The sequence below is a fragment of the Odocoileus virginianus genome, unplaced genomic scaffold (genome assembly GCF_023699985.2).
Source record: "Odocoileus virginianus isolate 20LAN1187 ecotype Illinois unplaced genomic scaffold, Ovbor_1.2 Unplaced_Scaffold_4, whole genome shotgun sequence".
Lineage (NCBI taxonomy): Eukaryota > Metazoa > Chordata > Mammalia > Artiodactyla > Cervidae > Odocoileus > Odocoileus virginianus.
Genome location: NW_027224266.1, coordinates 4,424,893 through 4,496,981, shown reverse-complemented (window position 1 = coordinate 4,496,981; position 72,089 = coordinate 4,424,893). Strand labels below are relative to the sequence as shown.

Below are 72,089 nucleotides of genomic sequence, written 5' to 3'. Positions count from 1 at the left end.
TTCTGGAGAAAACTTTACTTTCTTTATTAAAGGAACAGACATAACTTTGCCCCTTTTTTCTGTCCAAAATGCATATCTCATATCCAGAATTGGGATAGTCACATTTCAACCATAAGGCAACAAATACGAAGGGAAGGCCAGGAGAAGGGCAGAGATGCCATCGCTAATGTTCTTAAACCACTGAACCAACGCCAAGCAGCAGCCTCCAGATTTTGGATTATGCAGACAAAATCAGTCCTTTTGTGTGAAAGCCACTTTTAGTTGGGTTTTGTAACTTGTAAACAAAAGCATTCCTAACTCATAAGGCAGAATAGCCTCCTCCTTCCAATATCTACCCATCAACTCAAAGTAACAGCCCTGCTCAATTCTGCAATTCACCTGCTGTAAGGCCTACTCCTCCCTGACAAGCCCTGAGACTACCCAAATACTTATGCCACAGATGAGAACCCTTGGATAACACTAACTGGGTTCAGATTCAAGGTCAAATCCTTCTCTTCCGGTTAACCATATCTAGCTCCTACTTAAACTAGATCTCGGGCTTGTCTTATCACCCAATGCCCTATGCATAGCTGCAGACAGGTGAGGCATACGTGGTTCTTGACATCAACTTTCACTTAAACCCCACTCCTTCATGAAGTCCTTCCTCATCACCCCAGCATGAGTAGCCTCCCCATCTTTGAATGCCACTTATACTCACACCACTCATTTTGTGCTGAATAGTTATAACACTGTTACACATTGGTCTTAACTATCTTCCACATCCAGGAAGCCTCCCTAACCCTCTCAGTCTGAGTCACCTCTAATACCAACTCTTGCAATGCCCTATGCATTCCTTTACTAAAGTCCTCACCAGGCTTTTGTCACCTTCTGTCACCTTCTCTACATCCTCCAGTACACTATGATCTTCTTTAGATAGGGATGGTATCTTACTCACAACATTTATTAGTTCTCCAGTTGGACATAGGACATATTAGGTGCTTAATAAATTGATGCTGAATAAATGAAGAATCTCATCTCCCCACCAAGATATCAAGTTCACTGAATCTGGATTTGTGCCTCCTTCCATCCCCCTAGTAATACACATGCTGGACTTTTAATAGATATTTGGTCACAAATTTATATAGAGAGACAACCATGTTTTACTTCAATAACTTCTACTTGACAACCAAGGGACATGATTTCATTTGTATATGCACATATATAAGCAAGTAATTATGAACATGTATCTACACAAATATACACAAGAGGTGTATAGCTAAGAGGTGTTTAATGAAAGCTTGGCCTGACAACTTTTTTCTACCAAATTGGCTTGACTCAACCCTCCAAATGGTCCTCTATCATGTATACATTGCCTCTATTATTTTCTTACTAAAAACTTTGCAACAAAAACAATCACCAATTAAAAGGAGCTGTTTTGTCTGTAAATGTGGTTGGTTATTGTTCTATTACCATATTGACTGGATTGACAGGTGGGTTTTGGCATCATAAGGCATAGCCCAGACTCTTTTATGAGTACCAGGAGACCAAGCCAGAGTTTCTCAAATGAAGAGGTTCTCAAAAGAAGCAGAGCAAGTGAAAAGAGTTTTCATAGGTAAGAGCAAACTCTGGGAAATGGTAAGGGACAGGAAAGCCTGGCGTGCTATAGTCCAGGGGTCATAAAGAGTCAGACACAACTGGACTACTGAACAACAACAAGAGCAAGCTGCCCTCTAAGGCCAGTTTTACATTGATACAAATATCCTGTGACATTACTTAGAAAAAGTCTACCAGAGCACTGCTAGTGATGTTCTCAGGAAAGAAAGAACCTTACAAAGCATAATCCAACACTCACATCAAGGGCTTTCCACTTGATGGTTCTAACCTAGGCATTTAAGATATTTAAAAGGATGACCTCCAACTCCTTTCTTCCAGATGGGAAATGGTAGCCAAGTGATTCTCCCAAATCCAGACGGAAAGCCACCCAAGGGTGAGGATGGGGTAGACGATGGCCATGGTGCTACATGAGGAATGGGGACATTGGCAGGTAAACAGGCAACTAAGGCACATGTTGTCAAATAAAGTAGAAGGGAAGACTCTGAAAGCATATTTGTTAAAGATATGAAAAATTCACGGGGGGAATACCTCTTGTGGGAGAGATAATTTTATAAAAATAAAAAAAGAAAATATTCATGAGTCATCTGACACAAAACTTCAAGTTGGACTGGAAAATATATAAAATATACAAAGTAGGAATTTTCTCGTGTTATAATTTTCAAGTCAAGGGGAGACCTAAAGCACTTCCAAAAAACATGGGAGAGTCACCAAAGATTTTCTTGGACTCCAAATATTACAGTAACTTTTAGTCCCAGTTCTCTCATATGTGGAGAGGGGGCATCAAGAGGGCATGAAATGCAAAATGAGTATTTTAGTTGACAGCAGATTTCTACTTTGCCCTGATCTTCACCCCGAACCATCCTATCAAAGAGCTCATAGAGACATCTGGGCCTCTGTGGAGATGATATTAATCTCTATACCCTAACAGTAATCTATACCACATGTGATAGGCTGACCAGTCCACCTCCCTCCATATATTAAAGGCCTAACCCTCAGTACCTTATTTGGAAGCAGGGTAACGGCCAAAGTCATTAGTTAAGATAAAGACATACAGAGTAGAACAGGCCTCAAATTCAACATAACTGCTGTCCTTATAAAAAGGGTGGAATCTAGAGACACACACAGCCAGCGGGTGCCAAAGATCACCCTCAGGGGTGCCAAAGGTCACCATCACGCCACCAGAAGGAAAAGAGCAGGGAATAGATTCTGCTGCACAGCTCTCAAAAGGAACCAAACCCTGCCCGAGACGCCTTGACCTCAGACTGGCAGCCTCCAGAACTCTGAGATAGTAAATCTCTGTTGTTCCCAGGGGTCCCCACCTCTGGGATCTAATGCCTGATGATCTGAGGTGGAGCTGATGTAATAATAATAGAAATAAAGTGCACAATAAGTGTAATGCACTTGAATCATCCTGAAACCATGGTCCCTCTCCTGGTCTGTGGAAAAATTGTCTTTCATGAAACCGCTCCCTGCTGCCAAAACAGTTGGGGAGCATGGGTTTAAGCCATGCAGTTTTGGGTGTTTTGTTACAGCGACCCCAGGAATTTAACACAACAGATTCATCACTGCGGGCTCCAACGGGTGAGTTCCCAAGGGTCAGCTCCTCCACATACTATCTTAACCACCACTAGAGAACTAACACCACCACAGTTTTTAGTTATCTTTAAGTTGCCTTCTGCCTCTGGTCCCTTCTTATATATTTACTTCCTTGCCATGGTTAGAAAAATCTGTGTTTACTAATTTTTAAGATGGGACTGATGCAAAGCCATCTGTTAAACGAGAAAAATTTCTGTATATATGAGATAATCAACAAATATGGTTCCAATTAGTGATTTTTAAATTACCATTTAAATATTGACTTGGACTGTGCCCATATGATATCAAAATAACTGATTTGCATGTGAATATTTCACTCAAACAACTAGCTGTTTTGTCTGTATAATGCCAAGTAAATGTGGTTGGTTGTTGTTCTATTACCATATTGACTGGATTGACTGGTGGGGTTTGGCATCATAAAGCATAGCCCAGATTCTTTTATGAGTACCTGGAGACCAAGCCAGAGATATAAAAAGGTATTTCTTTCCTTTAAACTCCCAAGGACTATTAATAATGAAATATTACAGTGGAGGGAATTTTCACCAAGAAAGCATCACTTAATAACATGAGTTAATAGTCCTTCCTGTGGGATTCTGTCATCACCTTATTTCACCTTTATTGTTCTATAGGGGAGTTCATTACCATGACTTAGGTAATACAACTGCTTTATGGAAACCAAAGTGTTATCGCTTCAGGTGAGGCAAATTAAACAGAATGCCCACCGGGCTGATAATAAACAGGAAGATGCAGAAGTAGAGGAAGGGTCATGAACACATATGTTCTTATTATTCTCTCTTTCCCACTCCTTAATTTCCCTCACCCCCCACGGGCCAGATTGATGGGGACTGGATGGATAAATGTAGGGTGGAACTGGAAGGAGTAAATTGGGGTAAGCACTTTCAACTGGAGAAAGGCTAAGAAGTGAACTTGACAAGTCTCCAAGTAGGTTCAAACCAGACCCACTATGGTATCTCAGGCACGAACGCCTCTGGCTGCCTTCAGAGCTATAAAGGATAGTTGGCACATTAGGTCTTTATGATCTTCCCACAGCTCTCTCTGAGTTTTTCCTCTTCTTTTGTTCTCCCCCTCCTTTTTTCCCCTTCTGATTGTAAAGTGAGAGAGCAAAGACAGTGGCCCCAATGGCCCCAACTGCCATCTTTGCTGTTCCATGACTTAAAGGGATGCCCTCAGATTAGAGATTCTGTGGAGGTTTGGGCATCCCTGGTAAGACGTGGCCCTCACAATCTGAAATTCAAAATCCCCAAACAACGAGCTTCCACATGTATCTAAGTAATACAGTAGTCCAATCTACTGTATTTTCTAGACAATCTTATTATTTGAATTTTTCTTATATCATGGGGATTTTCAAGTAACATTTTGAGATGTTAAAAAAAAAACTCTTTCACCAAAAAGGGAGAATTTAAAAGACAGAAAAATCCAGAAAGAAACTGCAAAGGTTTTATGAAACTATCTAATAAAGGTCTTCCCTCGTGGCTCAGATGGTAAAGCGTCTGCCTACAGCGCAGGAGACCTGGTTTCGATCCCTGGGTCGGGAAGATTCCCTGGAGAAGAAAATGGCAACCCACTCCAGTACTCTTGCCTGGAAAATCCCATGGACAGAGGAGCCTGGTAAGCTATAGTCCATAGGGTCACAAAGAGTCGGACATGACTGAGCAACTTCACTCACACTCACTCACCACCTAATAATAAGTAGAGAAAAAACTAGCATAAGTAATGATTAAAACAAACAAGCAAAGAAACAAAAAACACTACTGGTGCTAATGTAAAATGGTTCAAGCCCTTTGGAAAACAGTTCAGTAGTCCCTCAAAGTGTTAAGCTATTACATTTCTATATGTAACCAAACACACATCCATACAAAAACTTGTACACAAATGTTGACAGCAGCATAACTCATAATAGGATTTAAAATATTTCATTAAAATGGTCTAATATTTACAGTGCCCCCATACAGACATCAGTGAAAGAATGAAGGTCTAATACAATAAAATGTTGGTGTCTATTCTCTTCAATGTGATTGCTAATTGTATAAATTAAAGTACCCACATGTTGCCTGCATGTGCATTTCCTAACAAATATATGTTTCCATCAAGGAATGGGGCCTTATATTTAGGGTATGGTCTTTGGTCATCTTCAGGGATGGGTTCTAAAACGTTATCAGAGGGGAAATCCTCAGGGGTGAACTACAAAGAAGAAGAGAACTGAGATGAACCAAAGAGGGAGTTTTCTGGAAAATTTCACTCATGAAAGCCATACATTTCACTTTCCTCCCCATCCCCAGCACCTCCTCCTTATTTATCTCCTTTTCTTTCTCCCCACAATGAAGTTGTCTCATTTAAGCAAACTGGCCTTAGCATATAATTCAATCCACATGAATCACCATATTATGGATTTGACCTAATTGACTTTAGCCTCCACACTGTTGTCTCCTCCAGGTTACTGACCTCCCTTGTCCAACTCTTATGTCCAAACCATTACATTCAATCCCTACTTGGTGTAGCTTAGAGTTTAGCACAGTCCATTTTTCCCTTCTTCCTTTACCTTGGCAAGAAGCTCTGTTCTCCAATAGAATTTGGCAAAATAAACTAAAAGTTCTAAGGGTGGATATAGTTTAGACTAGCCCTTTGGAATGGAACTGTCTTCAAAACTCATGATGCAGTGACTTAGTTCCATTCTGCAATCACATCAGTCCTATCAATTCTATCTCCCTAAAAAGGTATCAGTCCTTCTCTTGCTCTCCATCCCGCTGACTTCCACCCTGCTTCAGGCACTAATATCTTCTTGTCCTAATTATTATCATGACCTCCAGTATTGCTGTCCCTTTTTCCACCTTCCACGTGGCCACTGGTATAACTTCATAAAGCATAAACCTGGCCATAAACTCTCCTGTTTAAAGCCCTGGAATGACTCCCCAAGACCTTCAGAATCAACACAAAGCTCTTCATCTAGGCTTATAAGTCCTTTTTTAACCCAGCTCCTCTCTACTGTTGCAAACTACTGCCCATCCATCTTGAACTATCTGTAGTTCCCACAACAGGCTATGCTTCAAGGTGAAGGAGATATAAAAACTTTCTTAGACCAAAAAAATGACAATTCACTGCCTGCAGAAGCTAAACTCTCTATGGCCACCCTTATCATTACAAATGTTATTCTCTCTTCAGGAAGTATTCTTTGCCTCCATGGTAGGTTGGCCAATTCCTCTTTTTTTCCAAACAGATTTACTAAAGTATAATTTACATACCACAGAATTCACTAGGCTTGACTAACTGCTAACCTTTGAGATTCCATTTGGATGTCATCTCCTGTTTTCAGATGGGTTCCCTCAAAGACAGATCCTGAAACCAAGATGTGGGGGTGGGTGGTTTATTTTGGATGGGATTTTCAGAAAACAGAGTGAGGGAGTGGAAAAGGGAGATAGAGAAGAGAGAAAAGTCAGTAAAGGGTGTGTTCACAATTGTGAAAAGGGTGTGTTCTTACTGTGGGCAACTAAGGGAGAGGGTCAATTCACTGCAGTGTCTTTGAGAGCCTGTGTGAAACACCTCTCTGAGTTGTCCTACAGAGCCAAAGACATTGGGGTATTTTTTTTCCTGTCCCTCATTAATTGTTGGCTCTCTGGCACTTCCAGTGTGCCTGCCGTGATCAGAGAATATCTCAGCCAGAGAGAAAAAGCCATCAGCATATATAGGAACTACCTAGAGTGAACTTCTAGGGCATGCCAAGAGGGTAAGGATGGAGCACCAGGTAGCAGCTCCACACACACTCCTTGCAGCCTTTCCGAGTCCTACCTCCGCTTTTCAGATTGGGTTAGAGGAACCTCCTCACTGCTCCCATAGCACCAATATCCTTGCCACACTACACAATTTTCTTGTTTCGCTAGTTGGCCTCTGGCCACTGTAATGTAGACACCTCAAAAGCAAGGTCTTTACACGTCTCCATTCTCCATATTTAGCAAGATACCTTGGACTTATCAAGCTCAATAATGGGTATGATTGTTTCAAAGCACTTCATATTCATTATCATGTTTTATACCCCAAAATCTCTCTGCCCTAGAGACATCATCATCATCTTTATTATTCTGATTTTTATGGACAGAAATCTGAAATCCAGTGATGAGACAGAGCTAGATGGAAGACCATATTTGCTGATGGCTAGGCCAGTAGCCAAACAACTTCAGTTTCTGCTGAAGGTGGACCACAGGAGGTAATGGCATTCACCCGAGGCTAAGCCTTTCAACTCATGGTAGAAAAGACTTTTCACATCTAGAATAATCCCCTTTACAATATTCAGAAGATGCCTGAAGGTGGAAGCAAAGCAGCCCTAGAAATGCCAAGTCGTGTGCTTTGTCTGAAAAAGGATTCTTTGATTTTTTTTTTCTTCTCTCATTTACACTCTCCTAGGAACTGCCTCCTGATGTAACTTTTCTACAATTCTAATATTTGTGAATATGTAAATCAGATTTTACTATTAATTAATTCACCAGCATCATGCCACTCACTAGAAGGAAGTGATCAGCCATGGGGAACAGAATGCCTTGTAGCTCTATATTTTTAAAAGTCAAAGCAAGAAGTACACAGCTCTAATAACAGAAGGGATGAAGTGCTTTGTTCTTAGGTTATGCTCTGGAGTCCAATTTTTAAAGGGATTAAGTATATAAACATCAAAGAAAGACTGCCCTGAAGCTAAGAACTGTATCAGGAAGCCCCCTGCTTTCTTATGTCCCCTATGCCGATACATAAGACAATGCATCTGGTGATTATAATGGTCTCTGTTCACTTTATACAGCAAAGCAAAGGAAGAGAATTAAAGAATCTTTCCCTTTGCAGTCTAATGACTAGTGGTAAACCACTAAAAAATGGAAGAATTTCAACAGGCATAAGATCAAAGTCTATTTGGTTGCTTTTCTGCTATGTATTTTGGAAACCACTTGACAGTTTTCCATTTTAATATTTTGAGGGATTTTTCTTGGTAGAATCCAGACAAGGACTGCAGAAGTTTTGCCATCTGCAAAAAGAGTGGGCTGGATTAGATCAGCAAACACTTTGGGTTCCATAACAATATTTTTGTTGGTTCACAGAACTCCTCTAAGGAGTACCAACATCAGAAATGAATACAAACACTGAAAAACTGATTAATGGATCAGCTGCTGATATTGCCACTTTACAACACTATTAAATGAATGGCAAATACAGAAATAGCATCAAATTATTTATAATATTCAAGGCACATTATATTATCTGATTACAATGTTTCTGACTGACAGTATGATATCAAGTCAAGGTATTTTAGAAAAGGAACTAAGTGATTTTCTGCTTAAAAGAATGATTCAACAGAAAAACATGGATTTTTACATCAGGTAGGCCTGGGTTCTATTTATACTTCCATTACAGTACAATACTGCACAAGACAGTTAATTCTCCTTAATCCTCAATCTCTTCTCTTTAAAATGGGTTTGACAATACTTAATAGCTCACAGAGTGATTTTTGCAAATTACTTAGGCTAAGATAGGGGAAAGTGCCTAGGGTTAAACTTTGCACATAAAACACATGAAATTATTCTTTTCCCCATTTTCTATCATTCCTGTGAGTTTTCAGAATAATCACTCCTAAACTTCAAAAGATTGTATTTTAGAATTAGTTCTAATGTTTTCCTTTAAACGTTGCCCCCGATCCAAACATATCACAAATGAATACAATTATTAGGCACAATTTTAAATATGATCATATTGAATTTAGCAGTCTGTTTAAATTTATTTCCATTTTAATTAACCTGGTTTAGAAAAAAGTTATCAACTCCCTGATTATGTTAGTTTAAAGAAACTCTTTAGCTCTATAATTTCCTTAAAACCAATATAGAAGTGATGGAGGCTGGAAAAGGGAGGAGTAACTCGGTTTGAATGGATCTGTCCATGGTGCTGGAAGTGAATAAAGTACATAAACTCTCCTCATTTAGAGACAGTGGAAGGAAAGCTAGTTTAACTTAAAGAAAAACCTGAGTTGCACTTAGATTTCAACAAAGTGGCATTACTCAGGAATTCCCAGAATGAGAAGTGGCCATCTTCTTTGACCAAGCTCAAAACTTTAGGACCATTCCAAGGGAAGAGAGGAGGGGACATCTATCAGCCTAGCCCAGCAATCAAAAGCCTATCAAAAACTGACATAATATTTACATCTCATTAACATGTTGATATCTATAACACTAGATAACAAATAAGCTCAAAACAGCAAGATGCTAACTCTAGGCTAATAGTATTCTAAGACTGGAGACCAACCAGATATCATCTATGTCTTTTTGGTTGTGACCTCTCCTCTAAACATTTCCCTTACTCTGGTTCCTATTTTAACACTCAGTATATTTATTCAACCCATTAGACTAAAAATTTCACGACAGCAGGGAATCCCTTGCTCAGTTTTTCCTAGTTGTTGACCACAGTAGAAACTTTCTCACTGAAATAATTCAAATAAAATTGTTCATTGAGTTAAATTAATCAATGTTGTTTTGGCAGTCAGAAAAAGCTTATCAGATATACAAGCTAGGATTTTAAGAGACCCTGAAGAACGGAAGAATTTTGAAAGATAGAGAAAAATGTTAAGGCCATGCTTTCAGTTTTTTAGGAGGAAAAAAAGTGAAGCAAAGATCTGGAACCTACTGATGACATAGTGAGCCCAGACACCCAAATAGTGTCTTCTTTCTTCCTGAATCAGTGCATGAAATATCATTCATTCCCTTAGCCATGACTCCTATGTTTATTCAAGAAAATAATTTTGCATGACTTTTTTTCTTACGTCATGATTGATCATTTTTCTAAAAGACTCATGATGATACTGAGAGCCTACTGAGTTGGCAGGATATCCTGAAAGACTCAGATATCCAATCAGCACACTTTTGAGAGGGGATCATTTACACATAGCAGTGTACCTCTTTATCTTAAGTAACCTATTAGGACATGCCAAACACATATTCTCTCTTCAACTGCAAGTTTAAACTCTCTTTAGAAGTTCCCCTTTGTGTAAACTTTCTGTGAATACAGTGTTGCTTTACATAAAATTGTTTTTTGGTCAAAACAGGGCTGAGTGCCAGTAGATATTTTATACAGGCATCCACACACACACACACACACACACACACACACACACACACAAACTGATGTTTGCCAGGGGAACTTCCCCATTCTGAAAAAAAAAAAAAGTTACACTTTTTCCTTCCCTGCACGTGTTCCCATTCTCCAGAAATCTTACCTGGGTGGCATCTTTTAGGATGGCAGAAGCACCCACCACTTAGAAATCTATCAGGGTTGTTGAGATTAGGATAGCATAAAGTGATGATAAACACACTATGCTAAGAACCACCCTAAACTGCAGCCACCCAAATACCCTTTGCATGACCCTGCTATGCACAATGACTTCATGGTTGACAGAGATCAGTTTAGGTTTAAGATATATATTAAAACATGAAAATATTTTGTTGTTTCTCGGGCAAAAAATGGTGGTGTGATTTTTGAAAGCTAGTGCTTGACATACTTGTTTCTAACCTTTTCAAACCAAAAAAACTTTTGTTTTGGGTCCACATTCCCTCCACACCATGATCGATCCCTCTAGCATCTCTGAGCAATAGTGAGCCAAGAGACTGATTCCAAATGTAACAGGTGACAGAAATTCCCCACCTTGCCCTCCAAGTGGGAATTCTTCACTTATTTGACCAAGGAATTTAGCTTCCCAGGTGGTTCATGGTAAAGAATCCACCTGCAAAGCAGGAGACTCGGGTTCAATCCCTGGGTCAAGAAGATTCCCTGAAGAAGGAAATGGCAACCCACTCCAGTATTCTTGCCTGGGAAATCCCATGGACAGAGAAGCCTGGCAGGCTACAGTCCATGGGGTCACAAAGAATCAGACACAACTAAACAACATGGTTTTCCAGTAGTCATGTATGGATGTGAGAGTTGGACCACAAAGAAGGCTGAGCACCGAAAAATTGATGCTTTCAAACTGTGGTGTTGGAGAAGACTCTTGAGAGTCACTTGGACTGCAAGGAGATCAAACCAGTCAATCCTAAAGGAAATAAATCCTGAATATTCATTGGAAGGACTGATGCCTAAGTTGAAGCTCCAATACTCTGGCTACCTGATGTGAAGAGCTGACTCATTAGAAAAGACTCTGATGCTGGGAAAGATTGAACACAGGAGGAGAAGGGGACAACAGAGGACGAGATGGTTGGATGGCATCACCGACTCAATGGATATGAGTTTGAGCAAGCTCCAGGAGATGATGAAGGACAGGGAAGCCTGGCGTGCTGCAGTCCATGGGGTTGCAAAGAGTCAAACACGACTGAGTGACCAAAAAACAAACATTGCATATGCCTTGCCAAGGCCCTCTTGCCAAAGACCACCAGGACCATGCCAGTAATTGCACAAATTGGTTTTATTTTTCTTTGCAGCCATGGAGAACTTGCACCATGGAGAACTGAAGGGTGTCTCAAGAACTAGTTGTTAGAAAGGACTTATTCAAGGATTTGAGCTCGTGTTACAGATTTGGGATAAAGTTTAAGGCTGTGGGGCTTGTTCTGGTCTCAGTGCTCTTGGAAAATTGCATAGTTTTATCACTGGGTATCTTACTGAATCTTTATCTGGAGAGACAGAAGACTAGAGCAAGGCTAAAGCTATAATGTATTTTTCAACATGCCACAGTAGTCTCTCATATTAGCCAGGGTAGAAACATGTTTGATCATTTTTGTGGCTTGGATAAAGTTCCTGTTTTGTCCATGTTCAGTCATGATTATGGAGTGTTTCTGATTTTGCCTAGATCCATCACAGTTACAAAATGACCTTATCTTCCATTAGTGTTTGGGGGAATGGATATTGTTCCACGGAACACCAAAGCTTAGCTGTGAGTACCAGGACAAATCCTAGTAACCCCAAGTCCCAGCAGGTTATACCAGGCCAACTTGTGGATGGCAGGGACTGATTTTCTTTTTCCCACACACACATATTCAGTCAGAAAAGACTAGAATGTAACAAATATCATTTACTGTTTGTGATACTCCAGCACAGTGTTAAGTGCCCTACATCTTTAACCTATTTAATCCTCACAGCGACTCTATGGAGTAAGTACAACCAATATTCCCATTTTCCAGAAGTGAAAAGTGTGGCATAAAGAGGTTAAGTTACTACCCAACATAAGCAATAGAGCAAGAATTCAACTTAGTGGCTATAGACCAACAGCCTTAACCTCTACCTAGAGGTTAACTGTCTATGTGTACAATAAATTATGAGAAGAGGTTACCTTTCAAAGACGATGGGAGTACAGGGATACAGGTGCCTTTTTCTCTTCTCTTTCTTGTCCTGATTTTCTAAATTATCTACAATTAATATGTATTCATTTTCAATCAGAAAAAGGAATAATTTACAAATGTACTTATGGAAGCTCTGTACCCAAGCCAAAGTCACCGCCCTAATGCAAACCCAAGTCTTGGGTGCTGTCAAAGCTCCCCGAATGTCTGAATCAAAAGAGAAGACATCAAATGGGGAGGAGGCAACGCCCTCTCTGCACACGCGCTTTCTCTCTCTCTCTTACTCCAACTCAATTACTCCAACTCAATTTAGATCATATTAACTGGATTTCCCGCAATAAAAAGTGGCAGGAAGACCCACTCTGGGGCCATTCCGTGTCTCTGAATTAAAGCCGGGAGGGTGGAAGTCCCCTAACATGCCCCATATACAGAAGAACAATTAGGAATTGAATTGGGAGGAGTAGAACCAAATACCTTGGTCTCCAAGGAAAGACCCTTTCCTGGTGGGAGAACAACACTCCCACTCGCGAGAGCTCTGCTGAGTTTGTCCGGCTCTAGGAGGCAGCCCAAGCACTGCGGCCCGCGCGAGGGCTTACGTGAAAGGGCTGAAAATTCTAGGGAGGGCAGTGAACCGAGGTTAGGCGGGAACCATTGGGAGGGACAAAGACTTCAGAATGAAAAGAGCTTTGCGGAAATGTTAAAGGCTCCCGATCAGACCTGTCGGCTGCTTTCCCTTCTCTCACTGCGCTGGCGACAGGCACACGAAACATCTTTGTTTGCTTCCCGGGCAGAGACCGACTTTAGGCCTCCTGAGAGGTGCCCACCCACCAGCTGCCGCTGGCTCGGCCGCAGAGAACTGGGCTCGCAGTCATTCCCGCTTGCCATCGCACCCCCCCCCCCCCCACTCCCCCGGCCCTTTCCTTCTTTCTGTCTGCCCCGGCCGAGAGCCACGAGAGGCAGCCTCCCTGCCATTTAGCACCTCGGCTGCGCAGTGGTGGGTGGTTTCCCAAAACGTGTGCCCTCGCAGCCGCTCGCGCTCGAGTCGCCGCTTGCAGGGGCACAAGTCAATGAGGCTTTTCCCTCCGCGATCATCGTGAATCAGCAAAGCGCTGCAGAGCCGCGGCGTCTCCGCGGGCAGAAATTAAGACGATGGGGGAAGGGCACAAGTGGAGTGTTGCAGGGGAATTTCTAGCCCTTCCCGGGAAAGGCAGTTCGGGGTTGGGGGGGGGGGGGGTGGCGATGTCAGCTGGAAGCTGCCAGAGGGAACCTTTGGAAATTGAGAGCGGTGTGGGGAAGAGTGAGGCTAAGCTGAGAAAGTGGACGGGAGTCTGGCTAGGCAGCAGGACCCCGGGAGCGCAGGCTGAGCTGAGCCGGGGCGCCCCGGGGGTAGGCAGCCCGGCCGCTGCAGGTGTTGCTGAGGGAATATAGGATGGAGGGTCTGGAGTGGGGGAAGGGAGGAGAGGAACCCAAAAAAAAAAAAAGGATTTCCCGGCCCACGACTTCCTGTTTCAAACGTGCAAGTTCCCAAGTTCAGTTGGAGAAGTGGAGGGCCGCTAGGCATTGGGGAGTCTGCGATGGGAACGTTAGGGAAATACCTCCCTCAGTCGCGTTCTCCCATCCGTTCCCCTGCCCCTCTCTTCTTTCTCCTCTCTCTCTCTCCGGCTTCTTCCTCTTCCTCGTCCTCCTCTCCCTATCCCGTCTTCCTTCAGCTTTGATTAATATGCATGTCCATGCTCAGGAGTGCGGGCCACACTCCAGGGACCGCGCCTCCTGTCACCGCCGCCTTTCGCTAGACCCTTGGCACCCAGAGGCCAAGCGGGAAAGACTGGAGGCGTGGGATGAGAAGACCGAGCGCTCAGAGCGTGAAGCCCGGGGACCCCTCTCCGCGCCCCGGTCCCCACCCCCCTAGCTGGACAGAGCGCCTCAGTGGCCCCGACTCCGAGGTTCCGCTCGGTCTGCGTGGCAATGGATGGATCCCGCGGCTTGGAGCGCGCAACAAACCGCGCTAAATTGTACCTGTGCGTGGCCGTTCCCGCCGCCGCCGCAGGTCTATCCCGGGCCCGAAGCCGGCGCCCGCCTTCTCGGGGAATTCTCTGGAGGGGGTGTGCGAGGGGAACCACCGTGGCCGCCTGCTAGCTCACGCCTGGCGCGCACAAGCACACGCCCAACTTTGCCGAGCTGTCGGCGCCCCCCCGCCCCCGCGCGCCGGGTTCCCCCGCGCCCCCTGCGGCTCGGCACTCTCGGAGACCACAGCTCTCCAGGTCTGAGCTAAGGTGTCCCCCACTCCCACACTCCCGCGTTTGAGGAGGAGAGGGCAGGGTGGAGGAGAGAAGGGGAGTAACGCTACCGACTCCCTGACCAGCTGTTCACAAACACTCTAGGCCCGCAGGGGCGCCCGCTCCAGCCCCGCCAGGTCCCCCAGACCCGCCAGTGACGACAGAGAGAGGAGGAGGAGGCAGTGCGGAGAGGCGGGAGTCCGGCAGCGCCAGAGCCCTGGCGACCGGCGGCTCCACGGACTGAGCACCGTTATCAGCCACTTTTATTACTGGGGTCGGGGCGGGGAGGTTGAGGGGCGCACCGCACAACTGTCTAACCCACTCTGGAGAGACCCTCATGGAGAACGAGGAGACTCTCTACAGGCGCCTTCAGAGTGGACGTGTCCCAGACGCACAAGCGGACTCTGGTCCCGCGGAAGCTGCAGTGTTGGGGATATTTTAAATGGCTCTTACTTGAGAGGAGGCGTGATTTCCACGTTCGAGCGTCTTCGCTCCCCACCCCCTCTCCGCACCAGCCAGTGCGCGCCACCACCTGAGCCTGGCGAGAGCCGGGGCGCACGCAGTCTTCAGCCTCCTCCTTTCCGTCTCTGGGGGGGATTCGGCTCTGAGCCCGTCCGCCCGACGCCCCCCGGGACAACTCTTTACTTTTTGTTTGGAAAATCGGGGCCATTTCTTTATTCGTCTCTGGGTCTCCACGGAGGAGGACAGGGGAGGGGAGGGCGCGCGCGGCGGGCCGGGCCAGGGGAGGGGAGTGCTGGGAGGGGAGGGGACTGGGTGTAGCCTGGAATTCTCCGTCCTCGTGTTCCTAGGCTGGCGCGCAGAGTCTCCCCGCGATAGCGCCGCCGCCGCTCCCCGCGCCACCCCGTCGTTGGCCTCGGGGGTCGGGTGAGTGGGGTCATGACGCGCCGCGGGGGCCGCCCCGGGCCCCTCCCGCGCTGAGCCGGGACGCTGCCCCGCCGCGCGGAGCCCCTCGGGCGGGGAGGCGGCGGGGGGTGGGGAGGGCGCACGGGGTAGGGCGGGGTGGGGGCGGCGCGGAGGCCGCCAAGCTGGGGGGCTCTCCGGGCGGGCGCGGCCGCGGGCAGGAGGGCGTGTCTCCGGCCCGAGGGGACCCTCCCGAGGCGCGGCGCGGGACTCCCCGATGGTGGTGCCGCGGCTCCGGGAGAGCACCGGGTCTCGCCTCCGTCGCCGCCGCCGCCGCCGCCGCCGCCGCCGCGGGCCCCCACCGCCGCCGCCGCCGCCGCCGCCGCCCGAGCCCGCGCCGAGCGTGCGCCTCGCCCTCCTCCCGCGCCCGCTCTGCTCTAGGATGCTGCGGCAGGTCCTACACAGGGGCTTGAGGACGTCTTTCTCCCGGCTCGGCCACTTCATAGCCAGTCACCCTGTCTTCTTCGCCTCGGCGCCGGTGCTCATCTCCATCCTGCTCGGCGCCAGCTTCAGCCGCTACCAGGTCGAGGAGAGCGTGGAGCACCTGCTGGCGCCCCAGCACAGCCTCGCCAAGATCGAGCGCAACCTCGTCAACAGCCTCTTCCCGGTCAACCGCTCCAAGCACCGGCTGTACTCGGACCTGCAGACCCCTGGGCGCTACGGCCGGGTCATCGTCACCTCCTTCCAGAAAGCCAACATGCTGGACCAGCATCACACCGACCTGATCTTAAAGGTGAGAGGGGGGCGGGCGCGGGCAGCCTCTGCCGGCGCCGCTGCCGCGGTGGGGCTGGCTGTGCGCAGGGGTCCGGGCTGAGAGCGCCGCCTCTCCCATCCCAGGCGACTGCCGCAGGGGCTCTGCTGCACCGCGCGCCCCTCGAAGGCCGCCCGGAGCCTCCCAGCCTCCCGGACGGGTAGTGTCCGGGCCCGGCCCGGCCCTGGCCGCCGTCGCCGCCACCCCGGCAGTCGCTGCAACAGTTGGGGCGGCGACGGCCACCGTGCTGCGATCGGTGCGCTTGTTTTGGATGCAGTGGTCTTGGGGGCGGGGAGGCTGTGGGGTAACTGGGCCAGAAGGAGCCCAACTAGAGAAGACATTCTAGAAAGTCCTACTACTTGAAAACAAAATACTCTCTGGGAGGGGGGCGGGGGGGTGGATTCAGAGAGCCTGCTCCCCTGTCCTCGTTTCTTCTTCCTTGCTCCAGTCAGGGAGTGGAGTGTTTTGGAGAAGGCTGCTCCGAGGGGCTGTGAGTGGGCCAAGGAATGTGAAGCGGGATGGTAAAGAAGAAGTGTGCTCCCGGAAAGCAGGGGCTGCCCTCTTCCCCTCTTCCCCGGGCGAGGTGGCCATCTCTGTCTTCCCGAGTGGGAAATGATGTCTGTAATTCGCAGTCGGTTCATATTTCACAGTAGCTCTCCTTCTTCAAGATGCAAAAAGTTCTCTGGGAAAGGGGAGGAGGGGGTTCACTGATCCATTTGTATGTGGGTGTGTTTGGGGGTGAGGGTGAGGGTCAGAGCAAGAGAGTGAGGACAGAAGCCAGGCTGTGTGGCCGTGACAAGAGCACAGGAAACCAAGCAGCTGCTTAAAGGGTGACACTGGGAGAAACAGGTTGTGCCACATCCCTGGGTGAGAATTTGGTGTAAAAAGTGAGGTCAATGGTGCTAACTTTCAGGAAGTTCCCAAGAAAAGCAGAAGAGTGAGGACTGGAGATGGAAAAGTGAAGACCTTAGGAAAGAAAAGTCAAGATTGGTTAGAATGTTCCATCCCAGTCTTGGTGGGGATTCTGGGTCTTGTTTACTGAAGGTCCTCCTCTGGGGAGGGCACACAGGAACCAGTCCCGGCTGGAGCCCTGGCGTGGAAGGGTGGAAGGTGCTAGTCCTGTGTGGGTCCAGATCTAGGATTGGAGGCTGGGTGGATTTCTAATCTACCTCTCCCACCGGGAGTCAGCCAGTGAGCCCAGGGAACTCTTTCCTTCTCTTTCCCTCTGCAGGTAACCCCCTAGAGACAAGCTCTTTTTCCTCTATAATTTTCCACCATCTATTTGTTGACATCAATCAGTAATTAGTAATGAGGGGAATCTGAGTAGAGACTCAATGGAATTAGGACCTTCCCACGTTGGGTGGCTCGTGATATTTTTAAGGACACACATCATCGCACATACTCATCACAGAACCTTAGTAACATCAATCCTGAGTTGTCCGCTTTTCTGATGATTACACTCCCAACATCAAAGTGCCCCCCCATGCTTCAGTTAATGTATTTTGACACACACATAAATACTGCTACAAATGCTTTTCCCAGAAAATATGTAATAATTTCACCATAGGCTTAAGGAAACTATACTTTAGCCAGTCCTGACAGTTAGAAAACTGCTCCATTTTTTGATTGATGATCTATTTAAATGATGCTTCTCTTTGTTTTTATTTTTTGAGGTGATGGTTCCACTGGCTTTTTATTTCCCCTAACAATTCGTCATGCAACTGTGATGGGCAGTCACCAGCTATGCTCACTCTCAAGGTTAATGAGACATCAACAGGCATGTCAGATCTCTTTTCAACTGGATTGTTTCTCTCGGATTTGATTTTGATCTGTTCAGGACAGAAAACCATATTAGAAGAGCAAGTTGGGAGTGGAGAGACAGGGAGGCTGGCTTTGCTTCATAACTAAAGGGCAACTTTAAAGGACTGTGGTCTTGTGAGTGAATTGTTTTAAGAAATGGGGTGTTTTTTCATGCTCTAGGTTTCTGGGGAAGATCAATCCAAGTAGAATAGTGGTGAGAACTCATTTCTAGCTGATGGCTCTCTGGTGAAAATGAATTCACAGAGCTTATGAAAACCCAGACTCGGGCAACTGAGGGAATTGCCTTCAATTTCATATATCCATTGTTTTCTTCTTATATCCAACCTCTCTATGTGGTAGGTGAGGAGCCGGGGGGCCAGAAAAATGGACCCTTGGTGGTCATGGTAATGTAAAGTGTAGGAACAAGCACTGACTTTCTCGCTCTCTTTTTCTATAAGAGACATGAAAGATTAGTCCTTTATAAAAGGTGTTAGGAGTGAGAGGCACTGTTTTCTACCCTTCCTGGTGTTACTCTGATGCTTTGTTGCTGGCATCAAGGAGACCTGACACTTAACATTGTACACAACACCAGTTGGCCCCTGCCTGTTTTATCACATCACGGTGGAAGTAAAGTGGGCAACGCAGAACCAGGCTTTGAGGCTTTCTTAGGCCCCGTGACAAAACTGAAGAAGTAGCTCCCAGGGTTGTGTCATTTACTCCTCCTCGGGCTCTGAGGGTGTACCTATGCAATGAAAGGTGAGCCTGCTTGGAATTTTAGTCCAGCTACTTTCTGATGTAAAACAGACTGAGGAAGGGATGATGACAAAAAATGAACACCCAGTTTGATGTTTTATACAGTACTGGGCTGGCCTAAAAGTTCATTTGGGTTTTCAGTGTGCTGCTACAGGAAAATCTGAGCGAACTTTTTGGCCAACCCAATATAATTGGGAGCATCACAGAAAAAGAAAATAATCCACATTTGCAAACTCAGCTCATCTGCCTTGGAGGAGCTTTCTCAAATTCATGCAAGTGACATGACTGCCATACACTGACCTCTGCAGTGTATAATCTGACCACAAACTACAAGAAGAGGGATTCTCCCTAGCAGTGGTTTCATCTGAAAGCTACAAAGCAAAGATATAATTTGGCGTGAAAGTAGGTGGGGCCTGATGATGCTGGTAAGAGGCCAGCCATTAATTTCTGAACCCTTTTAAATATATGTTGATCTTCAAAAGTCTTCATTCTTTGCTAGAAGATTAAATTTAACTCATTATGATATCTTAACAGAAAATCCAGAATGTTCATCTCACAGCAAATTTCAGAGTAGTGCCTCACGGGCTTATATGGACATGCTTCTTTCTGAATACCTGAAGTGAAGTGTGAGCAAGTCCTAGTTGGTAACTGATCTGGCTGTGACTACGACAGTACTTGATTTCTTCCAGGATCATCTGTATAAAGAACCAGTTCAGCTTACCCCTTCTAATAATGATATCACCTTTATAACAGCTTAGTTATAAGCCTGTAATACATTTAAATAGAGCAAACACCGAAGGGTAGGCAGGCAGGAAAAATGGTGTGCTTCCATTTTACAGTTGAGAAAACTGCTCCTTAGAAATTAACCAACTTACCTATAGAAAAAAAAACAAAAACAACAAGGACAGAACCAGGACTGTGACCCAGGGTTTTGACTCCCAGCCCACTGCTCTTCTCACTATCATATAATAAACTCCTTGAGTGATTTAAAATGTATGTTTCTGGTATCCAAATATATTCGATCAAAATCTCATCCCCATCTAACAGCAACAGTAGAATCATAAGGACATTTTCTTGACTGAAGCTGCCCCGTGTCAATGGAAATCCACTAATAGAAAGTCCACGTGCCCAAAGTAATACATTTATCATTAGCTATACAAAGAGAGAATATTTTAGGGGAAAAAAATCTCTGGATGCTTGAACACAGCGATTTCCTGTTTGAGTGCTATTCACGGGCCAGGTCGGGGTGGCTTAAACCCCAGTGCTCACTAACACAGTCCCCAGCACATGGCAGACCTTCAGTAACTGTCTAAGGGATCTGCCCCCATCTGCTCAGATGTTTACGTGATGGGCAAAGAAAATGCCACCAGAACTACTCTGAAAGGTATTTTCAAAATGACATTTTTATGTTTACAACTTTACAGGCAGCTTCTAAGGCTTCTCTTCTTCTAAGATACCATCCTTCCTTTCTCTTTTTCCAAGATCACCTCTGTAGTCATATCAAAACCCATCTCAGTTTTGAGATTGGGTAGGGGCATCTCCCTCACATCTTGTCCTCTTCTTCAGAAGAACCTCATAGGCTGTTTGACTCCAAACCAAGGGGAGGTCACGTACTCACTCTGCAGACATTCTTTCTTTTACTGGGGAATCTCATTTTGTTCAACTATCGAGTGTCTATTTTATGTAAACTTTTTATGTTTAAATATACTAAGGAGAAAAAAAGTTGCAAAATGAGATTAATAGAATTTAACTTGGAACTACTTAACTCAAGCTTTCCACCGAAGGGCAGCACAACTGCTAGCTCAGTGTCACAGAGACCTGGTAGCTGGATCAAGATCCCAGTTTTTCCAAATACTGTCTCAGCACTTTCAATCATTACAGGAAGCGCCATCATTTCTTTCTCTCCAGTCTAAGGATCGGCAAATGCCAGCCTTTTTTTGAGCTTAGGCATTTTTACATTTTAAAAAAATTGTAACAAAACAAAAACAAAGAATAATATGAGACTGAGATGGCCCATGCCTCTCAAAGCCTGAAATATTGACTCATGATATTTACATAAAGAAGTTCCTCTACTGTATTCCAAACCTTCTATACTGTATTCCAAATCTCCCTGACTGTAACAGTTTCAGAAGTTAACGCTGTTAAATCATCTCTAAGGCAGTAGTTCTGAACCAGGGGTGACTGTGCCCTGCAGGGGACATTTAGCAATGGTTGGAGACATTTTAGCTCACATCTGGGGATCACTTGCTCCCAGCGTTTAGTGGGAGGAGGTCATGGATGCTGTTAAACATCCTCTGAGTGTAGAATAGCCCCCTGCCACTTCCCACAGCAAAGAATCATTTGGTCCCAAGTCCTGCCTGAAAGGGTTCATTTGTATATTTCTTTTGTTCTGTCAGGATTTTTTCATCTGCATTGATTATGTAAAATGAAAAAATGCCAAAGAGAAGTTCACATCCAAAAATTTTATAGAAGTTTGACTGGGGACAAATAGTACAACCTCTGAGGACATGCTCGTATGGGTGGTGAGGCAAAGACCAGATTTGCCAGCGTAACATTCCCCAAGAGACAGCTATCTTGCTCTGGTACAGCTCTGTCCTTTATGGTCCAAATCCCACTCCAGAGGAACCCAGGGAACTGAGTGCAGTGCAACTGCCCGAATGGTAAAGCTGGCCTTGAGACTGGTCAGAGTGTCTATCACTGGCAGGCCTGGCCCCCAGTCCTGGCCATCACCCAGTAGGCCCGGCTTCTCCTGATGGTACGTAAGCTCCCACTGTGAGCAGTGACCTGCCGAGGAGGCAGAAGGCAGCACTTTATTGCCTGGCCTAGCTGCTTTGCTTTGCTGAACATGAAGTGACAAAGGAAGGGCTTGTATCCAGAGGACAGAGATGGAAGACCCTTGGGTTTGGAAGGCACCTTAAAGGTCACCCCCACTGATGCTGGAATGTGCTCTTGGAATCTCAGGGTGCTTTGTCTGGTGACAGATACTTCGATGCTTTGGGTAGCCCAAGTCCCTTCAGTGGCAGGTACTCTTAGAGAAGACTGAGGCCAGGCCTGAGAGAGTGGCGTGTGTATGTGTCTGCTGCACCAGGAGCAAAGTAAGGGGAAGGTGAGATCTCGTTTCATTCTCCTTGCATTTCATAGAAGGTGCCTCCGAAAAGTCCAAGTTCAGTATCGTTCTAGGGTTGTCTGACTTCTAAGCACATGTCATGTGTGTGAATCGCATCCTCCAAGTGCCCACGCTGTTTGTCTCATTTAGATTTGAGGTTGCCATCTTTTACTCTCCTGTTGTAGATAAGCACTGGGGACAAACTTTGGGTAAACTGCTAATTTAAACTGGAATTTAAATATAAAGCTGTCGTGTGAGAGGAAGCCCACCTTTTTAATGGCTCAGAGTATCTTGACAGATGCCACATTAGAGTTAGAGAAGGAAGCTTTTTTTTTTTTTTAATGAACACAAAGACTGAACCTCTCAGGATTCACCAGACTTACAACCCTACTACAGTAGCTGAGCATTTAGCTGGTAACTTCCTGTGATAATAACTAAGAGAAGGAGAAGAAAGCTAACAGAAGTTATTTGCTTCCTGCCTGAGAGGTTGCAGCTTCCCTGGCACACGAGCTCGGGGATCTAATCAGCTGTGACTCTGTGGTATACGCCATCTGGTACCTGACTTTGGGGCTCAGTGTGAGCCCCAAGTGATACCTGAGATAGGCTTGAAGCAGACCTTTGAAGTCACCTGCTTGCTAGCACATCACAGCAAGCAGGCCTGTCTGCAGCCCTGCCTGTGCTGCCGCCACATGCCCGGAAGGCCACAGAACTTCCGAGGAATCCTGCCAGACTGATTTAATGACCAGCAGGGGAGGTGAGTAATCTCTAACCTTTAAAAGACAAAAAAAAAAAAAAAAGGAAATCAACACCAGTTGTTATTTCATATGGGAAGCCCTGAATAATATGTCATACCTTTGACTCCAGAAGTCACATTTTGAACAAAAGAAAGGCAGTGAGGGAGCAGAGAAGCTATTTTTATCTTCGTGCTCTCTAAGAAGTCCTCCTGAGAATATTGTTTGGGGTGTTTTGAAAGATCCTCTTTGTTAGGTCTTTACTTTAGGTTTACCTTGTGGGCTTCAGATACGGTCAAGGTGAGGCCTGGAGTGCCGCCTTGGGATGTGATATCCCAAAACATTGACAAAGAAGCGAGGACATGAAGTAGAGAGTAGCAGGAAGCCAGTCAAGAGAGTGTTCTCAAACAAGCATCCACTGTGAGCACCCGGTGCCCAGCCTCACTGGGGAACTCTGGGAGATGCTGGATAACTTCTGTCTAACTTATCTCAGCTGTGGGTAAAGGACCCGGCTGTTCACCTGCCCCCCATCCCCTGCCACATCTCCAGCTGCCATTAGTTGATCTGGGACCTGAAATAGTCTCTAGCAATCCCAGATGCCACATGTGTCCCTGTAATCAGAATTGTTTTTGTGGTTGCTCTTTTATGAAAGGCACAGGCAGAGAGCTGCAGGCATTCCCGGTGAGTGGCCCTGACCTGTAGAGGTGAGTGAGAGGAGAGAATGTGGGTGGGACTCTGAGAGCATCTCAACCCATCTAGAGAGAGACAGCTAGGAGTGTAGGGCCTGCACGGCTAAGGGGTGTTCCTCACTTCTGGGCAAGAATCATCCAGCATAGCTGTTCAGTTATTCCTGAATTTTGATAGGTAACTGCCATTTTCAGTTTTGCCACTGGATGGTGATAAAGAGGATTCCAGGCTGGACCTGGACACCACCCGGATGTGTGGTTTTATAAGGCAGGCCCCCACACTTGAGTGGCCGGTGTCCAGCCCCTCTTCCCCTCCCACAGCCCCCTTCTTCACACACATACCTGCCTTGTTTTCTCCCCTAGAAATGTATACACTCCTTATCATGAGGTCAGACTTACATGCCTCCTACTTTATGAGGCCTTCCCAAATTCAGGGCTCCCTCCCTCCCCCCCTTAAATCCATCTGTCTTTCAGTTGTATCCACATTCTTTAATGCTTAATTAGACAGTATTTTATAATTTGCTTCCCTGATAGCTCAGTAAAGAATCTGTCTGCAATGCAGGAGACCCTGGTTCAATTCCTGGGTGGGGAAGATCCCCTGGAGAAGGGATAGGCTACCCACTCCAGTATTCTTGGGCTTCCCTTGTGGCTCAGCTGGTAAAGAATCTGCCTGCAATGTGGGAGACCTGGGTTCGATCCCTGGGTTGGGAAGATCCCCTGGAGAAGGGAAAGGCTACCCACTCCAGTATTCTGGCCTGGAGAATTCCATGGACTGTATAGGCCATGGGGTCGCAAAGAGTCAGACATGACTGAGTGACTTTCACTTTGTTTCATATAATTTGCTGTAATGTCATATGATACTTTCTCTTAAGCAACATCATAAAGCTCTTCAAGGGTAGCACCATGTCTTATACACCCAAATCTCTCCTAGAAACCAGTATAGCATGGAGTGTGCAGCAGGTGCTTAATAAATTGTTGCTGCTTGATGGCTCATAGGGTATAGAATGTGCTATGCCTTCCCTATTCATTTGTTTTGCTCAAATATAATTTTGCCAGATAGCATGACCATGTGATTTTTTCAGATCTGTCTTTATTTCTCATCCTTGATAAATTTTGGTTTCAAACTTGATGATAAGCAATAAGCATCCATTCTGCCTCAGGATCTGCTGACACTTACTTTATATGAGGAGAAACTCATATAAAGAAAAACCAAGCCCAAACCCTGAACACCTCTTTTGGTTCAAGTAGTTTGGCAAGGTGTAAACTTGACCTTGGTCTCCAGGGGTCCATTCCCATTTGGGAGGGCAGAGCACTCTGCAGTTCCCAGCAAACTCCCTCAAATGTCCGCTCTCCACTACACACATCCTTACTTGCATACAGTGAAGTCTCCAAAACCGCTGGCCAAACCCATACTCAAATGGAAACATGAAATGCATTTTTTTTTAAAAAAATCCAGGACAAGTGGTTTTCATAGCTGTTAGCATCAGAGTTCAAGAGATCACTGTTGTGATATCATTCAGCCTTTCATTTTTCAAGAGGGAGCCCAGGGTAACAGAAAGACTTGTTCTTAGAAATAAACTTAAAAAAATGATGCTGGTACAAAAATCAGTGTATTTCTGGTGAATTTAACAGACACACTTGTTGTTCAGTTGCTAAGGCATGCCCAACTCTTTGCAACACTATGGACTGTAGCACACCAGACTTCCCTGTCCTTCACTATCTCCCAGAGTTTGCTCAAATCAGATCCATTGAGTCAGTGATACTATCCAACCATCTCACTAGAACTGTTCATTTCTCAGCATTCAAGGTGAGATTCCTTTGCCCATTCTTCCATGGGCTCCACAAATTTGTCAAATACCATGGCTTTGTTAGTTTCTTATAACTGTCTCAATAAAAATGCATCTCTACTAAACAACGAGCATAAATGCTCAAAAAAATTTTTTTCAGATGTTCAATACCTTAACTTTTCGAGTTCTACATTGTTGTCTCCTGTTTTTATTCTAGTTTTGATACAGCATGTAGGCAAATGGTCATAGTGAGTAAAGACTGGCTGCTCTCAGATGCTTTATGCCCACACATCACCTGGGCATCTTGTGAAAATACAGATTCTGATCCAGCCTGGGGTAGGAGCTGCAGTTCAGCATTTCTGACAAGCTCTCTGATGATGCTGCTGGTCAGTGGAGCACAACATTGAGGAGCAGGGCTCAGATCTGGCTGTTGTGAACACAGCACTGGATCTGGAAAGCCAAGCTCAAATCCCATTTCTCCTAAGGATTGTGACTTTGCAGAAGTAGCCTAACCTCGCCGAGAAGCAGGTTCCTATCTGCACTGAGTGTAACAGCATCCGGCACACCCACTCAAGGTGAAGGGTGCAGTGCGATAACGTATGTGAAGGCACTGCATAACCATTTCCTTCTGTAAGTGTGTTACCATCATTTGTATTTGCTTTGAAAATGGCTGTTATTTCTGCATATATGCCAGCTCTTTCAGAGCCATTATTATTGCCTGTTGAGTAAATACACATAGGCATTTTTTTTCTTTTGATCCAAGAGGCAATAATGGGTGCTCAATCTACATTCTCAATACTCAGATTGGCAATTTGTTGGTCTTTAATGACTCCATCTGAGTCATTACACATGATTGGATCCATCGTATGCTGAGCATACAGCTCCTAAGTTCATCGGTGGGCAGAGCCTGTCAGTGGAGATGGGCAGGTTGCATCTCAGCTCATCTAGGTGGTTTCTCAGGGCTCAGAACCTCTTCTTCATGCTTGCCAGGGCTTTGCGCAAAAAGGCAGCATTCACTTCCTGTCTGGAAGTATCTTTGGAATGAAAAGCTCTAGGAGGCTGAGGGGTCCTGTGTCAAGGTTCTCTTCACTATTTTTTCACAGGCCGCATGCTAGAAAGGGATTCTCCCGAAACATAGATGAGAGAGTCAGTAACTCTCCCCTCTCACTTAATTTACATGACCACAGTGCTTCCCTGGGAAATCTCGCTCACATAAGTAGATCTGCAAGCACTTCAAAGGGAGGAGTGTGTTATAGAATGGCCAGAGACCAGGAGAACCAGGCAAAGTGATAATTATGAAGACCTGTGAAATGGAAAATTTTGCTGACTATGGGTTTTAGCCATTTAGGTCAGTGCATTTCCCCATCTTCCCTTTTCTACAATTTATTTTCAAAGGGTTAGGAAAGAAATCTACAATTATTTAGGATCAAAATCAAATCCACCAAAGAAAATGTCTCAGCCTTCCTGATTCTCTGCACCTAAACTCTTCAAATGAAACTAACCTCAGGCTAAGGGAAAATGAGCAGTTCTTCTCAAATTTGAATATGCTTTCAGATTCCCTGGGAATTTTATTAATGTTCATATTCTGATTCAGTAGGTCTGAGACAATAGGCCTGAGCTTCTGCATTTTGAACACGCTCCCAGCGCTGCTGCTGCTGCTGGTCTGAGAGCCATGCTGACTAGATAGATCAGTGAATTGGTGGACCTGAAGAGCCTTTGTGTATCCTGACTAACTAGTACCATTTAACTGCCTCCATACTCTGAAGCAGTGGTTCCCCACCTTGAGTGGATATCCCATGGAGGGCTTGTCCAAACAGAGATTTCAGATCTCACCCCAGAGTTTCCAATTCTTTGGGTCTGGGGTGGGGCCTGAGAGTATGCATTTCAAACAGGTTCCCAAGGTGATGCTGTACCTGCTGGTCCAAGGACCACAATTTGAGAACCACTGCTATAAAGCATCCTGGTAATTAGCCGCCAGGACTAAACCTAAAAATGCCATTTCTCTCTCAATAGAAACCTGGACAACAGATACAGCAGGGTAAAAGACTTATTTGTTCAGCTGTTAATTCTGGGTGATGTTGTCATAGCTATTATGCAAAGGATACTATTTAAGCCTGAATCTTGAAGTTGGCAATTTAACGCATGCGTAATGAACAGAGAGACCTGCCCCTGCTGTCTGTCTCCAGGAGCTGGAGTTTAGGAGAAAAGGGCTGAGTAGAAGAAAAGATGCTCAGAGATGAGGGGGAGAGAGAGCCCCCACTCCACACATATACAGTGTGGATGGTGTTGCTACCATCACTGTATGATTCCCAAAGCTTCCTTCCTTCCAGAAGCTTCCCACACAGGGCCACCTGCCATTTGCTGTTGCAGAAACATAATTTACATCAGACCAGAAGGCATAGCAGGTACAAATAGGAGCTACATGTTGTGTTTCTTTTTTTTTTCTCACAATAGAGATTTTATTTATTTTTTTTTTCATTTATTTTTATTAGTTGGAGGCTAATTACTTTACGATATGGACCCAGCTCTCTGGTTGTCAGAGGTGAAGGGTTCATGGGGAGGACCCTGGAAGCTACTGTTCAGTTTCGACTACTGACTGATGTCAGGTGCAGTTAAAGAGAGGTGAAGGTGAGCTGGAGCAAAGGTTAGTGAGTACTGATTTTGGAACAGTGGAATTAGCATTGTTTCAGAGCCCTGAAGTTCTGTGTTTGACACTACGAACCATCAAAGTGTCCGTGATAAAGTCATTAATCCTCCCTGGGGTCTTAATTTCCTCACCCATAAAACTAGATCGGCAATATCATCACCAAGGTGTTGGAAGACAGAAGGAGACACAATGTGTGTAAACAAACTGTAAAGTGCAGCATGCCTAAAGCCACACAAATCTCCCAGTAGCTGCGCTGAATGCACACGTGTTTGTCCGGGGCAAGAATACAAGCTCCTGGGGATTCCCAGGGGAGACGACGAACCACCTTAGTCACTCAGCTGACACATTCCACATTACCATCTCCTTTTATAAAAAGCGCCTGTACCATCAGCGACTGACTTTTACTAACCAGAAGCTTTGCTGACATGGCCTCATGCTCCCAGATGATGTAATATTACATTAGTCTGTGTTTTTACTTTGAATTACCCAAGGAGAATTTTAAAATAGCATATCTGGTCATCCATCATCTACACTTCTAAAGCCTTAGACCTACACTGTCCGATTCAGAAGCCACTAGCCACGCGGAGCTGGTTTAAATTTAAATTAGCTAAAATGAGAAATGCATTTCCTCACTTGCACTAGCCACTTTTCAAATGCTCAATAGCCCCATGTTTCTGTAATAGAACAGGTAATATTTTCATCACCAGAAAAGTTCTACTCGACAGTGCTGCTTTTCACCAATGAAAAACTGATACATCACATAGTCTAACAAACAAGCAGAGGAGTCCAGCAGACTTTTAAAGCATCATTAAAAAATAACTACCCCACACTGCCCCCATGAAATAGAGAAACAGACAAGTAAGGCATGGCTGCTTGTGTTGGATGGCCTTGAAATAGTATTTCAGTTAGTAGCAGAGTAAGCTGAAGCTTTCAGTTTCAACATGTAAAGAGCTTGGAAGTTGCCATCCCCATCCTTACAAAAGGAAAACTCTAGACAAACTGAAAATAAATGATTTTTCTTGAGCACATCAGAGAACTGAGGTCACGGGGCAAACTGACATCCCAAAATTCGCAGAGGCAGTCACTTCCATAGAGATAAAGAAACAGTCTGCTTACCTGGAACAGATGTTGCTGGTAGAAACACTTAAATGGTAATTTTGACAAAGTGCATGAACCTTCGGATGGAGTAACAGGAGAGTGGGTTGCGGTCTCTGAGGGATAAGGGAGCTTCCACCTTCTTAAGCTTCCCCTCCAGAAACCCCACCAGATACCCAAATAAAAGATCTGGCAAGAAGTGGAAGAGAAGTCATCCTCCTGAAATTCACCCAGTCTTCTCCATAACAAAGGGCTACACTCTAGGGAAGAGGACTTTGCCAGAGCACAATTCTAAAACTTTATCCTAAGTTTCTCCTTCCCACAGAAGCCCCCGGAGCTTTTCTGTCTCAGATAAGTTGGAAATGGGGAGTTCACAGGTATCAGGAATTGAAGGAAATAGATTAGGATGCTGCAGCCAGGAAAAGGAGTAGAAGGCAGAGGAAGCAAGCTATACCACTGGAGAAATATCTGTGAAGGCCATAGCTCCAGGGCAAGGCCCACTTAAAGACCAAGATTTCTTCAAAAGATTACAAAGCATTTCCCTTCCCAACACCTTATCACCACAGCAACAGGGCTCCAGTATAATGACAGTGAGTTACAAGTGAAGAGCTGCAAGACACAGATTCTCTCTGAGGAGGAGTCCTTAGGGAAGCCAGAGTTAAGAGGAGAGACAGAAAGAATAACAATAGAGAAATGTAAGGCTCCTGCCACCTAGAGCCACAAGAAACATTAAATACATCCAACCTCCTCGATTAACATAAGTCTTTACTATAAAACTCTATTGACCTCAGTTCCCACTAACAGATTCAACATGTCCAGCTTTGGGAAAAAAATTACAAGGCATGCAAAAAAGAAGAAATATAGTCTGAAGAGACAAAGCAAGCATCATAGCCAGACTCAGATATAATACAGATGTTGGCATTATCAGACAAGAAATTTAACTATGGTTAGTATTCATGAACTTTAACGGAAAAAGGAGACAGCATCAAGAACAGATAGATGCTGTAAGCAGAGAGATGGAAACTCTCCAGATGAATCAAAAGGAAATGCTAGAAATCAAAACTGTAACAAAAATGAAGAATGGCTTTGATTGGCTATCATCAGTACACTCAATACAGCCCCAAAAAGAATCATTCTATTTTAATCATATATTAAAACCAAACAAGGCAAAAAAGTAAAGGGGAAAAAATAATGAACAAATGCAACAAATAGAGAATAGTTACAACTATGGTAGATATTAATCCAACCATATCAGTAATTATTTTAAACATGAATGGTATAAATATACCAATTAAAAGGCAGTGATTATCAGAGTGGATCAAGAGAAAACAAGACCCAATTCAGTGCTGTCTACAAGGAACCTACTTTAAATATAAAGACTCAGGTTAAAAATGAAGGGATAGAGAAAATTGTATGTATCTTGCTAACACTAATCAAAAGAAAGCTAGAGTAGCTGTATTAATTTCAGGTACAGCTGACTTCAGAACAAGGAAAATGATCAGGAATAAAGAGGGGCATTACATAATGATAAAGGGATTAATTCTCCAAGAAGACATAACAATCCTAAACATATATACACTTAACAAACAGTATTAAAATACATGAAGCAAGAACTAAAAGGAGAAATAGACAAACTCACTGTTATAGCTAGAGACTTCAACATTCCTCTGTTAGTAACTGATAGAGCAAGCAGGCAGAAAATCAGTAAGGATATGGATGACTGTGACAGAAGTAAGGACCAGGATGTCTAATACTCTGGGGAGAGTCATGACCCAAATTTTATAAGGATAGTTCTTACAGAAGTATAGAGGTTAAGTTGGAGAGGCAAGATGTTAGAGAGGGGGCAATCTGCTCCTCCACCCATGAGACTTAATGTAAGTTTGTAAGTAAAAGGCTTTGAGTAGAATAGCTATGGAAGGAGAAAAATGGGGCTAGATCAGACCACCATTTTCCAAAATGTGTTTAGTAAAATTTTCTGTGATACTGCAAAAAAAAAAAAAAAAAAAAAGGGTTCTGTGACCAAATAACTTTGGGAGACAATGCATGTAGTAGCCTATATCAGATGGCCATATTGAATGCACATTAGCATATCAAAAGCTTTTAAAAGTTCCTTTGTAAAGAAATCTATTTAACTCTACCCAGTTCAGCATTTCTGAAATTTGTTTTGATCGTGGATACTTTTTGCTTTTGGGGTGACCCTTATAAATATCCCAAGGAACTAATGTGCTTCTGAATATAGACTGAAAATACCATCCCCAAAATAGGGAGATGGAATCAATAGGATTTGACATTCACTGGATCTGCATATTGTTGTTGTTCAGTCACTAAGTTGTGTTCAACTCTTTGCAACCCCATAGACTGTAGCATGCCAGGCTTTCCCTGTCCTTCACTATCTCCTGGAGTTTGCTCAAACTCATGTCCATTGAGTTAATGATGCCATCCAACCATCTCATCCTCTGTCATCCCCTTCTCCTCCTGCCCTCAATCTTTCCCAGCATCAGGGTGTATAAACAAAGGGGAAAGGATAATGTCGGCTTAGAAGTTTCACACCTGGCTAAGGAGAAAGAGGATAAGGATGTTAACCATAACAGGAAACAGAAGAAAAAATTTGCAGGAAAAGATTCAGCTATTGGATATATGCCAGTTGAAATATTGCCATATGTATTTGCAAATCTTTAGAAGGCAGCTGGAAGTTCAGATTTGGAGTTTGGAAGAGAGGGGAAGTATTAATGTGAACTGGGGATTGGTCAGCATAAAGATGATGAGCCAAACTAAGATGGAACTCACTGCCCAAGAAGAGTTTATGAAGGTGACAAGATCAGAAGTGCTAGAGATAGAATCTTGAGTAATATTAAATTTACAAGGTATATTTTCAGTTAGATAGATACTGGAAAGCCAGGTTGAGAGGTAGGAGGAGAGGATAAAGTTGTACCATGGATTCATCACAGGAGAGAGGGAGGGTTTTGGTCAAACCACATATATTGAGCACCTTTGTCTGCCAGGTACATAGTCAAGGATATAGCAGTGAGGAAACCAAGCCCATCCCTTAATGGGGCCTACTGGATTCACATGAAAACTTCAAAATGCTTAACCACCTTAAGTATGTTGAAAATACTATTTAGACTCTGCATGATTGACTTAACTGTGTATATCTGCTGAGAGTTTAGGAAAATGAGGGCTGAAAAGTTGTCATTGGATTTACCTGCTTTGAAGTCATCATGGACTTTGGTTGAGTGCTGGGACAGAGTCCAGAATGGAGTGGTTTGAGAAGCGAGTGGGAGGTGAGGAAATGAAGTTAGCGAGCATGAATCACTCTTTCAAGAGCAGTAAGAGACAGCAAGTGTAAAGAGCTTCTTAAAGGAGAGCTATGGCAAGAGTTGGAAGGGGAGTGGGGTCAATGAGGCTTTTTTAATATGGGAAAAGACATAAGCACATTTCAAAGCTCATGGGAAAGAACTAGTAGGAAAAGCTTGAGGACACAAGAGAAGAAGGGATGGACAATACTAGGAAGAAGGAAAGGAAAGCCAGAACCCAATGGAAGCAATTGCTCTTAGAAGGAGGGTCATGGCCTTGATTTTCACATGAGGGGAGGAGAGAAACGGATGGGTTTGGGTATTTTTAGAGATACAGTGGCAGCCAGTTGTGGATAATTTCCGTTTGATGGCTTGGGATTTTTCTCTACAAGATACTCAAGGTCAGCAGCTGAAAGTCTTGTCAAGTGCTGAAGAAAGTGAGCCTCTGCCATAATAACTATGGGCTTGGAGGCCAGTTGACAAGGGAATGAAGAGACCAAGTGGTAAACTGGAGGCAGTCTCTCTGGAATTTGGGTATGAAAGTAAAGGGACGATCTCTTCCTCCCTTTTTCTTGAGATGGGCAAAAGTATTGGGTTGGCCCAAAAGTTTGTTCAGGTTTTTCTGTAACATCTCATGGAAAAACTCACACGAAATTTTTGGGCAGGCCAATATAAAGAAGAAGTTAAAAGTGCAAGTGAGAGGCAAGTTGAGAGAGCTCGCACTGATGGTGGTGTTAGTTGCTCAGTCGTGTCTGACTCTGTGACCCCATGGACTGTAGCCTTCCAGGCTCCTCTGTCCATGGGATTTCCCAGGCAAGAATACTGGAGTGGGTAGCCATTCCCTTCTCCAGGGGATCTTCCTGACCCAGGGATCAAACCTGCATCTCCTGCATTGCAGGCAGATTCTTTACTGATTGAGCCACCAGGTAGGTTAGAATTCACACTGAGTACATTTAAATTTCAGAAGAATATGAATTGTATAAAAGCAAGGATTTCTTAACTCCAAGAGTTGTCTTGCATTTGAATGGCTCATCAGAGGAGACTGAAATGACCTTGAATGGTTCAAACAGAGATTGGGATGGTGTGATCTCCAAGGGTGATACGGTCTTAGAATTCCATCACGTATCTCAGTGGTTTTCAGCACTGACTACATAGTAGAATCCTGGAGGAATTCAGACATACCATGCCTAGGTCTCACACCCAGGGATTCTCATTCCACCGGTCTGAAAACAGGGTGGCCTACTCGAAACGTGGTCTACACACTGACGGCAACAGCAGCAGCATCTGGGACTCTGTTAGGTCTGCCGACGCCACTAAGGCTCCACCCAACCTACAAGACCTGAATCTGTGTTGTTACAAGACCCCAGCTGAGTTGTGTACATATTAAACTCTGAGAAACGCTGGATTGAAGCATGGTATAGAGTAGGGCTAGTCATGGGTCCTTTTTAAATTCCCCTAAGAATTTCTAACGTGCAACCAGACTTGAGCACCACTGCTACATACAAAATGAGATTCTTTTGCCACTGTCTTAATTAAGCTCATATGATAAAATGGCATAGTATTACACACACACACACACACACACACACACACACACAGAGTGTATGTAAAAACGGGTGAAATCCAAACATCTGTAGTTAACAGGCTTGTACCAAATCTGTTTCATGCTTTTTATCGTGTACTCTGGTTATGTAAAATGTTTTTATTAGGGGGAAGCTGAGTGATGGATACATAGGAACTCTGAACTGTAGCTACAACTTCTTGTGAGTCTTACATGACTTTAAAATAAAAAGTTAAAAAGAAAGCATTTTAAGCTAAGAGAAAGCCTGCCTAGGATAAGAAGCAGCTGTTCTCCATCATCATCTAAGAAATAAACAGGCTCCATCATTCACTCGGAGCGGAGCCATTGGAGGATTTAAAGCGGAGGGATGACAGGTTGGGATTTGTGTTCTAGAAAAATAAATCTGGTGGCAGTTTGGAGGATTGACTAAAAGCAAAAAAGATGAGTTAGGAACCTGTTTCTGTCATTCAGATAGATGATAAGGGCTAGAACCAAATCAGGAGCAATGGAAATAGAGCACGAGAGGATGGACTGGAGAGACCGAGAGGGAAGATCAACAGGATTTGATGAATGGTTCCAGGATTGTCAACCTTGGCTGCGTGTACCCGCCCCTGGGAAGCTTTTTCAGATAGAGATACCGAGCCTTTGCCAAGGGGTGCTGACGGAAAGGTGCGAGGGGAGCCCAGGCATGTGAGTTTGTGGACTCCACAGGTGGTTCAGATGGGCAGGGCTGAGAGCAGCTGGCTCCAACTGAGGAGGCGGGAAGTGCAGGGTAAACCTCACAGGTTTTCAATCCAGTCGTGCTGGAACCAACAGAGGATGAGGAGGAGGCAGCAGAGAGACAGCCAGGATAAATTAGGGAGGTAGTCCGTCCTCTCCCGTTTGTTGTGAGTAAAATTTGTAAAACTCTTGAGTTAAAATGTGTAAAGCCATTATCCTTGCAACCTAGCTGTCTTCCCATGGCTTATCTAAGCATATGCTTTTCAATGAAAATAAAACCTTAGTTCAGTCGTTTCTGCCATCCAAACATAACTTCGGCTTATTTAAAAATGACAACAGCAGAAATTAACATAGTGTTGTACATCAATTATACTTCAGTTAAAAAGAAAAACCAACGACAACAGCAACATTCTGTTAACCCCCAATTCTGAAGGATTTATACAAACAAATCTTCAGGAAGCTAGGCTCAATGCTTTGAGAACAAGGTGAGAGGCCTTGTCTTGACTGCTGGTGGCCTGTCTACCTATTCTGGAATGCCCCTCCCCACCTTTCTCCCAAATCTTTGCAGGTACTGCTCCCATTTTCTTCTGAACGAATCTCTCCTTTGGGGTTGGTGCAGCTGTTTTTTGGAATTCACCCAAACACTCACTCCTCCTCCGCCCCAATCTCCTGGGCCAACAGGGCAGCAGGTGCATTGAAGCCTCTGTAGTCAGCACTCACTGCTAATAAACCCCGGATTCCAGGGACGGGCTTCGAGGGGCACTCACTATGCCCTCAGAGCTTTGAGTCAGAAGCAGCCAATGGCTAATGGTTTGTCTTTTGCAGAGTGACCCCCCAAAGCCACCAGTCCCCACCTCACATAAACAATCTGGGGTTTCCCCACTGAGAGTCCCTTGCTCCCTACTGGGAGCTCTCTGTCTTCATAAACTTGTGTGCAAAACACCATGAATATGTTTCCATCTCAAAACAGTCTGGTTTTTTTTTTTTTTTAGCATTTCTACTTTCCCTATTAAGATATTTCCCTATTTCCCTTTTTTAACTTAAAAAGTTACAAAACTCACTACTATCCAAAGTTCACTATTATTCAATAATAATGCAGAAGCACCTCGTAACATATAAGACACACACTGTGGAGTATAATAGTTATTTAAATGGTTAATGTAAGATAGAAAACACTAAGGTGGCATTTACAGGGCTACTACTGCGTTTATGTCTCAGCTTTCTACTAGCTATGTTATTTACAAGGTAACAGAGTAATGCCTAAGTTTATGCATTTTTTAAATGAACCCAAACTTAGTTTGATATCTGAAGTCTATTTTATATTGATTCTGATGCAGCCACTTCAGCTTGAAAAAGAAGAGAAGAAATGATAGACTGAGAATTTAAAATCTCTTTATTCCTAATTCCAATATCCTATTCTTTCTAGAACTGCCTTTATTAATAACTGCCTGGGTATTCCCTTGAGAGCTGGGCTGGAAAGGCATTACAGTACTGTTTTGTTTTGTGTTTAAATTGTCACAGCATCTTAACTTTTAGACATAAAAGTTACCTATATTCATTGTAACAGTCATCATCTCTCCCCACATGTTCTGATTCCTCTTGCTGTGTGTATGCCTTTCTATTTGTTTTCTTTTTTTCCCCCGAGTATTTGAGAACTAGGTAGTTCTTCTGCTTGATCACTTCTCAATATTTAACTAGGTTTCAGGCCATGCAAATGGAAGCTGTTTAATGCATGCTAGTGATGCCAAGGCGATTGGACACAATGTGTTGGTTTGTCTGGAACATTTCTGTCTTGAGTACTGTGCACCTGCACTGTGTGGGGCATGGGGCTGCAGCAAAGAATAAAACTCAAAGAACAGAAAGAAGACAGATGTGTCCACATGCAGGGGGACCAGAGAGGACCTCATCTGCATTTCCGGGGCAGGCTTCCTGGAGGAGGTGATGCAGGAGCTGAGTCCATCACTCCTCCGAGAAGGGAGGACTGGGGACCACGACCAGGCTGCTTGCTCACTCTGCAGCCCTTTCTGAATCAGCCTCACTTGCTTATTTATTATTCCTGCTCCGCAGCAACTTCTCTCCCTAAACAGAGTATTGCTCTAAAAAGTGCCCTGCAGATGCTTCCCGCATCACATCAAATAAAGCACTGTAGAATATTGTGTTTAGTAAACCTTGCCATCATGCCTCCCACAAAAGGAGAAATGCTGTTTCTCACGAAGAAGCAAACCCTACATCAGGAGACAGGTGGTAGCTCTATGACAGGAAGACTGCTAGACAGCCAGGAAGAACATGGGATTTCTAGGCATTAAAACCATCACATGCCTCATGAATAGAAGCTCACATGTTAAGATGCCAGATTCACATTCTGATTGAGATGTGTTGGACTCTTAGAGGTTCCAACACTAAGAACCTGTGATATGTCTCTCTGCTAGGCACTCTGTCTTCATTGTCTCATTCAGAAATCAACAACACTCTAGATAGGAAGCCCATTTTGATGATGTGGAAACTAAGGCTCAAGAAGGAGATATGCTCAACAGTGTCAGGTGGTCACCAATTTGGCTGGATATGAACACATGTCTGTGTGACCCCAGTGTCAGGCTCTTTTTAGCATGCCAGGCTGCCCCTGGAGCATTTCTTTTTGGCTTTCTTTACAGCCAGCCCCACCTGTCTTGAACTTAGATATTCTCTTACAAATCAATAAAGACGCAACAACCCAATAACCAAAGGGGCAAACAGCTTGAAGGGACACTTTGGGAAAGAGTATAGCCACATGGCTAGTGAGCATATGCAGAGGTGCTCGGCTTCAGACATCATGGAAATGCACCTTAAGCCAAAGTGAGATACCACTACACATACCCACCAGAATGATACAACTTTTAAAGACTGGGAATCCAAGTGTTGCTGAGGATATAGGGCAACTGGAACCTGTATACATTGATGGTGGGAATGTAAAATTGTACAGTCACTTTGGAAGACTTCAACTAAATATATACCTACTTTCCAATTCTGAACTTCCACTCCTGGGTCTCTGTACCCAGTGGTATGCTGAGGCTGGCTCCTAAAAGCTAACTGGGCACTTCTCTTCCTACATCCTACATCCCCCTGACATTGACCATGGTGGGGTTGTTTACTAGTGGTACAAGTCAGAGCTATTTTTGTTAGAGAACTTACTTTTGCACATTTACTAACACGCCATTGTGTGTACCTGAGAGAAATGAGTGCAGATGTCCACAAAAGGACTTTACAAGAATGGCCATTACAGTTGTATTGATAACAACCCTAAAGGTCCACTAACGAGAGAATGAAACAAATGCATTGTTTCATTTAATAAAACACTCTGCAGTAAAAATTAAACTGTAAGCTATAGATAAACACAGTATGGATAAATCTTAGGCCACAGTCAGAGTCAGAGAAGGCAGACACAAAAGAGTACAGTTGACCTTTGAACAACACGGGGATTAGGGACACCAACCCTCAGCATGATTGAAAATCCATATATAACTTTACAGTTTGACCTCCCAAAGTCGTGGTTCTGCATCCACAGATTCGGCCAACCACAGGTCATGTGGTACCATAGAATGTGTTGATATTTCCTGAGAAAAACCTGAATGTATGTGGATCCATGAAGTTCAAACCTATGTTATTCAGGGGTCAGCTGTACATAATGCCTGATTCCATTTATTGGAAACTCAAGAATAACCGAAGGTAATCAATGTTGATAGAAGTCAGAATAACTTTCCTCCAGGGGTTTGTGCAGGTACTGACCAGAAGGGGCACAAGGGGGCCTTCTGGGTTCTATGGATGTTCAGTGTCTTGATCCAAGCAATGTTTATACAGGTAGGCACATATAAAACCATTGAGCTGTACACTTGATTTGTGCCCATCCCTGTATACAGGTTACACCTCAATAATGAACAGTAAACACACATACACATTTTATTCAGTGACCCTGTTAATTAAGGCAGATGTGACCACCATCCCAACAGTACAGAGTATTCCCCAGTGGTGAGGAGCAACATGAAGGAAAGCTGTCTGAATCTTGGCAGACCAATCAGCTCAGTTTTACTGACATCCAACATGCCGCCATCATGGAGGCTTTCAACACCTGTCCTGGCAGCATTGCCGATGCATGAAGAATTTGCCTCCACCAGCACATCCTCCCCAGGCACATCACTGCCTGGGAAGGAATCCAGTGAACACATCAGCTGTCTCTCCCACACACCTACCTCCGTGAGAGCAGATATCCAGAAATGTAAAGATAGGGACTCTCATCCAACTTGGGCAATATTCCAGCACTTGCTGTCAACAGAGAACACTGAAGTCCAAGACCTTACCTGCTAAGATGTTCTAGAAGGATGCAAAGAGGCTGTTAACTGTGTCTCTGAGTGGTCTTTTTTTTTTTTCAAATAAAGAAATGCCTGCTTCCTTTATCATCAGCAAGAAGAAAGATGGGAGAGCATGTCGTCTCATAGCTCTCCATTCCTGGCAGGATGCAGGCCTCGTCCTTTCTTGAGGAGTTATGGTGCATTCTTGTCATCAGTATACCCTGGACTCAACCTTAATGAAAAGACTGGACTATGCCCCAGACAAGGGAGAAGTGCTGTTGGCAGCATCCAGACATTTACATTTATGAACACAGCAGAGCCCCTTAAGAAATGTTTGCTGCATACCTACTGCACACAAGTTGGCAACATCAAAGAAATGTTTCCACCATCAAAAGACAATATGAAGAGAAGTTCGAAAAATCATACATTTACTCCCTAAGGGTTGAGTTTTGACATAACCAATTCTTGAATACACAAGAAACTGGGGGGATGGGTGGTTTTAGAATGGTGTGGTGTTTTGAGGATATTAGAAAACATTAATTCCAGAGGCTTTGAGCATTATTAGGATTGCTCTGTCTTCTTGAAGGGTTTTATTTTGTTTTTGGCAGTACAGTGTGGCATCTGGGACTCCCTCCCCCCAACCAGGGGTCAAACCCATGCCCCCTACATTGGAAGTGTAGAATTTTAACCACTCGACCACCAGGGAAGTCACTTTGAGCATTATTAGACATCTTGGTTTGGGGTCCCCCAGAAGCAGACCTTAAAATAAATCAAGTTGTTTTTGTTGTTGTTGTTGTTCAGTCACTCAGTTGTGTCCAGCTCTTTGCAACCCCATGGACTGTAGCACACCAGGCTTCCCTGTCCTTCACTATCTCCCAGAGTTTGCTCAAACTCATGTCCATTGAGTTGGTGATGCTATCCAACCATCTCATCCTCTGTCATCCCCTTCTCCTCCTGCCTTCAATCTTTCCCAGCATCAGGGTCTTTTCCAGTGAGTCAGCTCTTCACATTAGGTGGCCAAAGTATTGGAAATCAAGTAATCAAGTAAAGGTAGTTTATTTGGGAGTGACAGGGCAACCAGAAGGGATGCAGGGTAGTGAGACAAAGGGGAAGGAGATTCAAAGGGCATGTGATCCAGCAGATCATGGCAGGTTCTTTACCACTGAGCCACCTGGAAGAGGTGCCCTTCCCTTAATATCCAGTATTTGCCACATCCTAGAACTCCATGCAGATTTTGTTATTGCCTCACTGCTTGTCTGTATCTCCCATAGGGTGGATGTTCTATGAGGGGAAAGCCAAATCTATCTGGTGTCAGCAAGGTTCATATAGGTGGTGGTTGTTAGTCATTCAGTCATGTCTGACTCTTTTCAACCCCATGGACTGTAGCTCACCAGGCTCCTCTGTCCATGGGGATTCTCCAGGCAAGAATACTGGAGTAGGTTGCCATTTCCTTCTCCAAGGGATCTTCCCAAACCAGGGATTTGAACCCATGTCTCTTGTGTCTCCTGCATTGGCAGGCATGGATGAAGCCATAGCTATCTTGTTCACATAGTTTGATATAAGATTTACTAACGGTGACTAAAACATATGCATTAAATGGTTGAATGGGAAGATCCTTCGTCATCTGGCCCATCTCCTCTCCATATTTATTTGTATTTCATCCCCCACCATGGCTACACACAAACACACACACACACCCTAACATGTTAGACTCCCTGTACCCCTGTTACATCCTTTGGCTACTCCTATCACAGAATTGTAACACTTCATTCTGCTAACCAATTCTGAGAATCTGTCTAAAGTCCCTCCACTAGACTCTAAGTTTATTGAGGGTAAAACTACATCATAATATTCTTTACTTCCCCAGGGCTTATATTAATGTCCAGCATAGTGTAGAGACTTAGTACTTGTTGAGTAGATGGCCCGTTGCTCTAATTGGTGATCAAATGTCTAAGACTTCCTCTCTATGACCTCTAACTCCCAACAAAGCAAAAATTCTCTGGCCTCCCACCTGCCACCTGTCTGAGACTCATCACAGACTTCACATCTGGGAGCCTTTTAGAAACTTTATCAGCCAAGTCTGTGAGCCACTGTTGGCATATTACATCAAGATAGAATAACCCAGAGTGACACCTTTGGACATAAAAGCAACCTCTGCTCCTGGCTGGATGAAGCCACATGTCACTGAGACAACCAAGGGGACGTACTCTGGATTCCAGCAAGGCCAGTGTGCTCAAGGCAGATGGATGGAATGTTTTAAGGGTGCTGTGGATGCACTCTGCCTCTGCAATAGTGAAAAGAACTGGGCTACGTGAGAGCTGAATCTTGTAAAACATCAGAGCCTTGACGTGGATGGAAGGAAGTCACAACGCTGGGAGGGGAGGTGTGGCTGGAAGTAGTTAAGAGACAGAAGGAGTTTCTCCAGATTCCCAAAGGCCTGTTTGATGAAAGGATAGCATCACATGCAATAGTCTAGGTTCCATCAGCAGTGATGGGTCTGCAAACCAAAGGACTGCCATCTCAGTACTTCCCTTGTGGTCCAGTGGTTAAGAATCTGCCTTCCAATGCAGGGAACATGGGTTCAATCCCTGGTCAGGGAACTAAAATCCCACATGCCATAGAGCAACTCTACCTGCATGCTACACCTACTGAACCCATGCACTCTAGAGCCTGTGCTCTGCAACAAGAAAAGCCTCTGCAATGAGAAGCCAGATGCTTCAACAAAAAGCTCATGCACCACAATGAAGACCCAACACAGCCAAAACAAAAAAACAAAGGACTGCCATTCTACAGCCACTGTGAGGCATAAATGGATCAAGTAAAATCAATGCTCACATCCTCTGAGACTGCACAGGTAGGGAGAACATTCTGCTTTGCTTACGATGATCCCACTCTGTGCCTGGTGTTCCTGTGAAATTACTGCCCCTCTCTTGTACTCTCAAAAGTGTTCCAGTTTGCATGATAAATTATATGGTCACCCTACCCATGGACAGTATTAACAGTAGGGCCAGAATCTTCGAACAGACATGACACTGGATATAGGTACATGGGAGTTTTTTATATTAGTCTCTAAACTTTTCTGTGTTTTAAAAAAACTTTTCCCTCTCCAAAAAAAGAAACCCAACAAACAAAAACACTAGAAAAACTTCAAACTACTCTATAATTAAGCATAACACATAATTATTTCAGAACCCAATCTCCTACCTAAATTGTTTCTCTGCGTTTATATTTTGTAGATTATAGTCTAACCATATCCATTTGTTTAATGAGGTCAGCCATTTGTCTGCAGTGTGTAAGTGACAGGATTAAATTCAATGTCATCTGTTTATTTAAGATGGAAATGATATGCATGTAGCACAGTAGCCTTTGGGTACAAATGAAGTATCATTCAATGTCACCAGAGAAAATATAAATCAGCAAGAAGGAACAAACATTGAAGGCTCAGGTGGCATGGCTTTGCTGGGCTTCCTCTATGTGCCAGGGAGACGGGATGGAGTGAAACAGAGTCCCTGGCCTCACAGAGCATTTATATTCTGATGTTAAACTGCCTTTGGGGAGGGATGATACCCAAATCCTGAAGGAACCCCCAGCTGCAACCTGATGTTTTGCAGTAAAGCCCCAAATTGCCAGCTCTTTCCACAAATATGTTCTGTAATATATTTTTTTCTTTTTCCCTGTGGGGGGGGGTAGGGGTGGGGTTGACACAGAAAACATACAGGATGCAAAGGATGTTATCTGAACTGATGAGACGTTTGTTTCGTCATACACCTGTGGTGCTCATCTCCAGCTCGGAGCAATGTGCCTGTAACTGGTACCGAACATGCGGCTTCCCTCTGAGGTCTCTGTCACAGATACCTGGCATTGGCCGGGCCTCACTGGTCAGTACATGTTGGGGTCCTGCTGCTCAGTCACGTTTGACCCCTTGACTTTGTTACATCATCACCACTTTTAATTCAGAGCTGCTGCTAACCATGTCATCCTGTGGCTTGACTGTGCTTAGGCCTAATACCACCAAACAGGTTTATCAATATTCAGATGGTCAAAGCAGAGAAGAGGGGTAAAGTCTTGACACTGTCAAAAGAACTCCCACGAGGGGACAATCTCCTGAGCCCAGGATTTCAATCTGGGCTGATCCTCTTACTAAATGTGTGCATGTGTGCTCAATCATGTCCAACTCTTTGCGACTCCATGGATTGTAGCCCGCCAATCCATGGGTCCTCTGTCCATGGGATTTTCCAGGCAACAGTACTGGAGTGGGTTGCCATTCCCTTCTCCAGGGGATCTTCCCGATCCTGTGTCTCCTGCATTGGCAGACGGATTCTTTACCACTGAGCCACCTGGGAAGCCTTACTAAACGTGTGACTGTGGGCAAGTTACAGAAGTTCCTTGAGGCTCAGTTTCCTCCCCTGTAAATGCAGTATAACCGTGACCTCTCACAAAGCCCAACCCTTTGCAGGCAATTAACACCTTTTAGTTTCCTTCTTTTGCCCACCCGCCATAGTTCCCAGCCTAGTAGGATGCTCATGGTAATCTAATTGGGAGCTAACATGGAAAAGGTGGAGTGGTTTTAGGCTGGGAGCTTATCTGGAATTAGGGAGTGCTAACTTAAAACATGTACCATCCAGCTCTTCTGTTCAGATATTTGTACTGATGCATGCTATTAACCCTGTTTACTCTTTAGTCTCTCAGGACAGATGTGAGCAAAATATCTGTCACCTGTACATTTCATTGAATATATTGGGTTGGCCAAAAAGTTCCTTCAGTTTTAAGTAAAAATAAAAGATTTTTCATTTTCACCAAGAACTTCATTGAACAATATATTCAGTAACTGAATGAACGTTTTGGCCAACTTTTCAAGAACTGAGGAAGTTCTGTGGGTTAAAGAGAAATATTAAGGGGGACAAGTCAAACCAGAGGATAGAAAAGGGGTTTTTCGCTGGTTCATTTTCATTTTTGCTAACAAACCTCTACTAGGTACCACTTGTGGGTCAGAGACCATATTGAGTAGTTTATATTCAGTTTCTCACTTATCTTCTAGCAACCATAAGGAGATGGGTCCTATGACTGACCCCATTTTACTGACGAGGAAGCTGAGGCACAGAAAGAGCTACTAACAGCTTAGTGTTCAGGATCCCGCATCTACTAAGACACGGCTGGCAGCTGCACCCACACTAGGCCACCAGCATTCACATCTCCCAGAAAGGTCAACGCCCTGGCAAGCTGAATCACAGAAACTGTCATGGCATCAACCATTTGCTCTGTAGGACCTCTTTGCAGATCCCAAAAAGGAAGGCAGCAGCTGAAACACCTCTGTGGCTTTTAAGGCCAGTAGCTTTGTAAGGTCAGCAGATTGGGAGACAGAGAAAAAAACATTTCAGGGAGAAAAACTGCTATCAAGTAGCACACTCTTTTATGAACTAAATCAAGTACTCACTCTGGTCCACCATTCAGGAGTGCCATCACCATGTCATAAGGTGGAACTTCTTCCTTGCTCAGTGCCCCTTAGAAACAGTGAATCCTTTGAAGGAGAAAAGCAATTGTCAGAGATCTCATCTGATGGAGACACTTGTTCATCATTTTGTAGATTTAATGTTGTTATTAATTATCTGCAGTTTCAAATATTTCAAGGGTGTGGGTTATATGGCTTTTTTTCTCTTAAGATAAATCTGCTAACAGTATGCATTGCAGTTGCATGCAGGGACTCATGGCCACAGTATCTGCAAGCCTTACTTCTCCTCATGGAAAAGGGAATGAGTTGATATTCTAGCCCAGAACTGTTGTCTTTTTCCTAAAAGCCTGTCCTGGGACCACCAAACTGGCTCTTGGAAACCAAATATAAATCTGTCCCCCCCCCCCCCCCCCCCCCCCCCCCCCCCCCCCCCCCGCCCCACAGGGAGCTCTTGTTCTGAAAGGACTTTTGGAAAGGAGGACGGGCTAGAACGGGGAAAGAACAGACCCTCACTGAATGTTACTTAGGTGAGCCACATAAAATTGCCAACACTGACCCACTCTTTTACCTATAGAAGTGGCAACTTCATATGGTTTAACCCAATATTGAATGCTAGATCAGACACCTTTTATATGTTATCACATTTGACCTTCACAATGATCCTATGAGATCAGGTTTATCCCCCCTTTACAGATAATGAAACTGAATTAAATGCCTGAAGTAGCTGTCTTAGTTTGGGTTACCCCTAAAGTTGTCACAGAGTCAAGAAATTGATGCAAGTAGTATCTTGGAAGACAACTTTGTGAAGCTCTGGTCAGAGAATGGTCACATAAGACAGAGAAGGGAAGAGGTGAGTTATGGGGACACTGTCCAGCTGGTGGCTCTGTGGGCAACTGGAGCCCAATCCCACTGGGAAACTCCAGGAGCCAATGAGGAACATATGCCACAGAGTCAACCCACCTTGGGGACAAGGAAGCTGGGCTATTTATACACAAACTGTTTTTAGTCATCAATCCAGGCCTCTTGGGATTACAGTATATTAATACCTTGTTATTTCCACATCAGGCTGGAAAGAGGGCTGGTGTGCACTGAAGTGGTAAGGAGACGGGGCAGCTATCTGTGTTTGCTATGGTCTCATAGCTAGAACAAGAGACAGGGTTTGAACTGGTGGTTTTCTGACCTCATGTCCTTCCCACTAAAGCACAAGATGTCAAATCACAGGAAATATCACAAGCTCCAGGAAAACTGGGAATCAATTTTAGGGTTGTATCTGGACAGCTAGAAGACACTCACCACTCCATGCTTCCCTGCTGAAGAATAACTATATGTGTATGGCCCTCCAGAGTTTACAAATGCATGCAGATCTATCACCTCATGGACCCTCATCATGCCCGTGAGACAGACTAAAATCTACTCACTCACAAGATTATTATAGTCATGTGAGTCATGTGTATAGTATATAACTATTAGGTATACATTCCAGGAACTATCCTAGGTAATAGAGAGGTAGAAGTGGACCAAAGAGATAAACACTCCAGCATGGTAAAACACCGATTCTAGTGGGGCCAGCAGGAAAAAGAAACAAAGAGGTGCATCATGGAATGCCATATTATAACAGGTGTCATGAAAAACTTAAGCCAAGATGGTGATGGCCAGGGACACTGTTTTGTTTTAATTCAGGCTGAGGTCAGAGAAGATGATTAAATTTGAGGAGGGAAGTGAAAGAAAGATGTTTCAGTCAGAGTCATGACAAAGACCATACATATAACTAGGGCACCATGAGATACGAATCCAGAGAAATCACCCAGGGCAATGTCTCATCTTGCTGGCTACAATTGGGACTTGGATTTTTGCTCTCAGCATGATGAGGAATCACTGGAGAATTGAGGGCAGTGAAGTGGCATGGTATATATTTTCAAAAGTTCATTTTTTATTTATCTCTAACTCATGTGGCCAACAAGACCCAGAACCAGGACCCAAATGGAATTCTTCTGACTCCCAATCCAGTGGTTTTACCACTTAGGTTCACAGTTGTTGTCCATACCTAGACATTCTTGGTGTTCTTTTTGTTTTCCTGTCCCTTGAATAGTTATTTGTGATCTCCTGACCAAATCCTAAAACTGTTGTTGCCAGTTCCCCAGGCATTTGGCTCCTTGGGACTTCTCTTTGCCTCTTAGCCAATCAGCTTTAACATTCTCCCATTTCTGAGAGCATCCTGTTCTCTTAGAGTTACCTAGCAAAACTCATGACCCACAAACTTGCTCAAGCAGAGTTTAAGCTTGACCATGAAAGTCAAGTGAGAACAGCAGGATTCAAAAATAACCACTCTAATTAGAAAGTTTAACTTTACAGATTTCCAGGAGTCTTCCTATCAAGGAATTTTTTTTTAATAGTCAAGAACAAATCAAATTTCCTCCCAGACTATGGGGGAAAAAGAGAGTATTGAACCTGTGGTTCATCGCATTCTTTCTCATCCAGAGCAACGTGGAGTCAGGCAAAAGTTGCAATGAGATATTGCCGTTGTCTTTTCCTTCGTCATGACTATATTTTGTTTTGAAAATCTCAGATTTATTTGCTTCAAATCCAGAGCTACAGTGTCTTTCCAGTCAGAGCTGCAAAGACAAAACAACCTGTTCAGGGAATTATAATGTGGGGCTTTTAAAAGTGTCAGCACCCACAGTACAGTGTTTACCCCCTGGTAAAACAAGGAGAAAAACAGAAACATTCCACTCTCTCAGACCTGCACTGGCTCTGCAGTACTGACAAAGGTGACCATTTGTCTCCTGTCACTGGAGCAGGTCAGCATAACAGCGGGCACGCATGGGTAGAGGAAGCGTGTGGATAGACAGTCATTTGTTTAGCTATATCCACAGCTTAAATTCGGCATCCTCTGAACATGTTATGTTTCAAAGGCAGAATGATATTTCTGTTCACTTATTAAGGGATGACTAACTTGCTTTTGGCTGCACTACAAATGAATCACAGTAACAATCCCCAACTTGCGACTGATGTTCTGATGTAATGCATTTCTATTAAAAGAAGAGGAAAGAGAGTGGGTGAGAGTGAGATCATGCCGCTACAGAACAGAACACCGAGGGAACTAGCGTAATTGATGAACTGCAGCGACCAGACCCATCCACTTCAAGGTGTTTTCTTGCGTCCTGGGGGAGAACACCTTGCCAGTCTGTTCCTACCCCCTTAACAGGGGCAGAATATCAACCCTGATCAAGGCATGGAATCTGGAGGGGTTCAGTGAATAAAACGCTTCACTTGGGGGTGAAATCCTGATATTCCTTGAAAGCATTCTGAAGCAATTTTGATCTCTTGTCACTTCGAAGGAAATATTTGGGGGCAAATAATGTAGGTTAGGTTAGACAAGCAAACCAACAATTTTCCCTTTTCAGCTGTTTTCCCGTGAGCAGCTTATTTGGGAGTAGCGAAAGCAGGGAGCGGCAAGGTGAGATAGGGAAAGGAAGGCAGCCCATAAAGGTGGTGTCACCAGACTGATACCCCTGGGGACCTGCACCCTCCTCACCACCTCGGTGCAGCTGAGCTTTCTGGGGGACAGCTGAGGGTGTTAATTGCCCTGCCTGGCAGGATGGCCTTCCACCTTTATCTGTCCCCCCTTTTCAACATGAAACAAATACAAAAAAAGCTGGAAGAAGAGCTCTTCTGAACCCACAGGTATTTTTCCTATGTTAATTACCACTCAGGAGCAGACACTTCCTCCCGGATCCCTCTGTACTCTCCTCGACAAGGTGCCCCTGCTGTCTTCTGAGGAAGATCTGCCTGTGCCAAGGAGAGGCAGAGAGGAAATGAGACTCTGGCCTGTCGTGCCCAGCAGCCCACACTGGCTTTGTCCCAGGCTCTGGCAGAAGGGGATTATAAGAGTCAGTGCCTCCCCAGCACGGGAAATCACTCAAAGGAGGGAATCTTTTTTTTTTTTTTCTCCAGTAAACCTATTTTTCCCTACCATGTGGTTTTCTTTCTGGGTTTCATCTACTATCAGATCTGTCATTGACCTAAAAAGTACTTCAGTGTGTTGAAAAAGCATACTTCAAGCAGCTGTAATAAATCTCAAATTGATATTTATGGAGTTAACTTTCTCTTGCTGAGGATCTGATTGTATACTTTGTGGATGTCACTCATCTTAGAATTATGTCATGTTAGAACCAAACGGTCTGTCCGCAGAGATTAGTGGGACCAACCTCCTTTTTTTACTGAAAAATCTGAGATATGAAGTAGAGTGACATTCCTAGGGTCTCTGACATTCCTATCTCAGCAGCAAAAGCCAGATTTCAACTCAAAACTTATTACTGAATCCCATTATGCCCCACGGTCTCTTTGCTTGGTAAGTCTGTTTTAAAAGTTTTCTTTGGCAACTGAAGAGGCTGGATGGAGAATAAGCAAAGTCAGTAAGTTCAAACCCATCCTTCATTACTTGTTCACATCACCACGTTCTGTTGCTGCCTAAACATAAAGTTGGCTCTTTGGATTATTTCTGCTCTCTCTCAATGGACCCCATAAACCCAGGTGCAGCTGCCCTGCAGCTCAGTCACATCACGGCTGGTCATGTGAACCAGGTGGGCAGAAAATTCTTCATTCTTCCCCACGTCCTCTTCATCCTCACTAAAGTTCTAAAGCTGTCCTGGTCTAGATTCTCTAGGCCTCAGTTGCTCCAGTTATAACATGGAAATAATGATTTAACCATTTCCATAGAGTCTTGTATTGAATAAAATTTGAAAACTGTATAGAGAGTACTAAGCAGACTAGTTACTATTACTATCATCATTCTTTTTTTTCCATTTATTTTTATTAGTTGGAGGCTAATTACTTTACAACATTGCAGTGGTTTTTGTCATACATTGAAATGAATTAGCCATGGATTTACATGTATTCCCCATCTCGGTCCCCCCTCCCACCTTAACCTGAAGGGTAATGAGAGCAAAGAATATAACAATTTAAACAGAGCCTTAGAATGAATCTCAGTTTAACATTCAGTCTGGCCTCTTTGAGGGGCTTCCCAGGTGGCTGCAGTGCTAAAGAATCTGCCTGCCAATGCAGGAGATATGGGTTTGATCCCTGGGTGGGGAAGATCCCCTGAAGAAGAAAATGGCAACCCACTCCAGTATTCTTGCCTGGGAAATCCCATGGACAGAGGAGCCCAGTGGGCGACATTCAGTTCATAGGATCACAAGAGTCAGATGCAACTGAGCACACACATGTACAAACACTGGCCTCTTTGGCAGCAAATACAATAAACATATTGTGATAAAGACTGACACTGGATTATGCTTTGCTAGAGTGCTCGGCATTGTCTATTGTTAGGATCATTCCTTTGTTTTGGACATCAGAACTTTTATGTGATTTTCCATATGTAAGTGTGAGCACCCTAAATTCAGGGAATTTATCCTATTATTGACAACACAGTAGATTTGATGAGTACTTACTGAACATGTGTTGAGTGAATAATCTAAAAATCTATACAGAATTATAGAAACATTGATTCTATGTTGAGCCACATGACAGATCTAGACTATATTAAGAGTCAGGACTATTACTTCATGTTGTTTCCCTCTCCTTTTCTTTTCCAAGGGTCTGTAACTGATAATAAGCTTGCAGCAGTTGAGACTGTCCATTCTGTAGACTGAGGTGTGTTGGTAACCATTTCACTATTACGCTTTGATGCTTTCCTATCTTTCTTTCCCCCTCCTGCCCCTAAGAGCAAAAATTTATTTAAAGGCTAAGATGAACTCACTGTAAACTAACTTGTCATCATTTTCATCTTGCTTTTCTTTTCCAGTACAGAAATTTAAAGTGAGTATAGACCAACGATGACAACACATAGCTGTGATCTCTGGTTTCCATTTTCCCCTGTAAATGGACTAAGATCATCATGTCTGCTGTCCTGAGTGGGGCTCCTTTAGGAAAGTAAATCTGGGCATTCTGAAACACTATACAGGAAGAAGTCCAAGTAGCATGTGCAGTGTGTCTGCCCATGGCTCCCGGAAGAGCCACACACACTCCAGAAGTCCCAGGAGGAAATCTCCACTCTCCTTTCCCAAGCCTCTCACTATCCACTCCCCTCTTACCCCCAGGAGAATCACGCAGACTCCCCCTGCCAGGTGGGTGGCTTCAGCCAACACCCCCTCTCTGGCTGCTTTGTCACCCAGCATCTCCCTGCCACTGAGACGTGAGAGTGACACATGTTCTACCCACCCGCCCTTCAGAAATTCAAAGCAGGTGAATCCCACAGCAGCTCTGGTACTTAGACTTAAGACACCTCCCCTCTCTGACTTCACTGAGGTTCTCGCTTTCCAAGCCTCCCTCCGATGTGCTGGTGGTACAGGGGTTAACAGTGTGTCTGCTTCCTTTGGTCTGTGGTCCCAGGGGTCCCAGCAGTAGATCTGCAGAGCTGCCAGATCACTAAATGGTTTACAACTCCCCACCCAGCGTGGCATGGTCGCCTCAGAGAATGGATGGAAAATATCCCCTTGCTATAATTGGGTTCAGCCCTGTGGCTTAACACCATCTTATTTGGCAATCTTTTTCTCTTGACATATTTAGTAATCACTCCAAGGGAGATTTATTAGACCGTTCATGGGAACAAACAATGCACTAAATATTACACATATGCATGCTTTCAATACCACTCCTTTTCTAGCCTATTCTGAATCTTTCCCCCAAAGTCTTTCTTTTAACTCTCTCTTGTCACTGAATTCCTCTTGGTTCTTCCCTCCTCCACAGTAATCTTTCATATTTGGGAATTTTCTTTTTTAGTTAGGAGTTCTTTTAATCAAAACTCACTGGACCAAGCTTAGAACACACTCTTGGTGTGTCTAAACACATTCTCAGTGTTTAAAACCATTCGAGTTATTCTGCTCCTCGTCAGTCCCAAAGCATCAAAACAAAAATTTAGCATATGGTTGGAGTTTTGTGAAAACAGTCTCCTAGGTATCTCTGGGACATCAACTCTGCATGTGTGTGTGAGTGTGTGTGTGTAGGAAAGGACTCAGAATATTTCAGCCAAATGTAATACAGTGAAGTGTTTCATGAACCTCAGGGTTGTGGCCTATGAGGAGATGTGAGGGAGGAGGCACTGAGAATTAGGATTAACAACTCATGCTCTGCACCAACTAAAGGACTTTGACAGCTGGTGCCCCTCAGACATTTTCTAAAAACATAATCAATATCCCATTCACCCTGGCACAGGCATACACAGCAAAATGTCTTAGCAAATAAACCAGCTACAGCAGATTTCAGAGCAAATTTATCGGGGTCATGGAGACACTCAGAAGGTTATGAATCACAATGGTGCAGCAACAATATGGCAACTCTGGGTGTGAGGCTTTCATTCCCTTTCTGTGGGGAGTGTTCTCCACTCACCAGGTGTGGAACAATGGCCAGCTCTGCTCAGGAGAGTGCTCCGAGCTGGGCACGGTCCTAGGTGTGCTCATGTAGTTCACATGGCCACCACTGGCCTCATTTTGGAAACTGGCCTCATTTCATAGGGAGAAGGCCTTACTTTCTCACCTTAGACCACAGAATACACATATTCCTACATATCTGAACTTGATGGAGCACTTGTAATTTCTTAGGGGGTGGGGTGATGAAAGCCCAAAATCAGGATTTATCCAGCTGCTGGCATTGCCAACCTGGAGGTGTCTAGCGAGAAGCTAGGAGGACAAGTGCTGGAGCCAGACTGCCTGGGACAGCCCAGCTCTGTGTGACTTTGGGCAGGTGACTTGGCTTCTCTGTGCCTCAGTTTCCTCATTTGTAATATGAGACGGGTACTTGTACCTACTTCAGTGTTTCTTGTAAGGATTAAATGACATAATCTGTATGAAGGGCATGGAACTGTGCCTGGTATGTAGTAGGTGATGTTACATGAGTGTCTGTATTCCCACGGGCACTTGGATCACAGGCATACAGAACCAGGGCATGGCAAATATGACTTAGGACAAGCTTCACAGAATAAATCTGCTGCACTTCCTTAGCACGACTGCCCTGTACCCCGGCCAAGCTCTGCAAGCTACAGCCCCCTTCCTGTAGAAGCAGGACTATGAGGATCCTCAAGGTGAACTGCTTGTTTTGTATGCCTCAGAGTGATTGCACTGAATGGGGAAATCACGTCACTGCCTCCCAAATCAGCCACAAGGGATGGGCCTACATAGGACCTCTGTGCTTGGACTTGTGCTTTAGTTCACTTTTGCCATTACATTTTCAAGGAGGAGACTGAATGGTGGACCTGTTAAGATTCTCAGATAGTTACAGATCCACTGAGTCACACATAAAGGACACAACATGGAGAAATAACTCTGGTGCTTCTCCAACTTTAGTTGTATCGGCCTCCCTTGGAGGGCTTGTGAAAACCCACATTCCTAGGCCCCACCCCCAGAGAGTGTGACTTACCAGGTCTGAGATGGGGCCTGAGAATTTGAATTTCTGACAAGTCCCCAGGTGGTGCTGATGCTGCTGGTCCAGGGACCACGCTAGGAGGCCCTCAAGTCAGATGGGTGTCTTACATCCTTACTGCTCACTTCTGATGTGAGGTCCTAACATTCCATTTGAACTCTTTAGCTTGGAGATGGCATGAGTGACTCCCTTTCCCTTCCCCTACAGAAAAAATAGAGACCTTTGGGTCCACAGAGCTGTCAGTTAGGAATGTCTTACTTTTGGTCATCAAAACTGATTTTCATTTTTTTCCCCATAGTTGCATGCTGCTGTGACCAGGATCCAGGTTCCAAGGCCTGGATTTAATTACACATTTGCTCACATCTGTATCCTGAATAACGATAAGACTTGCATTGTGGACGACATCGTGCATGTCCTAGAGGAGCTAAAGAATGCTCGGGCCACCAACCGGACCAATTTTGCTATCACGTACCCGATCACTCACTTAAAAGATGGGAGGGCAGTTTATAACGGGCACCAGCTGGGAGGCGTCACTGTGCACAGCAAGGATCGCGTGAAATCTGCAGAGGCCGTCCAGCTCACCTACTACCTGCAGTCCATCAACAGTCTCAATGACATGGTGGCGGAGAGGTGGGAGTCCAGCTTCTGTGACACCGTCCGACTGTTCCAGAAATCTAACAGCAAAGTCAAAATGTACCCTTACACATCCTCCTCGCTGAGGGAAGACTTCCAGAAGACCAGCCGTGTATCAGAACGTTACCTGGTCACCAGCCTGATCCTGGTGGTCACCGTGGCCATCCTCTGCTGCTCCATGCAGGACTGCGTCCGCAGCAAACCCTGGTTGGGCCTGCTCGGGCTGGTGACCATAAGCCTCGCCACCCTCACCGCGGCTGGGATCATCAATCTGACTGGTGGGAAATACAATTCCACCTTCCTGGGAGTCCCTTTCATCATGCTAGGTAATTACTGTCCTTTCTTTTCCTTCTATTTCCTCCTTCTTATGGTGGTGACAGGGTTCCGGAAAGGCCAGGAGCAGCTGTCTAACAACTTTGTTTCATTTATAGCATCTTCCCTTAGTCTAGAAGCCCTGGGACCAATTCTGTAAGGTGGTGCTGGGTCTCAAGAAGCAACCTTTTCTGGTTGATGTGCCGGAAACCCAAAGCCCTGGCTTCCAGCCCTGGCCCTCCATGAAGTAGCTGTAGATATTAATTTAAATTCAGCAGATATTAATCTCTGTGCACCAGTGTTTTAGGTCAGGCTTCCCCAGGAGCAGACCCTGAGACAAGGATCTGGATACAAATAGTTTATTGGGGAGGTTAGCCCAGGAGACCCCAACCTGGAAGCAGGGACATGAGACGGGGAAGGAAAACGATCCAGGGTATGTTAATCAGCAGGTTACCACTGTGGACATCTATGGTTCAGTCCCACTGGGGACCTTGGAGAGACCTCAGAGGTGTACTTGAGGAGTGAGGAGTCTGAAAGCTGCAGTATGGACCCAGAAACCCTATATATGATTCATTGAGGGTTCTCCCCTGGGTCATTAATTCCCCAGCACTTCCCGGGGAAGACTGATCACATTCCTGAAACTGGAGAAATCTCTCAGGTTACCAGTATTTGGAGTAAGAAGGCTTCTTTGAGCTCAAGAATGAGGACTGGGAGGGCCACGAGTGGGGCACCAACAGTGTCCACCAGCCCTTGGTTTCCCTACCCGATGGGCAGGGTGGATGCAAACATCACACAGAAGGATATGGTCAGTGGACAAGAACTCTGACGGCAACAAGCGAGACATAAATAGGAAGGTAACTTTTTCTTGTCTTTGCTATGAACTCAGGAGAATATTTTTAAATGAATCTTATTATGTAGTCTCTTGGGGGCTGCAGAAATTTCCTCATGGAGATTCTGGTATACGTAAAGCCATAGTGCTCATAATATAATGTCAGTTGCTCTGTCCATCTGATACTGATGATGGCAGAGGTCCAGCAAGCCTGATACCGAGTTTCTCGTGGGCCAAGGATCCAAACACTTAGCTTCTCCCTCTTCTTTGGCAACTTCTCATCAGTTCCTTTAGCAAAATTAAAATGTCATCTGGAATCAGATACTGATATGAAAAATGAAGTGGCATTTCTCACTGGCTGAGAAATAACCCTGATTGAGTTCATTAGTATGCCTGATGCCCTGTTTAGGGGTAGTAGGAAGAAAAGGAATTCACTCAGGCCATCTCAGCTGCATGATGGTTAAATGATAATACGCAGGGGCTGGTGGGGCCACAGAATTATGTGCTGCCCTCCATGCTCTGCTCTGGTAGCTTAGCTGGTAAAAAAAACTCGCCTGCAATGCAGGAGACCCTGGTTCAATCCCTGGGTCGGGAAGATCTGCTGGAGAAGGGATAGGCTACCCACTGCAGTATTCTTGGGCTTCCCTGGTGGCTCAGCTGGTAAAGAATCAGCCTGCAATGCGGGAGACCTGGGTTTGATCCCTGGGTTGGGAAGATTCCCTCGAGAAGGGAATGGCTACCCATTCCAGTATTCTGGCCTGGAGAATTCCATGGATGGAAAAGCCTGGCAGGCTACAGTTCATGGGGTCACAAAGAGTTGGACATAACTGAGCGACTTTCACTTTCACTTTTACTCCATGCTCTGCAGGAACTGAGACCCAAGCAATAAACATATACTAGTAGCTTTTGTGGAAAAGTGGGGCACTGTGCAGAGACTGAGAGAGCTGTGAATTTACCAGATCAGTTTACTCATCTCTGTCGAACGCAGCAGAGGAGGAGGCTGCTATACTTCCTCCTGAATTCAGTCTGCTAAGATGGCAGCATAACTTGCCTCTCTAAAATAACCTCAAGATGATGTGGGTCGATGGTGGAATACAGGGTGGTTCCTTGCAGCCTGAGTAAGGAGTGGCTGTGAGGAGCTTCCACAGAGGGTTGAGTCAAGATTTAAATTAAGATGTTTTGCTCATGATTAGTCACATGCTTGGGGTGTGTTTTTTTTTTTTTTTTTAGCTTTTCATTTTAAAAATACAATGTTTTTTGCTGTGATTGTTTCTGTGGGAGGAAGATAAACAGGGATAAGGGTTCATAGGAAACTGAAGGGAGATAGGTTCTTAAGTGAGGAAAAAAGATGTTAGGGCTAGAAAAAGAAGTATCATTCCTGGTTTTTTACACTCTTAAGTAGCTATCCTGAGCTCAAAGAAGGGTACAATGTTTAAAACTTCCTAAAAACTAATTGCATTCAGTAAAACCACAATATTTAGAGCTTCTTAAAATTAATTTTAAGTAAAACACAACAATAACATTCAAAACTTCTTCCCATTAATTTCACTAAAAATCAATTTCATTGTAAGTAAAAATGAAATTAAATATTCAAAACGTCTTGAATTTTATTAAGTAAAAGAAATCACAGTATTTCAAATCTCTTAAAATTGATTTTTGTCCTTTTTAAAGAAGTTTTAAATATTGTAAGCAAAACTCAATGCGAAAAGGAATACACCAGAAAGTACTGGTATGGGGAGGGATGGAAGAGATGGAAAGATGCTGTTAGCCAGGGAGCATCTTTAAAAGACAAATTCAGAAAGAGTAGTACCACAACTCCACCAAGACATAGTACCAGTGAATTTTACATGAATTCAACTCAGAAAAACCTATCATCTGTAGCGAAAGAGACCAAGCACTGCAGTGCCCAAAAAACCCTTGTTTGTAATTTGTGAGGAATGTCACATGCATTGATTTGATGGCAGTTTTCCCTGCTGACAGTCAGTAGACAACCTTTCTGTACATTTTCAGCTCAAAGAGATCTCAAATTACTTAGTCACAACATGAAAGGAAGCGACGTGTTTTAGTAGCTGAGGCCTATTTGCAATAAATACTTTGCACCATGTAATGGGTGCTTAATACACTCGTAAAGCCAGCAGCACCTGGCTTTAGGATGGCTGCCCTTCTGCATTTCTCAGATAAACTCATCGTTCTCAGATTTTATTGTAAAATGAAATCTAAGCAAGAGCACGTTCATAAATGTTGTGTTCAAGACCAATGTTTAATTCTGTTTTTTTGATGACCAGTCCTAAAATGCCAATAAATGTTTCAAATGACCAAGAAGAAATGCGGTGCTAAGGGTTTTGCAGTGTGACTCAGTAAACTTGTCCAGTTTCTAAATTTGCCCGTCTATACCATCAAATGGTTATGCTTAAACTAAGCAGATTTAAGCAAAACTTCTTGATTTTCTGTGATATTAATATACAGTCAAATAAAACTTTAAAAAATATATGGCTTCTTTTAGAAGGAAAGGTATCTTAGAAAAAATCTCTTTGTCCTTTCCAGACGAAATTTCCTTGGCCGACAATAGGTCTATAATGTGATACACAATTATAGATTTAAAATTCAACAAACTAAACATTCTCAGTGTGATGCCGGTCACTTAAGGCCAGACCCAGTCAAATGCCAAAATGGCAGCAGATTTAGAATGGAAAATTTTAAGACCACGTGTGTCAAACCGTATTAACCTGACAAAATTCCAGAATAGGAAAGGATTTGGATAAACTCTGAGAGTTCACCATAATGGGATGTGACTGTGTGTTTGTAGCCAAGACGATACGTGACATCTCTGGCAATAAGAATATATCCTACACAGATGAATCATTTTGGCAATGATGTAAGCATAGATACATCAGGATTTAGAATGTTTTTAATCAGTGTCAGGCATATTAGACAGCCCTACTTCTGCCAAAACCCCTGTCCATGAGTCAGATCAGTTTATTTAGAGCTGAAGTTCTTAAAGGTCTACAGTATCATAAATGCTCATTGACATTTTTTAGTTATTATACTTTGGAGAGGAGCTTATTTCATCCACACCCTTTGTGTGTAAAGTAATATCCTCTCTTTCCAAACTATATTAACATCAGGCATCGAGGTACTTGAACTGCCATTTGTAAACATTTGACACTCATCATGTTAATCCATTATGGAATTTCCTTTAAAGGATGAAGATTTACAACATTGCTCGGCAGTTGGGCATGATTTAAGAAATTGGCACAGGTTTTGTACATGCCAGCTCTCCTTACAGGCTTAATATTTCCACAGCTTTGCTGATCAGACACAAATCAGGAAAGGAATGGAATGTTGGGGAATATAGAAAGGAACAGAAGGAAGCTTTTCTTCCTTCTTCATCTGGTAGCTTTGGTGTTTCATGTACATTCTGTACAGCTAAAAGGGGAAAATTGAAGTCGTGGTGAAAGGTATTTTGAATATTAGTTTATATGTGGTAATCTAATTTATAAGAGAGGCTTTGAATTTATTAAGATACAAGAGCCTCAGAGATCAGATGAGATAGAAAATATTCTTCAAGAAAAATGTTCTTCAAGCCCTTTAAAATGTTTGGGATTTTGAGAAGGTCTAATGTCAGATCCAAGGTTCCCTCTTCCTTCTAAATTATCCAGCCAGGCCATTCAAATTCAAGGATAGGAAAGAAGCAAGGATGTGATTAAATGCTAAGAAGAGACTAATAGCAAGGATGTTTGGCTTCCTCCAAGTATACATCCTAAGATTATCTGTATTTAGCAGAAACTAGAAGATAAGGTTCAGTTCTCTGAGAAATTGTTTTTATTTGCTGCCAACTGGAATGTGATGCAGTATACAGAATTCAGGCTTACAAAGAGGTAAAAGGTCCAGTGCAAGAAATTTAGTTCTAAGAAACAGAACTCTTAATTATCTTGGCTCTAAATTTAAGCAAACCTGAAAAGTTGTGCTTGCCTGATGACCATTCTGGTATATTTCTAAAGTCATGAGAAATGTAGGGGAATAAATCAGCCAGATAATAATAAAGTTCAAAGCAAATACAAAATTGTCAATATTCAACCATTCTTCACCTATGAAATTAGTGCCAATATCTGGCTATTTTTGATCTCCAAAAGCAGTAATTTCTTATGATTCAACCTCCTACATTATGGTTATAAGTTCACTACTTGCAACAATATGACAGTCTACATGATGGAGTAAAAGTATGTTAAGAATGCTGTGGAAATACTTTGCTTAGGTATAAATTACTAACAGGTTCCATGGTATCTAGAAAAAAAAAACTGATTTATAGGTGTTTTGTTGTTCCCATTGTTGCTTACATCTGATTTGAAATAACAGAGTAATTCCATATACTATTTTCAAAGTGTTGTTTTCCCTGAATATCCTTTTTGTAATGCTCTATGATCACTCTGGGACTAATTTAAAAGGATATTGTGTTATTGAGTTTTGTGTCTAGTTCTCATCTTTTTATTCTTATCTTCCACCAGTCATACTACAGTACAGGGTGGATGGGGAGAAATAGGTCTGAGGGGATGGATCAGACATGTTTTATTTTTCTATCCTTAACCACAAAGGATGGCACGAATGGGACTAGGGGCAGAGAACAATTAGGCAGAGGAATGCAAAGGTATCCGTCTCTGACCCGGGTCTCCTGGGCGTCCTCTGGATGGTCTAGCCAGCTAGTCTAGGGAATAGGGGGTGGCTGATTCCATGAAGGTATGGCAGCTGAAATCAAGGACACTGAGATGGTAAAAAAAAAAAAAAAAAAAAAAACACAGAAGGAGGGACACCTAGTTGGTTGTTGCATTTGGATTAACATTTCCGAAAGTCATTGCTGGGGCCAGGTAGTGTTGACCAGATGGGTTTGCAGTAGCTCACGATGCAAGCAGATTCAGTCATTGTCAAGGAAACCCTGCATTTCACCTAGACTACTTCACCAGCCATGAACCAAAATGTAGATGGAACCTAAGGGAGGGATTCTAGCCCCTTCTCTGCACTGACTGGTGGAGCAACACTAACATTTCTCTTCCTCACCAGTAAAATAAATTGCACATCAACCTACTAGTCATTTTGTGTATATATCTGTGTGTGTGTGTATGTGTGTATAATATGGGTGTATAATATATATTACATATCACATTACCTGTGTTATATGTAATGTGATATATTATGTAATAAGTTCATGTTGTATATATATATATTTTATATATTTATAACATTATGTATACATATTGTTTGAATGTTTGAAGAGAAATACAGTACATTTCTCTCTATATTATACAGTATATACTCACATATTTTATATGTAAATATATAAAATGTATTTGAATAAGACATGCCACATATATAAATATTACATACGTCTTCTGTATGAAGAAATATCACACAATGACCATAGCATATATTATGAGCTGCAGTTGTGCACACTGATTTTATATAGTGTGTGCATGTGCACGCACGCACACACACAAAGTATGTAAATACTTTATCTTTAAACACAAAACAGCTATTCATTTCCTGGACTCTTATTTGCAGCTCTTGAGTGAAGGAAAATCATTTCTAAAATTAAAACCCAATGCTGTGATTAGAATTACCAAAATGTGACAAGCCTCTAGTAGAAAGAGTTTAGATGTATGTATTCTCCCTGATGTGAGCATCTGTCTTAGCTTAAGCAAAGTACACCTTTACTCTCACTCTTAACTGTGAGACAAAACAGGCTGTGATAAACCAAACAACTCAGCACAGAAAGTAAATGTTTATAACAGGAAAAGTGTAAATGTAACCCAATTAATGAACTTCTCTCTAAAAACAAATGTTACTCAAGCCAGACACATACACACTTTAAATTTCTTCTCAAAAAAAAAAGCAAAACCATGAATTTATGTGGATGTCATGGAAGGAAAAGCTTTTTATAAACATGAGCTACTTAGTGGAGCTTGTCTAAGAATAAAATATGTTTTAAGCAGATTTTGCTCATGCATTCATTATATTCTATGGATTTTCTAGAAGAATGTAGTAATTTTATTTTCATATAGGCAATCTGGCACTTCCCAGGCATGCTATAAATGGCTTTATTATCTCCTGATATTAAATGTTTTCACATTGAAACTCAAAGCCATCCCATTTCCCCTCCCCATCTTCTCAGTTATTCCTTACTTGTAGGAACTCAGGATGAGGAAATCCTGCTAGGATTAAAGGATTAAAATGCGAGGAGAGCCCAAAGGCATTAGCCTCTGTGCTGTGGCTCTGTGTGCTGGAGAAGGCAGGAGGTTCTGGGCCTCAAGAAGAATCTGCCTTACAAAATCCCAGTGTACCAAGTAGATTGATTTGCCTATGATATTCATTGACAAAAAATAAAAATACAAATCACTCAGGTTGCCTCTGATAGCAAAACCATTAAATACATTAAAAATATCATTGACTTTATGAATAACTTTCCAGAAGTGTATCTACTGGGTAAAGTTAGATTAACTCTACACTATTCTTTGTCAATTCCTGGGTCAGTGGATTGTAAACAATCCTGAAGGCTTCAGTCAGGTCCCAGAAAAGAGTCTGGGTAAGAGTGAGATTTGATTTAATTTGTGAGTATTCCTGAGACTCACTCTAAATGATTGAAGGATTTTCCACTATTAGTATTATTTATCATCTGTGCTGTCTTTTCATTGCCTCCAAAATCTGAAAGGTAACTGCACAAAAAGATAGAAAATTCTTTGGAAAGGAAGAAAACTGATTAGCCTAAACCCTTTAGTATTTGATTTTACTAGATGAAAATCCCAAAGTCTACTGCTAATAAAATTTAAATTGCATTCCTAGTACAAACTGTGCCTGAACACTGGTGAAGAGCTCTACTGTCCTTATCCCAGGGCCTGGCTAAAAGCCTGTGCTGCCACAAAGCAGTCACTCATGAATAATTAGAACTTGGACTGGTGTGTGTGTGTCTTGACGCACACTGATAGGCATGTGTTCATATGCATTTAACTATACTGACATGCCCTGAACCAAAACAGAAACATCTTGAATGTGCTTTTCAAAGACTAACTGAATCCTTTAAAATCTTCTTTACCTTCAGAATTTGATATCATCAGTATGTGTGGTTTAACAGTTCCCTCTGGCAACTCTACAGCTTTAAGTACTGTGACCAAAAGAGAGGAGAGTCCCTGGGTGCTGGGAGGCAGCTGCTAAGAGAAGAAAGTGGAGAGGAACAGAATCTCCTTAAATCTTTCCTCCCTGCCTTTCCTTGGTTTTCACTGGCCCAGTTTCTGACATGGATATAAAAATGAAGCCCAGGGCTGGCTGCAGGAAACACTGTGTGAAGGAGTTAAGTCTCTGTGAGATCCTCTTACCTGTGATGTTCTCTGCCCTCCCTCCCCATCTCCCTTCTTTGTCCCACTCCCCAGAGTGAAAGGTAGTGGCTTCAGTAGACAACTATTGCACAGGGGGTTGCATTTAAAAGAATCCCGTGAAGGTCAAATCAAAGGGAATTCAGCTGTGGTGACGGACAGAGCAGCCCTTCTTGGGGAACAGGGCATTCTTCAAGTCCTACAGCTTATGGAACATGTCTCCCTGGAGTCCAGGCCAGAGAACAGGAGCCCCACAGTTGAGCTTTCCATTACGGTAACAGGCCAACCTCTTTCACATAAGTGCCCAGCTGTGAATCAGGTCTGGTGCTAGCTAGGCACTCCAGACTATTCTTCCCTGGGAGGCAGCGGCAGCCATGTTGGTATGCCTTCCCCCCCTTGACTGACTGAGTTTCAGTGAGGAGGCCCAGATAAAATGTTAGCAGTTGTCCCTGAAATTCAAAGAGTTCTCTAAAGACAATGCACAACTGGAATTTGGAGTTGAGGGGGTAAGCATCTGCTGGTGGCAAGGTGGGCTTGAGAAACCAGAGTCTGGCCTATCAGAAGTAATGGTGGGGGCCTCGGCACTGGGCCAACAACAACTAGCAACACAGGCTGAATGATCAGGTAAAACAGATTCTTTCTCAGGGCCTCCTCTTCTGGCCTCTGTAAGTCATGCAGGCACACCCCTGAGAGGAATGAAGGAGAAGCAGAGTTTCCAAAAGCCCCTATGAGTAAAATCTGAATCTTCCGGAACTGCCCCCAGAACCAAGAATGTGTCATGTGCAATGAAAGTGATCAAACTCAGAAGGACAAGGCATTTAAAATGCAGCAGCCATGTGGCTGAGTCCCTTTGCCGTTCACCTGAAACTATCACAACACTGTTAATCAGTTATACTCCAATATGAAACAAAAAGTTAAGAAAAATAAAGTCAGCTGATTAGATTTCCTGATATAAACATCTTTGATATGGTGTGATATTCTTTTAATATTGTATTGAATTTTTTGCTATAATATTAAAATTTTGTAGCAGTATTCAAAAAAAATGCAGCAACAGAACTCAAGACATGCTAACAGCCTACTTTCATATTCCTTGAGTTTGATTATTTTCATTCAGGACCCTCAAAGGTCTTACTCTTTTTACCTAATAGCTCTGTTAATTTAAAATCCTTTTTCAATTAGCTTTTAAGATTATTCAATACCAAGGTAAGAAAGAAATTCTTATTGTATTTTCCAACAAGAGTCAGGGTCAGATAATATCATTATAAAACATCACACCCACTGTAAAAAGGGCTGCAAAACAGACTTAATTTAAATCCTACTATACCAGTAATTCTAGTCCTGCTTTATGCATCTTTATTTTCTTACCACATTTAATGACTCAGCACCAAAGCCTTGTTTTAAAAATTCTTTTTCTTTCTAGAAAGAAAACACTTATACAATTCCATTTGCCTTTTCAGTGAAACTCTAAAGTGTGTCTTGCCTATCAGAACTTATTCTCCCTGGCCCCAGATGAAATGATCAGTACTGTTTCTCCAGGGGGCAGGTGCCTCGGAGGAATTTTTTTACCCTCATATCAAGGGATCAGTTATTTTAATCAAAGGTTGGCTGATCCTTCCAGAGAACCCAGTGGAAACAAACTTAATAAATAGCTTTCCCTCTTAAGACTAGATATTAACTATCTAAAACATAATTAACAACAGGATGCCAGTCAACGAGTGTACTTTTTACTTCTGGTCTAGGGAGTTTAGGTGTCTTCAATTTAATAGGGGTCATGGTGCTAGTTATCAAATTGACAGCCTTAACCTGACCTTCTAAAAGTGGCTGTAAAATGATGCCCAGTAAATTAAGATAAATGCCAAATTCCTCTTAGGAAACAGGCCTGTATCATGACTGTGAAATGGGTGTGCGGGTTTGAGGCCAAGATTTCACAATAAGTATATAAATACCAGCCTGGGCAGGAGGGCAGACGAGCGCTCAGTTATTGTACACACAAGAGCACGGTGACTCACTTCACTCAGCATTACGCTTGGCTGGAGATTTTAAATTCCTTTTTAAAAACAAGACGATTGTACCACAGGGTAAAGATTTTATTATCCTCAATAATGGGATTGAATATGCCAAGGCAGAGAAGCAGAAAATGAGATCTGCAGATCCTAGTGCCAAGACAGGAGTGAGAGAAAGCCACAACAGGTCACTTTGCGGGGCGGGGGGAGCTTTTCAATGTTACAGTGGCCTAGAAACCCAGGGAAGCCCCTCTGGGAAATGTCTGGCTCCCACCAAGAGAGGTGAGAGAAGTTAAACTAGATCTAGTTGCAGGCAGCAAAGTCAAACAGGAGCATTTACTGTAAGTCTGCTGTTGCAGGGTTACTGGAATACTAACCAAGGAGGAAGGGCATTAAGTAGTTCGGGAGAGAGGTTACTGATCCGGCCCTGGCCCTCAGAGGCCATTGCCAAGTAGTGTAAAGAAGCCAGCAGTCACCACTAGCTTGAGACATCATCCAACCCAAATGGGGCCAACAGGTCCCTGAAGACCAGAGACAAGCCATAAACCTTCAACCTGAATTCATTTTTATCCACTGCAGGAAGAGTTCCCGTGAATCTCGTTCCTTCTTCCATCCTTCCTGTTCACACAAACTTGTCCCTTCTTATTTTGTTCCCCTCTGTTTCTCAGATTTATTGCATCCTGCATTGATTCTTGGAGAAGAAGGGAAAAAAAGAGGCTGTGATTTAGTTCTTGTCAAGGCTCAGATTAAATATAGCGCTTCTTTCTCCCTAAAGCCTTCCACTTGGCCAAACTTAAATGAGGTGATGAGACACTAACTCAGACCCCTCTGCCCACTGCCTTCCGCTGTGCTAACCTCCAGCCTTGCGGGGATGACAAGCCAAATGCTGAGTGGCCAGGCATCCTCTCTGGAGTGTTCCACCAACCAAATACTCTGCAAACTGCAACCACAGTCCTAAACCATCAGTGTGCGTAAGCCCCAAGAGACTCAGGTGCGTCTCTTCAGATCTCTTAGGCAAAAGCCCACCCAGCTTTCTTCAGCCAGAAGGAAGCATGAAGATCTTAGCTCCTATATCTGCCCTCCTTCCCTTAACATGTCTGACTCACCAAAACACAAGTCTCTCTCTCCACAGGAGAAATCACTGACATTGACCTGTCACCGCTAGGATGGGTTACGTTTCCTTTGACCCAGTTGTTCCCCAGGACCAAGTCGGTTCCCCTCTTTAGAAACCTTAGTCTTTTAAACTTTTGATCTGGTCTTTTTCTGCCCCCTCAGGTCATGGATTATATGGGACTTTTGAAATGTTATCCTCCTGGAGGAAAACTAGAGAAGACCAACATGTTAAAGAGAGAACTGCAGCAGTCTATGCAGACTCCATGCTCTCCTTTTCTCTCACCACTGCCATGTACCTGGTCACCTTCGGCATAGGGGCCAGCCCTTTCACGAACATTGAGGCAGCCAGGATTTTCTGCTGCAATTCCTGTATCGCAATTTTCTTCAACTACCTCTATGTACTCTCGTTTTATGGTTCCAGCCTGGTATTCACTGGCTACATAGAAAACAATTACCAGCATAGTATCTTCTGTAGGAAAGTCCCAAAGCCTGAGGCATTGCAGGAGAAGCCGGCATGGTACAGGTTTCTCCTGACGGCCAGGTTCAGCGAGGACACTGCGGACGGTGAGGAAGCGAACACTTACGAGAGTCACCTATTGGTATGTTTCCTCAAACGCTATTACTGTGACTGGATAACCAACACCTATGTCAAGCCTTTTGTAGTTCTCTTTTACCTTATTTATATTTCCTTTGCCTTAATGGGCTATCTGCAGGTCAGTGAAGGGTCAGACCTTAGTAACATCGTAGCGACGGCGACGCAAACCATTGAGTACACTACTGCCCAGCAAAAGTACTTTAGCAACTACAGTCCTGTGATTGGGTTTTACATATACGAGTCTATAGAATACTGGAACACTAGTGTCCAAGAAGACGTGCTAGAATACACCAAGGGGTTTGTGCGAATATCCTGGTTTGAGAGCTACTTAAATTACCTTCGGAAACTCAATGTGTCCACTGGCTTGCCTAAGAAAAACTTCACAGACATGTTGAGAAATTCCTTCCTGAAAGCCCCCCAATTTTCCCATTTTCAAGAGGACATAATCTTCTCTAAAAAGTATAATGATGAGGTTGACGTAGTGGCCTCCAGAATGTTCTTGGTGGCCAAGACCATGGAAACGAACAGAGAAGAACTCTATGATCTCCTGGAGACCCTGAGGAGACTTTCTGTCACCTCCAAGGTGAAGTTCATTGTCTTCAACCCGTCCTTCGTGTACATGGATCGATATGCCTCCTCCCTGGGAGCCCCCCTGCACAACTCCTGCATCAGTGCTTTGTTCCTGCTCTTCTTCTCGGCATTCCTGGTGGCAGACTCTCTGATTAATGTCTGGCTCACTCTAACGGTTGTGTCCGTGGAGTTTGGAGTTATAGGTTTCATGACATTATGGAAAGTGCAACTGGACTGCATTTCCGTGCTATGCTTAATATATGGAATTAACTATACAATTGACAACTGTGCTCCACTCTTATCCACCTTTGTTCTGGGCAAGGATTTCACAAGAACGAAGTGGGTAAAAAATGCCCTGGAAGTGCATGGGGTAGCAATTTTACAGAGTTACCTCTGCTATCTTGTTGGTCTGATTCCTCTTGCAGCTGTGCCTTCAAATCTGACCTGTACACTGTTCAGGTGCTTGTTTTTAATAGCGTTGGTCACCTTCTTTCACTGCTTTGCCATTTTACCTGTGATACTGACTTTCCTGCCACCCTCTAAGAAAAAAAGGAAAGAGAAGAAAAATCCTGAAAACCGGGAGGAAATTGAGTGTGTCGAAATGGTGGATATCGATAGCACCCGAGTGGTTGACCAAATTACAACAGTGTGAGGGCATCTGCTTGTTACAGTTTCACCCTAGGTCTTATCAAGAGCAAAGGGATGATGTTCATGGCAACACATTTAAAGTTGTTTTTTGGTTTTTAAGGATAAGAAACAGGCATTGCCAAAAACAGTAAAGGACTAGGGGAAATGGGGAAATTGTCAACCTTTAAAACAAAAGGTTGTCATCAGAGAAAATTTACACACACACACCCTAGGAGACTCATAGTCTCTTAAACTAAGTTCAAATAAGAGAAAGCTTATTAGCAAGCAGAATCCTATTTTATTCACACTGCAGATGTTGCTGGTATGGTGACAAAAACCTTCTGATTGAAAGGTCAGCTGCCAAGGCAGAAATAGCTTTGAGCACTGTTCAAACAATAAGGCTTCCAGAACTTTTGCAAAGCAGTAGCTCCAAGCAGGGTCTATGGTTTAAGGTCTTCACCATATCATCTAGCTCCCCAACACCCCAAGGAGATGCTTGTGAAAGTTCTGGCCAGCAAAAGCAGCCAGAACCTCAGAAACTGGCATGCAGTGGAATGGCCATCACCCATGGGCTGAAACTGAGTCACCTCTAAAGTCACCCGGGTGAGGCAGTTTTCTTGTCAAGAGTTAATTTATCATACCCCCCCCCACGCACCCACCATCAATACACTTTTAATGTTTGTATGATTTGGTTAATATACCTTTAAACCAGTGACAGCTTCAGTAATGCAAAGTTAAGGCGAGTCTATTTTGGAATATTTTGTCGCTTGTCACCAAATGGATCTGCAATAGTAATTGCAGCTTTTGGCAGGAGGCTCTGAGTATCCAGAACCACAGAGCCAAACCCAAATACCTGGCATGATGGAGAAAAAGCAGGTGTCTAACTGAACCCAGAGATAGTGTTTCCATTTTAACAACAAAAAAATGGCCAGCTGGTACAGCTGTTTGTGGTTTGGCCCTACATGCATTTTTTGCATGGATGCCCAGAAACAACATCTGCCCATGCATAGCTGAGGAAGGAAAAGTTATCGGCCACAGCTTGCCACTTGTAGTGCCAGTCCGCCTTTGCTCAGGAGACCTGCCTGCTCAGAGACACAGAGAAGAAAAGTCCTGAAACTTTGTAAGTCCTGAAACTGAGAACTTCAGGCAAAGATACAAAGGGCTGAAAATGACATAAATGGAACTGATGGGAAGATGTAATCACCAATATAAGTCTATCAATGATGACAGTCAAGCTTTCCTGCTCACCCGGCTGCACTTTAATCCTCCTGGCCCCCCTACACCTTCGTTGGTGCCCCCTCTCCTTCCGTGCACGGCCTTTCTGTACATTATCAAGCCTAGATGTTTATACTGTGGGCTTGCGGTATCTACAGGATCTAAACAGAAATGGTTTGATCTGAAGAGGCTGTGTATGTCACCCCAGATCCCTGCATTTCTTTCAGTCTATAAAAATGAAGCTAAAACCTGGTCACACTTGAGGCAAATGTCTACAGTATTTTTCCCTTTTAGAGATGTAGCTTATTTAGACATCTGTAGTGATAAGCATTTCCCCAAAGCACCTTGCCTTTCTGGACCTTAGCGGACGTACTGTGCAACTTCCCCATCCCTGCAGAGGAGGAAACTGAGACCTAGGAGAATAAAGCGACTCACCCAGGGTCACACCACTGGAGGGTTTCCATCATTTCAGCATGCCTAAGACAGGGCAGGCCAATTTTAGATCTTCTCATAAGAGGGCTATTACTCCCTTCAAAGTACATTTCCAAGGAAGAAACATAGGACTTATTGGCCACAAGGCAGACTTTTTTTTTTTAATGTCTGGGTAATGTTTGGGATTTAGGTTTACCATTGTCTTTCCAGACAGCAAAAATCCCCAAATGATTCAGATGTAACTACACCAAGTGCAAACCTGTGCTTTCTATTTCATGTACTGTTGTTCACACAGTTCTAAATATATGTGCAGGGGATCATAGCTAGTGCATTACACACTTGTTCAATCTCTCCTGCAAACACACTAAGTGATCATACCAACGTGTTATGCACTCAACTAGAAGATAATGAGCTTTAATCTAAGGACAAATGCAATCCTCGAAAAAGGGCAAGTTCTCATAATAGATCTGCGATCAATTCTCTCTCCAAGGGCCTGCAACTAGGCAGTTACTGATAAAACACAGCTGAAGAGGGGATTGGTTTTATTCCTAAATCATATGTTGCTAAATCATTTTCTGAAAAACATGTTCTAAATCAGCCATTGGTTTAGTGTTGGCCACGTGGAGTACCTTGGGTTACAGTGACTCCATAAAATTGATACAACACACACACCAATTAAGTGGATTTTGTTGAGAATTTAAGCATTAATTGGGTCAACCAGAATGACTTACTGTGGAACTTTATTTTATGACAGATAGTAGTTTTCCAACTTGACTGGGTCTCTGTATACCGTGGGATATTGTATTTTTAAATGAAGGGCATTTTAAAACTTGTCAACTTCTCTTTTCAGCACTTGAAATCAAAGCTTATGGAATTCTGACTGTGGAGAGAATGAATTATTTTTACTGGGGGATTCTGCATGCCAAGATTTACTACTTATTATTTATTGTGAGATCATTATTTATTTATTAATATTGATTATTAATAATTGCTCCAATAACATTGGTTTAGCCCCACCATGGATAAGACATTTTAGAAATAGCTCAGAATCACATCTCCTGCAAATTTAAGTCCTTACTTCATGAAGTTTTACTTTTACAATTGCTATCAAGAGGGAGGGAACGATCCTAGCAAACACTTGCAAAAGTTTTCTTTTTCAATTAATTCCAACCAAGACATTAATGTTCACTTTACCAAAGAAACTGATTTGGTTGGTTTTGAGTTGCTATTTATTGTTTGTTTACCAAAGAAAATATTCCATCCATCAGAAATATTTCTTCTGCTCAACTAAAAGAAAAAAACTGTGATACTTGGGCTTTCTTGGCCATTCATAAGGAAAAAAAGAAAAATCAGGGTAAGGGTGATATTCTTTCAATGAGTGAAACAGCAGAAGATGTAAATTCACAAGAAACTTGGGGTTTGCAAGAAAGAAAATGATACTTGAAATAGCTCGTTATTGTTAGTCCTACAGCAATGGCCCAGCAAACAGCATGAGGCTCCTCAGGCTAAAAAGAGTTTCTCTGTTTCACAGGGGAAAAAATGATAAATGTCAATGAAATTCCTTCTCCACTGTTCCAGCTCATAAGTTTTGTTTTGGGTTTGGGAGTTTGGGGATTTTAAGATTTGGGGGGGTTGTTGTGCTTTGGTTGTGATGTTTGTGTTAGCTTGTTTTCCTCCTGCCTGTCCTACCGTTTTTATTCCCTCAATTTCCAGGCAGAAGTGAGATAATCCCATCTGATGCCATCCTCCATGGCTACAGTTACTTATGCAATATGCTGCTCTGAGCAAGGCCCTTGATAACTCTTTTATTTTAACTGACCACCACCCAACTGTTCTAAGTGGCATTCTGGGACCATGACATCACTTTCCTCCAGCCCCAGCAATGAAGCGTGGCTGTGTCTATCTCAAGAACGGGTGGACTGGGCAGCCGCCCTGGGGGGTGTGGTGTGAGGCAGAGCCTCTTGGACACAAATGATATCCTCCTCCAAATGGCTTTTTATTCCTTCGGATCCTATTAAAGCAGCCCTGCAGCTTATAGTAGTGTTTGATTTCTGTGAATCTGTTTTCTCATTTGTAAAATGGCGATAATACAGTAACTATCTTTCAATGCATCAAATACTTAATGAGTGCCTAATATCACCCAGGTACTGTTCTGGAGACTGTGGACAGCAGTGAACTAATGATACTGTTTAAAAATCTGCCCTCAAGAATGTACATTTGAGTGATGTTGCAGATTTGCTGAAAGGATTAAATGAGAAGGTGTTCAGAAAGCACTTGTGGCAAGGCCTGGTGTAAAGAAGGAACTCAAGACATTATTATTTGTAATTTGTCCATTCCACACAGTAGCACTTGAGCTCAGGATGTAAAGCTACAGAGAAGTAGATTTCTGTAGGCTTGAGCCCAGGATTAGGGCTATATAAAAATGCAATGAATTGTCCTGGTCATTTTAAGACATTCAGAATTTGGCTAGATCATCACTTAGTAGGGTGAGTGGGAAAGGGGCACAGGCTCTAGATGGTGGAGCTGGATGGTAATCCTTGAAAGAAAGAGGAACAAGCAGGCGGGGATGGAGTGGGCGGGGGCACACATTTCATTACTGTGCCTGGCTTGTCTGAAGACACTCCTTTACGGTAATTTGCTTTTGAGTCTCAGCTACATAAAAAGCATCAGGTATTTGAAGACAAAGTTCCCATTTTCCACACGGAAGGAAAACAGTAAATTAGTACTACTGGATTCTCTGGCAAAGAACTGAGAACTGCTTCAGCCAACACATTGCAGAGTTCCTCCCTGTGGTGGTTACAACTGTTTATTTCTGTTTCATGCCAGTCCAGGAGAAAGCAAAGAGGAAAGTGAATGAGCTAAAATCCATTCACCTGGAGAAGCAGTGTCAGGATGTCCTCCCCAGCCTGTTTCTCACCTGCCCCACTGCTGCCCAGGTGATGTGTTTGAAGTCCTCTTTGATATCTGTGAGGGCACCATGCAAGCAAGACGAAGTGAGGGAGCAGAGATCTCTGGCCTGTGTGTCGATCTTCAGGTTAGATTAAAATTAGCACGGCAAAGGTTTGGAGGAGCCGATCTGGAGAAAGAAGGCTTCTTTTCAAAGTACAAAGAAAGCAATGTGCACCAAGGAGGCAACCAGTGAAGGGCCCTTGGTGGATGGAATGCTGTTGCTGTGGGATGCACCAGCCTCTCCTCCCTCCAAAATGTTGACATGAGATGAACCTTTGGAGAGAATCAAGCTTACTCTCCTGTTTTTCACTTAAGAAAATGGAAACCTGGAAAAGTGAAATGACATGCACAGAGCTAGTTAGAAGCAGATACAGGGCTGTGACTGCAGTCTCCTAGTTCCTAGCCTCACTCCTTTCTCCACTCTGCCACTTTACTGCCAAATTCTGTATGTCTATATCATGGGGTCTTCACCTGGGGCCATGGGTAAGTGGGTGGGAGGGTGGACTCTGCACTCCCTAAAGTTAAATTATATGCAAAAATGTGTGTATATGTTCCCTATGTGCATTTTCCTAAAGAGAGTTCATAGTTGTCATCAGATTTCAAAAGAGGTCTATGACCCAAAAAGAGTGAAGAACCACAGTCCTAAATT

General features: G+C 43.6%; 1 protein-coding gene across 1 annotated transcript; it reads left to right on the top strand.

The window, feature by feature from the left end:
• Window positions 1–15,992: 15,992 nt before the first annotated feature.
• On the top strand, window positions 15,993–70,534 carry PTCHD1 (patched domain containing 1). Its single transcript, XM_020874628.2, has 3 exons — window positions 15,993–16,421; window positions 53,103–53,763; window positions 65,215–70,534. Exons 1-3 carry the CDS (start codon window positions 16,071–16,073, stop codon window positions 66,867–66,869), a joined length of 2,667 nt encoding a protein of 888 aa, XP_020730287.1. The 5' UTR covers window positions 15,993–16,070; the 3' UTR covers window positions 66,870–70,534.
• The last annotated feature ends 1,555 nt before the right edge of the window (window positions 70,535–72,089 follow it).

What these genes read in the sequence shown, in the direction of transcription:
- PTCHD1 (XM_020874628.2), top strand. Translation starts at nt 16,071, where the DNA reads ATGCTGCGGCAGGTCCTACACAGGGGCTTGAGGACGTCTTTCTCCCGG. An exon ending in ACACCGACCTGATCTTAAAG is followed by an intron (nt 16,422 to 53,102) that starts GTGAGAGGGGGG and finishes TTTTCCCCATAG; the next exon opens with TTGCATGCTGCTGTGACCAG. An exon ending in AGTCCCTTTCATCATGCTAG is followed by an intron (nt 53,764 to 65,214) that starts GTAATTACTGTC and finishes CTGCCCCCTCAG; the next exon opens with GTCATGGATTATATGGGACT.